Raw genomic sequence first — 72089 nt, forward strand, 5'->3', positions numbered from 1 at the left:
ATGGAGCTCTTAGTAGTTTATAGCTTGCCAGCCAGGCAAGCTATGAATCTTCAAAGAAATGTGTGCGTATGTATCACATTTGCATAGCTCCCATTTATCACCCATAAGCATCTCATACCAAAGCCATTTGGAAAGAATCATTATCAAAAAGCAATCTGCGTCTCCTTATTGACTACACCTCATTAATTTCTGACTTGAGCCTCTCAAAGTTGTGTCACTGAATATTTGCTTGTTGGTTTCATTTCCTTAAACATGAGCGATGGTAGTAATTACATCACCTTATATTTATGGACTTGTTTATACTTTTCAGGGAATTTCTAGCCTCACAACAATCCCCGAAAGAACCTTTAGCCTCTTTTAAGACAAATGTGTTGGAAGTGGAGGAACCGCACACACAGAAGAACTAGCCTCAGGTCATATATAATAGGCTTGAGCAACTTCAGTTTTTTGAAGTCCAACAACCTAACACTGTAGAGGCTCCTGCCATTATGTGGCAAGTTCTTGATAGTTCACTGTTGCCTGAGGATTACTTTGAAAAATCTGGATTAAACTGCCACCAAACTATTTCAATATTATCCTTCCACTATTGATGGAAATACAATAATATTCTATAATAAATAGAATAAATTAGTGTGAAGATGTGATTTTCTTAAAAAGCAAACAGCTGGACTGCTTTGATGACCTAGAGAGTAAAGAAACCCTGCACCAGAACTGCTAACCTGAGTTCAATCCTCAGGACCCACATTGATGGAAGGAGGAAGCCAACTCCCACAACTTATCTTCCAATTTCCACATGCTTGTGGCAGTATATACCCTGAAACATATGTTCATTATGTTCATTAAATAAATAACTATCCTGTAGTAAATATAAAAGCATATGCCAGCAGTCCCAGGCAGGATGATTACTGCCAATTTGAGATCAACATGGGCCACATAGGTCTAGGATACACAATGAGACACACATCCTGCTCTCAAATCTCTCAAATCTCTCTCTCTCTCTCTCTCTCTCTCTCTCTCTCTCTCTCTCTCTCTCTCTCTCTCACACACACACACACACACACACACACACACACACACACACACACAGAGAGAGAGAGAGAGAGAGAGAGAGAGAGAGAAGAAGAAGAAGAAGAAGAAGAAGAAGAAGAAGAAGAAGAAGAAGAAGAAGAAGAAGAAGAAGAAGAAGAAGAAGAAGAAGAAGTCTTAGCCTTCCAAACACTCTGGGTCACCAACAATGCCATTAAAATGTCAATTCTCACAGCAGCAGTGCCTACCTGCACAAGATCTACACAATATTTATCTATACAAGGCACAAGGTACCATCTGGGCCCATTAACATTGCATCATGGAGAAAAAGAGGTTCATAAGGCCCCACCCCTTTGGTTAAAGGTTGCAGGGGAGGGAGAGTCATATTCATCAGTGGAGACACTGGTTCATTGACCTTACTGAAGCATACAGACAGCCCTAAATAAATGCAGTAGGTTACATACCAGGAAAGGACATGAAAGTAGGAGGGTGATTTGGTGAGAGAGAGAATGGAATAGGAGAAACTAATGGAGTGGAGGAATTTTATCAGAGAACATTCTATGTGTGTATAAAATTGTTAAAATTTCATTAAGTTTCAAAAGTTTAAAATCTAAAATAAGTCAGCTCTCAGTTGGACATTTTCTACTCTGCATTGTGTCAAGCTCACAAAACTAATCACTGTTTATTGGGTATTTATTTATTTAGGGGATACAAATTGGAAGGGAAACACTCAACGTATTGATATTCATTGATGATATAACAGTATACATAAGTGAGCCCAAAAACCCTACCAGGAGACTTCTACAGCTGATAAACATCTTCAGCAAAGTGGTTGGATACAAAAATTAACTCGAAAAAAATCAATAGCACCCCTATGTAAAAATAAAAGAGCTGGAAAAAGAAATTAGGGAAACAATACCCTTCACAATAGTCACAAATAATATAAAATATCTTGGTATATTTAACCAAGCAAGTGAAAGACCTGTATGAGAATAACTTCAAGTCTTTGAAGAAAGAAATTGAAGAAGATCTCAGAAGATGGAAAATTTCCCATGCTCATGGATTGGTAGGTTTAACATAGTAAAAATGGTCATTCTACCAAAAGTACTCTACAGATCCAATACAATCCCTATCAAAATTCCTACACAATTCTTTACAGACCTTGAAAGAGCAATATTCAACTTCATATGAAAAAAAAAAAACAAAAAACAAAACAAAAAAGCTAGGACAGCTAAAACAATCCTGTACAATAAAAGAAAGGCTGGAGGTATCATTATCCCTGATTTCAAGCTATACTATAGAGCAATGGTAATAAAAATTGTATTGTAAGGCATAAAAGCAGACAGGTTGATCAGTGGAATCAAATTGAAGTCCCAGAATCTACACACCTATGGACACTTAATTTTTTATGAGGAAGCCAAAACTATACCATGGAAAAGGGATAGCATCTTCAACAAATGGTACTGGTCTAACTGGATATCTGCATATAGAAGAATGCAAATTGATCCATATCAATCACCCTGCACAAAACTCAAGTCCAAGTGGATCAAAGATGTCAACATTAAACCAGGTGCACTAACAGAACAGAAAATGGGGAATATCCTTGAATGTATTGGTGCAGGAGACAACTTCCTGAACAGAACACCAACAGCTTAGGCTCTAAGATCAACAATGAATAAATAGGACCTTATGAAACTGAAAAGCTTTTGCAAGGCTAAGGACATCAAAACTAGGATAAAATGGCACCCTACAGAGTAGGAAAACATCTTCACCAACCCTATATCTGACAGAGGGCTAATATCCAAAATATATAAAGAACTCAAGAAATAAGACACCAACAAACCAGATAACCTAATTTTAAAATGGGTACAGAGCTAAACAGAGGAATCTCAAGCGGGCCAAGAAGCACTTAAAGAAATGTTCAACATCCTGAGTCATCAGGGAAATGCAAATCAAATCAACTGTGAGATTCCATGTTACACTGGTCAAATGGCTAAGACCAAAAACTCAAGCAACAGCTCATGCTGGCGAGGAGGTGGAGCAAGTGGAACTCTCCTCCATTGCTGATGGGAGTGCAAACTTGTGCAACCACTCTGGAAATCAATTTGGTGGTTTCTCAGGAAATTGGAATAAATCTACCTCAGAAACCAGCTATACTACTCCTGGGCATATACACAAAAGATGTTCCACCATACTACAAGGGCACGTGCTCAACTATATTCATAGCAGCTTTCATTGTAATAGCCAGAAACTAGAAACAACCTAGATATCCCTCAACTGAAGAATGGGTAAAGAAAATGTGGTACAGTTATACAGTGGATTATTACTCAGCCATTAAAAACAGTGATATCATGAAATTTGCAGGCAAACTGATGGAACTAGAAAAGATCATCCTGAGTGATGCAATACAGACCCAGAAAGACCAACATGGAATATACTCGCTTATAAGTGGATATTATTCATAAAGTATGGGATAACCATGCTATAATGCATAGACCAAAAGAAGCTAAATAACAAGGAAAGCCCAAAGGGGGACACTTAAATCTTACTGAGAACGAGAGATAGATTAGACATGGTGGGTAGATGGAAGGAGGGGACTAGGTTGGAGATGGGGTGAGAATGGGGACAGGAGAGATGAGGTGGAAGGGATGGAGGGTGAAAGTGCTAGGAAAGAGGACTGGATTGAGGGTGGGGGAGGACATCTCTGGGATGAGCTTGAAACAATGGAAACTCCCAGGAATCTATAAACATGACCCTAGCTAAGATTCCTAGTAAGGAAGGCTGTAGAGCCTGAACCAGCCACCTCCTGTAAACAGTCAAGACTCCCAATGAAGGGATTGGGATACCAACCCAGCCACAGTACCTTAGACCCACAATTTGTCCTGCCTACAAGATATACAGGGGTAAAAGATGGAACAAAATGTACGAGAAGGGCCAATCAATGATTGGCCCAGCTTGAGACACATACCATGAGAGGGAGCCCACCTCTGACACTATTAATGATATTCTGCTATACTTGCATATAGGAGTCTAACATAACTGTCACCACAGAGACTTCACCCAGCAACTGATGCAGAGACCCACAGGGAAACATTAGATAGAACTTGAGGAATCCTGTAGAAGAGAGAACAGAGGGATTGAAGGAGCTAGGGGGAGTCAAGGACATCACACACACACATACACACACACACACACCCTACAAAATCTCAACTGCCAACCAGAGAGCATGCATGGGATGGACCTTCGCCCTCTGCACATATGTAACAGATGTGCAGCTGGGTCTTCATGTGGGACTCCTAAAACAAAAGCAAGGGCTTCCTCTAACTACATTGCCTGCCTTTGGAATCCTAAGCAAACAAAAGACAGGACTCCACTGCCTAGTTGGCATCCTACCCTCCCCCATCCCCAGTCTCATTTTCTTCCCAGTTATCTACTCTAAAACATTAATCAACGCAAACCTGTTCCTGATAGATCCTTTTCTTCTTGTTCATTTTATGGGCTAGTTACAAGGATTAAACTTTTAAATGTATGTAAAAAAGACTTTGTAATCATGTACAGTGTGAGCATATCTAGCAGAGTGTCATTATAATAATTACAGGTTATTCAGAAGCCAACAATAGCAGCTCTCTTCCCTCCTCCTCCCCTCCCTCTTCTCCATTTTCCCTCTCCCTCTCTCCCTCCACCCTAAGTAATTCTGAGCAAAAAGCAGTAATCCATGGAACAAACAAGCAGCATAGACGCTGCGGGATACAAAAGACCAGTAATACAAAAGGGCTGAGGTCTCCAGAGGCACTCAAGTGGCCTGGAGATTCAGCCTCATTTTACAGGAGAGGCGTGACTGTCTCTTTATAAAACACAGTCCCTATTTCCTCTTCTAATTATTTATGAAACAAGTTAAGTGATAAAATCCAGTAAAATAAATATGAAATGACTCCATATCAATGATGTGTGTTTTGTATTGTCCCACAGAATTGCAAAAGGAAACCTGTACAATTAATAGAAAGAATATAAGAAAATGATGAGCTGAGGAGATGGCTCAGTGGGGAAAGTACTTGCTGTGCTAGTGTGAGGACCTGAGGTTTGGATACACAGCATCCATGGAAAACTCCTGTGCATCTTGCCTCTGTAACCGAAGAACTGGGAAGAGGAGTGGCAGAGACAGGAGGACCCAAGGCTTGCTGGAGAGCCAGCCTAGCCACAATTCTCTCTCTCTCTCTCTCTCTCTCTCTCTCTCTCTCTCTCTCTCTCTCTCTCTCTCTCTCTCTCTCTCTCTCTCTCTTTCTGTCTCTCTCTCTCTCTCTCTCTCACACACACACACAACACATACTCACACATGCACATACATACACACAGATACATATGTGTAAAAGAATGAAATATATAGGTTTTTCTCAGAGGACAAACCCAGTTGTCACCTAAACATCCCAGCTTTTGTGGGTCCCAGAAGATAAGGTTTTTAAGTTTTCTTGGAATACCTTGTGAAGCTACAGAAAGAAAACTGGTCTTTCTTAAACACAGCTTATGAAATATACTTTTTATATATTCATTCATTGCTTAATGTCGAGAGCTGTCCTGAAGAGTCATACTTATTCTTATCTGAGATTTAAAAATGTTCTGGACAATACTGGCTCATAGACCTAACCTGGTACTTGGAAGGTAGGGTGAAAAGTTCAAAGTCATCCTCAGCTATGTAACAAGTCTGAGGCTTGTCTGGTCTACATGAGACCTTGTCGATCACAACAACAACAACAAAATGAACTTCAAAGCATCCTTGATGTACTGAATTTGAGGTCAGCCTGGACTACGTGAAACCATCTCAAAAATGAAAGTTGTAGATTGGGAAGATAACTCAGACAGTAAAGTACTTACCTTGAAAGCACAAAGAATTGAGTTCAAGCTCTAGAACTCAAGTTAAAGATGGAAAAAAAAAAAAGGTTAAAGGTTAAAGGAAAAAAAAAAAAACCTACCTTGGTATGATGGTGTGTGTTTGTAATCCCAGAGCTGGGAAAGCAGAGGCGATCAGATCCTAGGAGCTCATTGGCCAAATAGTCTAGGCTACTTGATGAGTTCCAGATCAGTGAGAGGTGTGAAAGAGATGGATAGTGCCTGAGGAATGAAACCTAAAGTTGACCTCTGACTTCCATACACATATATGTACTCATGCACATGTGCAAACGTGAACACACAAACACATAGGCACACACGCACAGATACTCTAAAAGCTAGTCTGAAACGATGTTACTATATCACTACACAAAATAACAAGCCCTTCCTGCATCGTACTAGGTCATAGGTACCCTATGGAATATGAGCCACCCTCCCTCCTCTTTAGCTGTGTGCATCAGAGAGAATCCCCAAACCTGTAAGCTGTAAACAAGTCCATCTGCTATCGGCCACTTGAGTTGGCTCTACCCCATAGTCACAGCCTCCAATGAAGGACACCATCCCTTCTTTGGAATTTGCATCATACTGAGGTCAATCTGTGCTTCACAAAAAGGGAGAAAAACACCACCATCTACTTCTAGTACATATTTTCTTACACAGGCACCTACACGGATGTGTCTGTGTCACAGAAATTCTCTATGGAATAGCCTCTTTCACATCTGCTGCCTACAGTCCTTCTAACACCCTTAGCCATGAGTCCATTTAGAAGTCGTGCTCCAAGAGAGGCACTGCCCTTTCCAGCAATTTCCCATGATCATCACTGCCTGCCACTCCACCCCACCCCACCCTGTGTTCTTATTCTCCTCAAACCTTCTATGGTGGTTTCAATGAGAAATGTCCCCCATAGTTCAGGCATTTAAAAACTTGGTTCCCTGTTAGGAGCAATTTGGGGACTGTGGGGGAGAAAATGAAGGCCTGAGTGAATGTGTACTATGGACATGAGTATGGCCATGTCAAGGACCCTAATGACTCTGACCCGTAAGAATGTCAAAGTCTTCCCTGAGTCAGACTCAAAGGAATGCTAAGGCTCTCCCCTGCTCTGAATACTGAAATTAACAGGCTACGTAGACAGTATCAACCACAGCTTCCTCCTCCCAGATTACTGCCACCTAGGACTGCTCCCCTACACAGAACCCCTCCCTTGGAGATATTTTTGGCCAGTCTCTTCCAGTTGCATATAAAACCTACTCCTCATTCATATATAATAATGTGACAAGTCAGCTTTCTGCTCCAGCCACCTGCTGCCATGCCCCCATCATGGACTCTAACCCTCTGCAACTATAAACCAAGTAAACTTTTTTCCATAAATTGCTTTTTGTTGTACTAACACAGCAATAAAAAAGTAACGAATATAGCTCCTGCCTATAGACTCTGACACCCCGCCCCATTGTCTTACTGTTCTACTGCTGTGAAGAAACACCATAACCAAGGCAACTCTTATAGAAGAAATCATTTAATTGGGGGCCTGTTTATCATTTCAGACAGCTAGTCCATGATCATAATGGCAGGAAGCCTGGCAGCAGAGCAGTCAGGCATGGTGCTGGAGCAGTAACTGAGAGTTTACATCCTGATCCACAGGAAGGAGGTGTGGGTGTGGGTGTGTGGGTGTGTGTGGGTGTGTGAGAGAGAGACAGAGACAGACAGAGACAGAGAGAGAGAGACAGAGAGAGACAGAGACAGAGACTGGGAGACTGGAATGGACGTTTTGAAACCTTAAAACTCACCCTCTGTGACACACTTCCTCCAACATGCCACAACTCCCAATCTTCCTAAATATTCCACCAACTGGGAATTCAAATCTATGAGCCTATGTGGATCATTCTCATTCAAACCACCACACCCACTAATTATTAATCATCCCTTCACATAGATGTGAAGGACAGGACTGGGCAAAGCTTAAGCCCAGGCAGGCATTTTGCTTCACTCACATCATATAGACAAATTCATATTCTAATCTTCATTGCGGTCTCTCTTTACTCGGCTGACCTCAAAACCTCTAAGACAATTGGGCACTGAAATCAATTGAATAGAGTGATAAACTGGTCTAAGAATCACATCATAAAATCAAGTCTGCCACATGTGCACATAGACTCCATGAACTTCACTCTGAAGATCATAACGTAGCTCGAACCTTATTCCTGGACACAGTGAAAAGGCTTTTGGTGGTGGTGGTGCTGAGTGTGTGTGTGTGTGTGTGTGTGTGTGTGGTGTATGGTTCGCATGTGTGTTGTGTGTGCAAGCACTCCTGTGTCCAAGGAGACTAGAAGTTGTCTGATCCCCTGGGGCTAAAGTTCTGACCTGATTAGACTTAGGTAGCTAATAGGAGAAATCAGGCCCAGGAGTTTTCAAGTGTTCCAGGCAGTGTACAATTAGGATGTGATGAGAAGATGAGGCTATCATAAATTGAACACAAAAGTCTGTGGAACCAAAAAGACAGCTCAAATGTTCTCTCTTCTGCCCCATTGTGTTTCCTGTTTATGTCTGCATGTCTATACAGGAGCATTTGCACATTTGAGTGCAGCCTGACAATTCTAGAACTGGACTAACTAGAACATGGTCATCAAATCCCCCCACATCTGCCTCTTGCTACTTTTCAACCTGGACAAATGACTTAAGAGTGGACATTAGTTTCTGCCATGTGAAAATGCAAATAACTGTTTAGGGTTTTAATGAATTAGTTATGTTTTTAATTTTTAAATGTCTACTGTGTATATTCATTGGATGGAGTATTACTTTACGTAAGGACATTTTCAGACCATATATGTTTCATGTAGAGCATCTCACCTCCATAACCACTGCCCTCCTCTTTCTCCCTGACTCCTCCCATTTGTTTCCTTGGTTTCCCTAGACAATTCCCTGCTTCTATTTAATGCCATATATACATATACTATTACAGGTGCCATCTAAATGTAGCTTGTGCTTCATGCCAATTTCCATGTGGGTTATTTTACCACCAACAATGGGTCCAGTGTACAAAGGTCAGGATGTGGGTGTGAACAGGATCACTGTTACCCTAACAATTCCCACTTGAAGAAAGAGAAAGGAAAAAGACCAGCACAACCATCATGATCTATAATACACCCTCCTTGAGAGACATGACAACAGAAATCTGTCCTAGAAAACAAGCCGCCTTAGGTCCAGTTCACTAGATCTGTGTCTGAGGAAAGGAGATCTGCTTCCTTCTTCTGTCCCAGAGAACCTGAGTTCAGTTCCCAGCACCCACGTTGGGCAACTTCAGCCCCAGGGGATCCAGCAACTTCTTCTGGCCTCCTTGGACACAGGAGTGCTCGCATACACAACACAAATGCACAACACACACACTTAAAAAAAACAAAAGCTCGGTTAACACAACAAAAATGCACAACACACACACTTTAAAAAAAAAAAAAAACAAAAGCTCGGTTAGGTTTTGCTTAAAATCTTATTGTTAACTCTCCACACTATATCAGAGATCTTCTCAAGTCATAGGTGTAAATTTAGATCCTAACCAAAGAATAACCAACTTTTGGTTAAAAAATATATATATATCTATGCTCTCTGGTTTGCCTGGAGCCTTCCACCTTGCCCCTACCCACAACATCTAAATCAGAAAAAGAAAAATGCAAAATAATAGCAAGACTGGGCATAATTATTCTGGATCTGCAGACTACATATTCTATCTCCTTGCTGGACAGGGGACACACCACAGAAGATGCCCAAGAAAGACAAGAACAGAACTGTGAATTCTCCCTGACCCCAGTATTACTGCCTCCTTGGTTTCCTGCCTCTGTCCCCTCACTGATACAGCTATGATAGACTATTTGTCAGCTACATGGTATGGGACTTTCCCCTTCCCCTGGAAACAATTTAGGAGAACCTTGCTTCATGTGCTGAGACCAAAGTCCCTCCTGAACATCACTGGTAATTATCTGTGGTCCTATATATACATGTCCTACTCTAAAAGAGCTTTCTCTCAGCTCCTTCCTCTTAGATCTATTCCCTTCCCTCTCCTTCCCCAGGACCTAACACTTGGAATTTATTCTAGGCAAGATTCTTTACTAAGCTACTTAGAATCTTGAAACAGTTGAACTCCTTCTTCACCAACACAAACACTTAGCTTTTTAGTCATTTTTTTCCTCATTTACTTCATTTCAAAGCAACATTGAAGAGCCCCAAGGTAAACCCCTACAGTTCAACTTGTCTAGATTTCCTTGTTTGTGTTGCTTCTTCATTTTTTGTGTGTATTATAGAATTCTCCTTTTCTTCTGCTCATAGTCTCCACCCCTGTTGCCCAGCACCTGACTTGTATTTAAGTCTTTCAGGGAGCCTCTCAGCAGCTGCCAATAAATGCCCTATCGCCCTTAGCACTCCTGCCCATGTGAATCCCAAGCCCATACTTCCAATCCAGCAAAACCACGTCTTAATTCCAGTACATAATGCCTGGAATAATGCCTATGTCTGCCTTAATTGACTTCTTACCCAGGAAAATAAATATAGATCTAGTCCATTGACTTAATCACTTAGCCCTGACTACATGAAGCACATCAGGCTCAAAATAAATATTTAGTGCATAAATTCAAAGGCCTCAAATCCATCCTGATTCTTTAAAATTGGCATTGTGAAAAGAACTCCCCCCCCCACTGTTTTGAAGTTATTAATATGTAGTTGTTTTGTCTCCAGTTCCCATCAACTTCTCAGTATTCCATAAACAGCAGTTTCCTTTAAGACTGGAGCCAATAAGCTGGGCGTGGTGGCACACGCCTTTAATCCCAGCACTCAGGAGGCAGAGGCAGGTGGATTTCTGAGTTCAAGGCTAGCCTGGTCTACAGAGTGAGTTCCAGGACAGCCAGGGCTACACAGAGAAACCCTGTCTTGAAAAACAAAACAAACAAACAAACAAAAAAAGACTGGAGCAAATAAGTTATATTAGTAGTGTATACTGTAGAATAAAACATTTTAAACTTTTTTCTTCTTTCTGTTTTTTTTTCTAAACTATCTAAAGTAACTGCATTATTTTATAACAAAAAATGAAAATGTGTTCCATAATGTCCCCTCTCTCCTAGTTTTTAAAAATGTATGTGTACAGACGTGTGCCTGTGTGGGGGTATTTATGTATGTGTGTGTAGGTGCCCACAGAAGACAGAAGATGTCAGCTCTCTTGGAACTGAAGTTAGAGGCAGTTGTGAGCTACTGAACCCAGGTCCTCTGCACAAGAATAGTAAGTGCTCTTAAGCTCTCATCCATGTCTTCAGTCCTAAATACACAGACATATATGCATACATATACAAGTATTGGAGTTAACGTCTCTATTGCTCTGTCAAGACACCATGACCATAAGAGAGGGAGAACAGAGGTCCCATTCTGGCACAGTGAAAGGCAATGCAGCTACATGTCTTCATCGGCCATCCCTACTCTGAGAGCCACATGGGCTCTGTCAACCTGTTAGGAAATGAACTCCTTCTGGGCTCCCAACACAGTGGCAGAAGGCTGAGACTTTGAAGACACTGCTAGGATATGAAAATTGCACCACCTATTCTGTCAGGATGCCACACACACACACACACACACACACACACAGCAATTGTCTTTGAAAGACAGATTTTATGCAACAAATAGAATATTCTCATCATGCTGGCCTAAAGAACCAAAAGTGTTACACCTCAAACGGAGAAGTGCTGTGTTCATATCATTTAATCTGACAGATGTTAAACACATATCTGACACAATGAAATATGCTTCCTCTTTGGGAAGCTATAAAGACAAACAAGATGTGGTTCTTATTCTCTAGGGACTTATAATCACATTGAGTAAAGCCTCCTATACTAGGAAAGCTGCCATGCTTTATGGAGGAGGAAGAAAGGAAAGAACATGAGGCTGAGGCCTGTGTGTATAATTTGCACAAAAAGGAACTCCCTTCAGCCTGGGGAAATAGCAACCTCCAAGGGTATGGCTAAGACAAGATAAACTGGGCTACACTATTTAATAGCACTCATTTCTCTTAAATAGGACTCAGGATCAGTTCTCAGAACCCACACAGTGGTTCACAACCATCCATAACTCAGTTCCAAAGGACCCACCTTCTTCTGACACATGCAGACATTATACACATGTGCTGTACACACATACATGCTGACAAAACACTCGTGTGTGTGTGTGTGTATGTATGTGTGTGTGTGTGTGTGAGAGAGAGAGAGAGAGAGAGAGAGAGAGAGAGAGAGATATCAAATAACTAAATCTGAAAGAAAGTTTTTTAAAGGGATGGTGAACCCAGGTAAAATCAACAGAGTGAAAAAGTGGTAGAATGGGAGAAAATATGTATATACCATAAGCAGAAATACAAGGAATTCATGAGACTATACAAATAACTCAAAAACAAACAGATGACTCAGCAGTTAGGAACACTTGCAGCTCTTACAGATGACTGGGTTCCCATCACCCATGTCAAACAACTCACAGTACTCATAACTTCAGAAAAAGGGGGAAAAAAGTCAATACCAAAAGAAAAACAAATAATCCAATAAAAAACTAAGCACTAAACAAAACAAACTAAACTAAACAAAAAACTATATGGAAATATACTCCACATTACTAATCATCAGGAGAGTTCAAAGCAAAACCATCTTAGAGTGTGACCTGACCCAAAGAGAATGCACTAGTCTCCAAAAAGTTGGTGAGAGTTTAGAGAGAAGCAAAAGCTTTCCAAGCAAAGTGACGAACACTGTCAAGCAAAGCTAGCACAGTAGACATCAGTGGTGGCCCAGGCTCCAGAGCAGCTCTCTCCCTCCAGGTCTTCTTGCACTGTGACCAGCATGAAAGCCATCAGTCTGTTAGAAAAGCAGCTTGACAGATCAAGCCAGGACATTTCCTAGAGGAAAACCTCAGTAGGTGAGCCAATGAACTTGCTATACAAGAAGGACTGTGTTGTCACCAGATGCCATCTTGATGTTTGTGGTCCATGCTGCCACCAGAGACCATGTTGATGTCCAAAATCAGGGCTGACACTGGAAGCCATTCTGAAGTCCATATTCTATGTTGTTTCCAGAGGCCATATGGAAGTCCATAATCTGTGCTGCTGCTGGCTGCTATGGAGAAAGAAGCATCTTTTGCTGTGATATTGATGATATCAGACTCATAATTGAGAATGAGAAACACTGAAGGCTTCTGTGGCTACATCTTCCTCCCCACCACATACACACACAAGAAAAAAGAAAAAGTCCAGACAGGAAGCTATTGAAGAGAGTCCTTTAAAACTTATGATAAAGATACTGAAGTGTGTTTCTTCACAGTTGATGGCTTCTGATGGAGGGTAAGACTCAGTTTTATAGCTGGTCTTTGCTACTTTATAGGTTCTTCTTTTTCTCCCCCTTTATACCCCCTAACACTAGATAGGACAGAAATAAGGAGAGTAGAGAGAGGAATTAGGGAAATCTCTGAATCTAATTTCTTTCCTTGTGTTTGTTCTTTGACTATGGCTACTAACAAACCACAACCAACTTGCCTAAACAACCAACAACCAACCACCCCATCTCTCAGGGCCCTTGAATTTATGTACCTTTGGAAAAGTTCCCCAAATTCCAAAAATTACACAAGCCCTGAAATTATCTACATCTGGCAAAACCCTGTCTCTGCTAGAGCACAAGGCACATGTGCAGAGATTTCCCTAATTCCTCTCTCTACTCTCCTTATTTCTGTCCTATCTAGTGTTAGGGGGTATAAAGGGGGAGAAAAAGAAGAACCTATAAAGTAGCAAAGACCAGCTATAAAACTGAGTCTTACCCTCCATCAGAAGCCAGCAGCACCTGCTACAGATAGTCCAAAGCAGCCCCGCATCCCTATACCTAGGATTAAAATGAAAACACATTCTCAGAATATTTCTGTTTTTAAGGAAACCAAGATTTCAAAATTGTCACTACGCAGTTTTCTTTATGGGACTGGCCACTGGGAGTTTGACCATGCTCCACATGGTCAACACAGATTGGACATGGTCTATTTTGCTTTTCTTATTGGGGGAAATGCAAGGGTGGGAGGGGGGGCCTAGGAGGAATGGGGAAAAAAGTGTGACTGGAGTACATTGTATGAAATTCCCAAATAATCAGTAAAATATTATGTTGGGGAAAAATACTAAAACATCATTTTACCTTGGCAAAAGAAGAGGAAGAGGAGGAGAAGGGAGAAGGAAAAGCAGGAGGAGGAGCAGAAGCAGCAGAAGAAGGAGGAGGAGGAGAAGACAAAGAAGAGGAGGAGGAGAAGGAGAAGGAGGTAGAGGAGAAGGAGGAGGAGGAGGAAGAGGAGGAGAAGGAGGAGGAATGCTACTCCAAGCTCAAGGATCTCGTATTCTGCATCCCCCAGAACAAGAAGGTGAGCAAGATGGAAATATTACCACATATCATCAATTACATCTTGGACCTGCAACCTGTGATAATCCTGTACCGCCCGAGACCTGGGCAGAAACAGATATTTAGGGTGCTTCTGACCGCTTCAACATGGACATCAGCATTCTGTCCTCAAGAGCTTCTGAATCCCCTTCTGAGATAATGTCAAATGACAACAAAACACTCAGAAGCTGTGGAACGAAGATTGAGACTTTTTCCTCTCTCTCTTTTTAAAAATTCTTTCTCTCTCTTTTTTTAAAATTTTTCCCTTTTTCTTTTGCACAAGTCTACAGGATCTTTTAAAGCATTAAACTTAATTTTCTCCACAATCATTTCACCAGGAAAACAAGGTGAATGAATCTTTTTTTTAATTAATGGAAACTAAGACTGTGGTATTTGTTATTTATGAAAGGGACTTTAAATGCCCTTTCTACAGTTGAAAGGTTTTTTTTCATATACTGTCCCTACCATGGAGTGCAGAAACACTAAAATAATAAGGAAATGCTCAATAGACACATCCTTCAGTGGCTGTAGCACTGGGAGAGTGAGCTCTGCACCTCACCTGGGCAGCACAGCAGATCTGGCCCTGCTATTGTGGAAGTGGGTGAGCCAGCTCAAGGGCAGGAGAGCAGGAGAGCTGGCCCCGCCCCTTGCCTGCTGCAGTTTTAGGTGAGCCAGCAGAGGGTGGTGCTGGAGAGCTCATCCTGGTGGTGTAGAGTACAGGAGAGCTGGCGAGCTCACCAACTCAGTACAAGCCACACCAAGATCCAGGACTTTGAGTTGGCCCAGTCCAACATCTACCCCATCTATGAACTGCCAGTCTTGCAGATCCAAAGCTGCAGGATCTCCATGACACAGAACAACAACAGGATGTCAGAGAGGAGTCCCGGCACAGATCTAGTATTGATGGTATAGCAGAAGCCAGAGGACTCAAACCAGACCAATGACTCATTGCAATGAACATTTGCAAGTAAAGATGTGTGGACAGAGGGAAATACTATGGGACACACTGTGGCATATTACAGCTTCCATGTGATTTCTTTTCTTTTGCAGGGGAAGGTGTAAGGGCAGAGGACAGATAGGAAGGGACAGGGAGATAAGTAGCACTGGGGTACATGATGTGAAACTCACAAAAAATAAAAGTTAAATAAATACAAAAAGGAAGCAAACTTCACTTGTTTTTCAGAAGTGGAGCCTGAATACTGGAAAGTACTTATATGAACTCTTTTGATCCAATATTACATTTTAGTACATTTTTAATTTTATTTATTGTATATGTGTATTCATATGTACATAGGTATGCATAAGCTACAGCACAAACATGAAGGTCAGAGAACAACTTCAGGAGTCAGCTCTCTTCTTCTACCATGTAGGTTCTGGGGATGGAACTCTGGTCATCAGGCTTGGCAGCCAATGATTTTGCTCACTGAGCCCCAGAAATTACCTTTTGGACACAAGTTTACTGAATACAGTATATATCCTTACATGTGTGTGTGTGTGTGTGTGTATAGTAACAAATATATTTCTTCATAACAGTGTAATGGTGTACCTATTCATGCTGAACTTTTTATAAGTTTAGTCATAAATGTATCCTTTTGTACAAAATAAATCAAGTGTGTTTATTGGATCATGACTGCTTGCTTTATTGGTTTGAGTTTTATTATGTTATGGTATAAGTGATCCCAAATAAACACAAGTTCAAATTTATGGATGCTGCATAATGATAGTGGTAAAAACGTATCTGGATTTTTAAAAACAAACAGAATATATACTGCCATTTACCATAATATAGATAGAAGTAATAGAACATCATTATATTAAGGAAAATAAGCCAGACATAGAAATGTAGCTGGTACAATATGCTACCATTTACATGTTGATGATAAAAAATTAATTTCTGGGCAGCCAGTAGCTCAACCCATCACCAAGCCTGCCAACCTGAGTTTCCCACACCCTCATAGTGGAAGGAGAGCACTGATTCCATGTTGTCCTCCAGCCTCCACATGCACTTTGTGACATGTGAGTTCCCACACACAAACAAAATTGGTAATGTTTTCAAGAGTTAATCTCATTGAAATTGAGAATAGAACCATAGTTACTAGAGGCTGAGGAGAGCCAGGGGCAGGATGGGATGGAGAAAGGTTGAGCAATGGACACTTAGTCATAGTTAAGAGAATGATATTCTAACATTCTATTGCACAGCAGGATGACTTTGGATAGCAACAATTGTGCTAAATATATATTTTTTTAAGTATAAGAAAGGGGTTTGAATGTTCTTGCCAGGACAACATGATGTCTGGAGAGAGATACATGTTACATTTAATCATTACACATGTATATATTATTGAAACATTGCACTGTGGTCCCATTGGTACACATAAATGTATTGGTATACATCAGTTGAAATCTTAAATAAAAAGCAGAGCATGATGATGCACACTTATAATCCCAGCATGTGACAGGTGGGAGTGGAAGGCTTGGAAGTTCAAGACCAACTTCCATTATGCATCAAGTTCAAGACCAGCCTGAGCTACATGAATCTTTGTATCATTTTTTTCCTTTTAAATAAAAAGAAAAGTCAAATTGTTTGGTTTAACTGCACATATAAGTCACAAGCAAGATGTAGGGGATATGTACGTAGGACCATGCAGTGGGAGATCTGGGAAAATAAACCTTCTTCTATAGATAAAATAAAGTCAACATTTCTCAAGAGCCTACTTTCTGGGCTGGTGAGATGGCTGAGCAGACAAAGGCACTTTTTGTCAAACTTGATAACCAGGTTCAGTCCCTGGGACCCACATGATGGGAGGAGAGAACCACCTCACACAAGATGTCCTCTGGCCTCCACATGCATGTTCTGTCATTCATATGCCCAAGTAAAAATATCCCACAAAGTATTTGATACATATTTTTCATATTAAAGAAAGAAATTATTCATGCATAGAGAATAAATAGTTTTTTTTTAATGTTCACAAATTCTTCCATTCTCCAAAAGATAGAGCATCATTCCCCTCTTGTTGACCTAGGTGCTGTAATTAGTGACTCTGCTAATACATCAGACATGTCATTTCCACAATCAAGCTATAGAAAGTCCTTGACTACTTATAGAGGAGAAAGTAGGGAAAAGCCTCGAAGATATGGGTACAGGGGAAAAATTCCTAAATAGAACAGCAAAGGCTTGTGCTGTAAGATCGAGAATCGATAAATGGGACCTCATAAAGTTGCAAAGCTTCTGCAAGGCAAAAGACACCGTCAATAAGACAAAAAGACCACCAACAGATTGGGAAAGGATCTTTACCTATCCTAAATCAGATAGGGGACTAATATCCAACATATATAAAGAACTCAAGAAGGTGGACTCCAGAAAATCAAATAACCCCGTTAAAAAATGGGGCTCAGAACTGAACAAAGAATTCTCACCTGAGGAATACCGAATGGCAGAAAAGCACCTGAAAAAATGTTCAACATCCTTAATCATCAGGGAAATGCAACTCAAAACAACCCTGAGATTCCACCTCACACCAGTCAGAATGGCTAAGATCAAAAATTCAGGTGACAGCAGATGCTGGCAAGGATGTGGAGAAAGAGGAACACTCCTTCATTGTTGGTGGGATTGCAATCTGGTACAACCACTCTGGAAATCAGTTTGGCGGTTCCTCAGAAAATTGGACATAATACTACCAGAGGATCCAGCAATACCTCTCCTGGGCATATATCCAGAAGATGTCCCAACTGGTAAGAAGGACACATGCTCCACTATGTTCATAGCAGCCTTATTTATAATAGCCAGAAGCTGGAAAGAACCCAGATGCCCCTCAACAGAGGAATGGATACAGAAAATATGGTACATTTACACAATGGAGTACTACTCAGCTATTAAAAGGAATGAATTTATGAAATTCCTAGGCAAATGGATGGATCTGGAGGGCATCATCCTGAGTGAGGTAACATATTCACAAAGGAACTCACACAATATGTACTCACTGATAAGTGGATATTAGCCCAAAAACTTAGGATACCCAAGATATAAGATACAATTTGTTAAACGCATGAAACTCAAGAAGAACGAACAAAGTGTGGACACTTTGCCCCTTCTTGGAATTGGGAACAAAACACCCATGGAAAGAGTTACAGAGATAAAGTTTGGAACTGTGAAGAAAGGATGGACCATCTAAAGACTGCCATATCCAGGGATCCATCCCATAATCAGCTTCCAAACGCTGACACCATTGCATACACTAGCAAGATTTTGCTGAAAGGACCCAGATATAGCTGTCTCTTGTGAGACAATGCCGGGGCCTAGCAAACACAGAAGTGGATGCTCACAGTCAGATATTGGATGGATCACAGGGCCCCCAATGGAGGAGCTAGAGAAAATACCCAAGGAGCTAAAGGGAACTGCAACCCCATAGGTGGAACATTATTATGAACTAACCAGTACCCCAGAGCTCTTGACTATAGATGCATTTGTATCAAAAGATGGCCTAGTCGGCCATCACTGGAAAGAGAGGCCCATTGGACTTGCCAACTTTACATGCCCCAGTACAGGGGAATGCCAGGGCCAAGGGGTGGGCGTGGGTGGGTGGGGGACTGGGGGGGGAGTGTATTGGGGACTTTTTGGATAGCATTGGAAATGTAATTGAGGAAAATACCTAATTAAAAAAAAAAAAGAAAAAAAGAAAGTCCTTGACTTCCATCTAGGAGGCTCTCACTAGTTGTTGTTTATGGGATAACTGACTTTTCCCTGGCTAAGACCTTGTGTAAAGGCTCATGTGGTAAGAAACTAAAGTCCAGATGAGTGAGCTAGGAAGTTGATCTTTATCCCAGGCAAATTCAGATGTGAACCCTGGCTCACACCTTAATGCTAGTCTCCTATACAGCTTGTGGTGGTTTGAATGAGAATGGTCTCCATAGACTCACATATTTGAATACTTAGGCCCCAGTTGGTGGAACTCTTTGGGAAGGATATCAGGAGGTGTTACCCCTGTTGGAGGAGGTGTTTCACCTCCTTTGAGGTTTTGAAAGGCCATACCATTCCAATCGTCTCTCTCTGCCTCATGCTTATGGATCAGACTTAAGCTCTCAACTACTGCTCAAAGCATTAAAGTCTTTTCTAGGGGGGCTAGAATGATTGTTTAATGGTTAAGAGCACTGATTGGTTGCTCTTCCAAAGGATCATGGTTGAGTTCCCAGCACTCACAAGACTCATAACCACTTGTATTTCTAGTCCCAGTGCATTCAATACCCTCTTCTGGCTTCTTCTATATACACATAGTGCACAGACATACATGCAAGCAAAGTGCCCATACACATAAAAATAAAATAAAAAGTTCCACAAGGAAACAATATTTAAAATAAAGTTATCCTATAGATTTGCAACCTTTGGGTTGCAAAATGACGTTAGAAGTTTCATTCGTGGCATAATAATGGTTTAGGAGGTCTAGTAGAGGAAAATTTAGAAGGCAAAACACTGAGATGGGGAGAATAATAGTCTACAAAGAGAGCCCTGAGATGATTGGGGTTTTCTCTTTGAACTTTGCTTACATGTGATACAGAAAGTAACGGGCATAAGAATAGGAATGCTTTGAGACATTTAGTCCCATTACTAACAAAGTAATGATATAAAGCAATGGTTCTCAACCTTCCTAAAGCTGCGACCCTTTAACATAGGTCCTCATGCTGTGGTGACCCCCACTCATGAAATCATTTCATTGCTACTTCATAACTATAATTTTGCTACTGTTATGAATCATAATGTAAGTAGTTTTGGAGACAGAGGTTTGCCAAAGTGATCACAACCCACAGGTTGAGAAGCGCTGGTATAAAATGAATGCTGTAGCAGCAAGTAGTTAATGGAGCTGGAGAGTAGTCTTAGCAGAAGAATATACACTATTCTTGGAAAGAACCCAAATTCAGTTTCCAGCACTGACATTAGGTGACCTCTTCTGGCTTCTTGGGCAATGCACTCATTTGCACATACCATGCCCCTCCACACACACACATATATACAGGCCCAAATAAATTACAGTATTAAAAAAGAATTCAGAGAATAAATAAATACTTAAAACTTTTCCATGTTATCTTATGTCACAAAGACCTTCCTATGGAATGTTTGTCTCCTTTGCAGTAAAATATGCACTTGTATATGAGATGAGTTACATCTAGACAGCCAATTTAATCACTTAAGGAAACTAACAATCTATGATGCTTTAAGCCAATTATTTGAAAACATATCCAAGATTCACAGTTAATGCAGAAGACTCCAAAGAAATAATTAAAGCGCCCCAGGGGAAAAATTATGCTGCCAAAACTTACAAGGGTGAACTGAAGTTTCACATTTTGTTCTTGTTTTAGTTGATACATTTTGGCAGAAACATTCTCAAAATGAAAATTATTTCAGTACTTCTCATGGTCTTCCTTTATATTTTTGTTTTGTTTTGACTACCTGCTTACCTTGTTTTGCTTTGTTTACGATGTAGTCTCACTCTGCAGCCCAAGTTAGCCTGATACTCACAGTGTAGCCCAGACTGGCCTCAAACTCACATCAATCTTCCTTCCTTGGCCTCCCAAGTGCTAGAGCTAAGGGCGATCATGTTTCTTTAGTTTCTGGCCTCTGTGAAATCTGGAGTTCCTTGATTGCCCTTCTTCAGGTCAAATAATCCTAGAAACTACAATTTGTCTGCACAGGGATCTTTGTCTTCCCGTTCTGCAGTCGACTGAGGACCTGCCTGTGTTGTAAATGTCCTGCATCAAATTTCTGCTTCAACAGCTGGGTGTCCCCTAGCACACTGCTTCAGATTCCAGGAGCCAGGTTATTGCTCGGAGGGATATTATCCTTTCCACAAAAAAAGCTACTGTTGATTGGACGTTTTAAATAAGAAACAGGTGTGAATCTCAGCAAGCACGGCCATCTTTCTTTATTGTCTTGTAATTATAACTAAAATGGACTATGAGCCTAAGTTCCTCTAAACCTGACAGTAATCCAGTCCTAATCATTTATGACCACCTCCTTCCTTTCTCTTTCCCTTGGGTTTTAAAATGTCCCAACCCCCAATCTGTCATTAGTCATTAGTCTACGGGGTTTATAGCTGAGAAGTTTGAAGTAACTGATGACTTACAGGTACCCCCTGCCTTCTGGGATGTATACATTCACCAAGAGGCTAAACAGAAAGAAGCCAATGGCAATTTTAAAGAATAAATAACAACAAGCAGTAACTGCTTATGCTGAGACTCTAGCTAGCATGGCCTGGTTCTAACCCATATGTTACTGATGGCTCCACACTTTCATCTAGGGAATATATCCAAATTCCTCAGCCCTTGTTGCTATTAATAGTAATACAGACATCCCTAGGTGAGGACCATGGAAATGGAAGTGAAGTCATCAAGTATAAAGGACTGAGTTTAAAGGTCAGACAGGCCTGAGTCAGGGCATGGCTGAAAAGAACCCATTGATGTGAACAGCTGAGGTAGCCATCAGCCACTTTGATGAAAGCCGTTTTTGAGGAGGAAGGAATAAGATTACAATGGGCTTAAGAGTCTTTAAGAGGTAAAAAGCAGATACAGCAAATTTAGTCTGTTCTCTGGGAAATGTGATAGCTAACAGTGATTTAGAGGTCTGCCAAGACTTGCTGTAGGCTTTTTTCTTTTTTTTCTCTCTCTCTCTCTCTCTTTCTATCCCTCTCTTTTTTTGAGATAACAGCAACTTTAGTATCTTAAAAGGCCACAGGGAAAGAACCAAATTGAACACATAAGAAAAATATCAAAAAATATCTTTATTCTACTGGAGATATGGGCAAAGAGGCTTAAAAGCACATAGAAAAGAATTGGCTTAGAAACCCAGCTAAGAAGGAGCCTGCCCCTAAGACTAACAACTGGAGTTCAGTCTTTGGAACCCACATAGTTGAAGGAGAAAACCCGCTCCTACAAACTGGCTTCTGACTTCCATGCATGCACTGTAGCACATGAATGTGCACACACATATATGTGATTGATGATGAATATTGCTTTCCTTCTGGGAGTCTAGTATTTTGATGGATGCTAGGCAGAGGACATCTGTGTGTACCAGGCCCTAGGAGGAAAAAAAAAAAACTCTCAACTCTAAGTCTCAAATAAAATTCTATGGACAGAAACGAGAGAGAGAGAGAGAGAGAGAGAGAGAGAGAGAGAGAGAGAGAGAGAGAGAGAGAGAGAGAGAGATCCTCCTACAAATGGAAAAGAAAAGGAGGGTCTGGGATAACTTAGTGAAGTTTGAAAACATAAGGTCAGGATGTTCTCAGAGTCCAAACGTCAGGATTCATTTCTCTCTATGTAGTGCAAAATAGGATCACCTTCCAAGTGATGGTATAAATAGTGGGGTTGACTCTGGAAATCAGTCTGGCGGTTCCTCAGAAAATTGGACATAGTACTACCAGAGGATCCAGCAATACCTCTCCTGGGCATATATCCAGAAGATGTCCCAACTGGTAAGAAGGACACATGCTCCACTATGTTCATAGCAGCCTTATTTATAATAGCCAGAAGCTGGAAAGAACCCAGATGCCCCTCAACAGAGGAATGGATACAGAAAATGTGGTACATTTACACAATGGTGTACTACTCAGCTCTTAAAAAGAATGAATTTATGAAATTCCTAGCCAAATGGATGGATCTGGAGGGCATCATCCTGAGTGAGGTAACCCGATCACAAAGGAACTCACACAATATGTACTCGCTGATAAGTGGATATTAGCCCAGAAACTTAGGATACCCAAGATATAAGATACAATTTGCTAAACACATGAAACTCAAGAAGAACGAAGACCAAAGTGTGGACACTTTGCCCCTTCTTAGAATTGGGAACAAAACACCCATGGAAGGAGTTACAGGGACAAAATTTGGAGCTGTGACGAAAGGATGGACCATCTAGTGATTGCCATATCCAGGGATCCATCCCATAATCAGCTTCCAAACGCTGACAACATTGCATACACTAGCAAGATTTTGCTGAAAGGACCCAGATATAGCTGTCTCTTGTGAGACTATGCCGGGGCCTAGCAAACACAGAAGTGGATGCTCACAGTCAGCTATTGGAATCAGCTCACAGGGCCCCCAATGGAGGAGCTAGAGAAAGTACCCAAGGAGCTAAGGGGAACTACAACCCTATAGGTGGAACAACAATATGAATCAACCAGTACCCTGGAGCTCTTGTCTCTAGCTGCATACGTATCAAAAGATGGCCTAGTCAGCCATCACTGGAAAGAGAGGCCCATTGGACTTGCAAACTTTATATGCCCCAGTACAGGGGAACACCAGGGCCAAAAAGGGGGAGTGGGTGGGTAGGGGAGTGGGGGGTGGGTATGGGGGACTTTTGGGATAGCATTGGAAGTGTAAATGAGGAAAATACCTAATAAAAATTTTTAAAAAAAATTGTGGGGTTGATGCACAAGATGAAGATTTTAGATTCACGCACTTGTATCATTTTTGCACATAAATATATAGTCATACTAAACACGTACTTTTAGGATTTGTTTATTTTTATTTTATGTGTATGTGTGTTTGCCTGCATGTATGTAAAGGAACACCACACACATGCCTGGCACCTGCAGAGACTAGAAGTGGGCATTGGATCTTCTAGAACTGGAAATACAGGCAGTGGTAGGATGCCATGCAGGTACTGGAAACTGAACCTGGATCCTCTGCAAAAGCAGCCAGTACTCTTAATCACTAAGCCATTTCTCCAGCCTTCTACCATTAATTCTAATAGTTTGCTATAGCCCCAAGACTTGAGAGATGGAGACAGAGGATTGCAAGATCAAAGGTAATGAATGTGGGCTGCATAGTGAGGCCCCATGTCAGAGAGAGAGAGAGAGAGAGAGAGAGAGAGAGAGAGAGAGAGATCTGCACTGTTCTGCTGGGTAGGACCAGCAAGAGAGAAGGACAAGGAGTGGGCTTTGAAATAGTGGCCTGTTAGAACAGAGGAAGCTATGGAAGCAATAACTATAGAGTTTCCCCTTGAACAAGAAATGACCTAAAGCCCCAGGGCCAGGAAAATGGAATTGAGCCAATGAGATATGGACCAATGAGGTATTAGAGCAGTTGCTCTGGAAACAAAAGAGTGAGGATGAGGCAAGGCAGGATGGATAATGGAGCATAGGCTTTTAAAAAGAGATTAATTCCCAATGGGTCAAGACCATTAAAAGAGACTACTGATGTGGAAAGTGGGCAAAGTCTCCTGGAATCTGATTCTTGTTGGCTAGGCTTCAAATTTCTCTATCTTGTCTTCCAGACTGAGCTAAACTGCTTCCAAGCCTCAAAGGCATCCTGAAGAGTTTATTTAAGCAAGTGTTTGCTAAGGATTAATCCAGCAGCCCCTGAAAGCAAGACCATCTAGCTGTTGGGAAAATGAGCTTGAGAGTCAGGCTCCCTGGCATGGCTGTGTACCCTGATGTTAATCCAGCAGCCCCTGAAAGCAAGACCATCTAGCTGTTGGGAAAATGAGCTTGAGAGTCAGGCTCCCTGGCATGGCTGTGTATCCTGATGTTAATCCAGCAGCCCCTGAAAGCAAGACCATCTAGCTGTTGGGAAAATGAGCTTGAGAGTCAGGCTCCCTGGCATGGCTGTGTATCCTGATGTTAATCCAGCAGCCCCTGAAAGCAAGACCATCTAGCTGTTGGGAAAATGAGCTTGAGAGTCAGGCTCCCTGGCATGGCTGTGTATCCTGATGTTAATCCAGCAGCCCCTGAAAGCAAGACCATCTAGCTGTTGGGAAAATGAGCTTGAGAGTCAGGCTCCCTGGCATGGCTGTGTATCCTGATGTTAATCCAGCAGCCCCTGAAAGCAAGACCATCTAGCTGTTGGGAAAATGAGCTTGAGAGTCAGGCTCCCTGGCATGGCTGTGTATCCTGATGTTAATCCAGCAGCCCCTGAAAGCAAGACCATCTAGCTGTTGGGAAAATGAGCTTGAGAGTCAGGCTCCCTGGCATGGCTGTGTACCCTGATGCACATCCCTGATGTGACTTTGTTGTTTTGTCTTAAACTGACTAAAATTGGTCTTTGGATTTCATACATGACTGTAACACATCCCGCTCACTCTCACCACTGCACCATTATCTCCCTTCAACCCCTGTCAGACCTTATCCTTCCTCCCAACAAGTGCCACCTCACATTCGTGTCTATAATGGTGAGGGTTTCATTGTCAATGTGACAATCTACAATCACCTGGGGTTTCTCTAGAGCAGTGGTTCGGTTCTCAACCTTCCTAATGCTGTGACCCTTTAATACAGTTCCTCATGTTGTGGTGACCCCTTCCCCCATCCATATCATTAGTTTTGTTGCTACTTCATAACTGTAATTGTGCTACTGTTGTGTATCATAATGTATTTCTGGAGATAGAAGTTTGCCAGAGGGTTTGTGACCCACAGGTTGAGAATCACTGGTCTAGATTAATCCTGGGGTGAGTTCTTGAGCACCTCTGAGCCCCAGTTTTCTAATTTCTAAAATGGGGATATTAAGACTGGAAAGATGGCACAATAGTTAAAAGCATTTGCTATTCTGTCCATGGTCCTGACTTCAGTTCCCATTATTCATGTCAGCCAGCTCACAGCTGCCTTTAACTCCAATTCCAGGAGATTCACTACCTCCCTTGTGGCTTCCACTGGTACCCACATGAACATGCACAGACACAGGCACATGCATAAATAACAAGAAGATAAACCTTTAAAAGATGGGTATTGATAACGCACACTTGCCAATGATTCGTTCTGAGTCTAACATATCAGAAATATCCAGTAAAGGTCAACCTCCATTCTTGAAGATGAAGAAAATGACTTCTTCAGCTCTAATTGAGGAGTGATGTCAAGACTTCAGTCCTCCATTTAAATAAAAGGCTAGCTGCTTGCTGAGGATTTTAATAAGGCTACTGAAATCTGCCATTTTTGTCCTCTGCCTGCATTTCATGGGGAACACCCCCCTGTCTCTGGAAAGACAGCAAATTGCTTCTGCCCATTTGGATGTGCTGATTGTGTTTCCCAAATTCTGGAAAAGGATACTGTGTTTAGATGCATCCTCGCAGTGCCTCCAAATAGGTGAGATTTTTCTGTTGCTACGTGAGTTATAGATTACTATTTAGCTCCATCAATTTAATTTTGGAAGAGTTATCTGGCTGACTCTATAGTAATCCGGTTCATTTCTTTTCTCATTGTTGCAAAGAAAACACCTGAAAAAGGCAAGTTAAGAAAGGAAGAGTTAGCAGATGTGATAGGCGCACGCATTTAACCCTAGCATATGGGAGGCAGAAACAGGTTAACCTCTGTTCTGCTTGGTGTACACAGGGAGTTCTAGAACATCTATGGATGCATAGTGAGACCCTGTCTCAAAAATAGGAAGAGTTGATTTGAGCCCCCAGTTCAGCAGTACAGTCCATGAAAGTAGAGAATGCATTGTGGCAGGCGTATGAAGTGGCTGGAGACACTAAATCCAAAGACAGAAAGCCAAGAATGATATGTGTTGTGGCTCAGCTCACTCAGCTCACTTTCTTCCTTTGAGTCAACCTGTGACTCCAGTCTATGGAACGGTGCCACCCACATTTAGAATGGGTCTTTCTGCCTCTGTCAACTCAATCTAGAATCTCCCTCAGAGATATGTATAGAGCTTTGTTTCCTAAGTGATTACAGATCCTTTTAGGATCCATAGGCAGAGAGAGAGAGAGAGAGAGAGAGAGAGAGAGAGAGAGAGAGAGAGAGAGAGAGAGAGAGAGAGAGAGAGAGAGACTAGACTGGCATGGACTTTTGAAACTTCAAAGCCCACCCCTAATGAAACATTTCCTCCAACAAGGCCACACCTCCTAACCTTTCTAATCCTTTCAAACAGTTCTACTCCCTGGTGGTGACTGAGCACTCAAATACATGAACCTATGGGAGTCATTATTATTCAATCTGCCACATTTTAGTTGTGTTGGTAGTGAGATATATATATGATGTTTTGCTGGGGCACACAGGTGAAAGGATGTTCGGATATAGCAAACACATGAAGGGATCCATGATGAAGGAGTATAAATATAACCCCACATACAGTGGGAGATGAGCACTGAACTTTGGTTTAGTTTGCTTCGCATCTTTATTCTTCGTTAACAACACAGATGTATTGGTTCATGTTACATAGCTTTGTTCAGCTCAACTTGTGATAATGGCACCAGTGAGAGAAGAAACTCATTCAAGAACTGCTTGTGAGGTTTCTGTGGCAGATTGCTGCTTCGTGGCTTCGCCATAGGCCATTTGGTAAGCCTGGTGGTTTCTTCAGGATAGAACTATAGTTGCTGGTTCATCCCGGATGTCTGTTTGCTGAAAGGACTGAACTATTGCTGCTGGTTTGTGCTTGGTGTCTGCCTGCCTAAAGGACTGGTCTGCAGCTGCTGGTGAATCGTGTTTGGTGTTTGCTATGGGACTGAACTGCTGAGAAAGAAGATAGAGTTCATCCCTAAAGAACTATTGCTGAACAGGTCCACTTCCCCCATATCCTAATAACTTTTCTCTTCCACTACCTCTGCTGGGTGGTGGGCTAGGGGAGATTGAACCCTTATTAAAAGTAGACTGAGAAAATTTCTGCCTACATATATATGCACCACATATGTGCCTACAGAAACCAGAAGAGGGCATTGAATCCCCTTGAATTAGAATTACAGGGAGTTGTGAAATGCCATGTGGGTTTTAGAAACTAAACCCATGTCATCTCTAAGAGCAGCAAATGTTTGTGATCAATAACTGAGCCCTTGCATCAAGTAGTTTTTATTGTCAGCTTGCCACAACCAAGAGTCACCTGGTAAGAAGGAACCTCAATTTTAGGAATTGTCTTGGATTAACTTGACCAGTGACCGTGTCTCAGAGAGATGATTTTGATTGATAATTTATATAGGATGGCCCACTATGGTGGCATCATCCCTTCAATGGTGGGCCCAGGTTGTATAAGAAAGCTAGTTGAGCGTGCGCCAGAGAGCAAGCCAGTAAGCAATGTTCCTCCACAGTTTCTGCTTCAGTTCCCTCTCGACTTCCTGCCCTGACTTCTCTCAGTGATGGACTGACTATGCCCTGGAAGTGTAAGCTGAAGCAAATCCTTTTCTTTTCCAGGCTGCCTTTGGTCATGATGTCTATAACAGCAACCAGAAGGAAATGAGAACCTTTTGTAGTCATGGCATTTGAGATCAATAGGGTTGCAAGAAATGGGTATTCAATTGCCAGGCAGTGGTGGTGCACGCCTTTAATCCCAGCACTTGGGAGGCAGGGGCAGGTGGATTTCTGAGTTTGAGGCCAGCCTGCTCTACAGAGTGAGTTCCAGGACATCCAGGACTACACAGAGAAACCCTGTCTCAGAAAACCAAAGAAAGAAAGAAAGAAAGAAAGAAAGAAAGAAAGAAAGAAAGAAAGAAAGAAAGAAAGAAAGAAAGAGAGAGAGAAATTGACATTCAAATACACATATGTTGATGTACTATTCCCTACCATTATTTTGGTTTCTCTTAACACACTGAAGGGAATTTGTCATTTGGAAAGGTTGAGTCAGAGGTTTCAGTGGTGTTAATTGTCACTAGCACCATTGTAGAGCATGCATGTAGTGATTTTATATGTTTATGTATGTAACTATATGAAACTATGTACACATGAGTGCAGGTGGTACCTGTAGAGACTAGAAAAGGGCCTCAAATACTCTGCAACCAGAGTTACAGACTATTGCAAGCCTCCACATAGATGCTAGGAATAGAACCTGGGTCCTGTTAAAGAGTCCTGAGTCCTCAATTGCTAGGCCACATCTCTAGCCTGACAATGATTTGCTACATAAAATATTTTTCAGACTTTGGAATAGTGTGCTAAGTAAGTCAGTAGAGCCCAGACAGATTAGGAAAGTGTACTACATGCAGCAGGTCAAATTCATTCTCCCTGAAACACAAAGACCACAAACATCCATAGTTATCTGATGACCAAGCTGGGTCTAGAAGCCAAGGGTTGCAGCTCTCAGTCAAATGTTCTTTTGTATGTCTCACCTTGTAGCCTGCATCTTGGCACTTAGCTGAACTGTGATGTCCTGCCAACATAAATAATTGCTCAGCTGGTAGAAACCTCAAGGAGCAGCCAATTCCATGTTAAAGAATAAGACTTGGAGAGCTCAGATCTAAATCCATTCTACCATATAAAACAGTCAATTTTGTGACACACGATAAGAACCACTACTGCTCGTTGCCAGTCTGAAAGCAGAAACCTTAAAAAAAAAAAAAAAAAGGAGCAGGTCTTGGTTGGGAGCAAAATGTCTTGTCCAGAGCACAAGCAGAATCATGATCTCATTTTCCAAAGTCTTAGCTCTGAAAACACAATTGGCTGAAAGAAATTTATCCCTTTCCATAAATTAATTTTGCAGACAGTTTTTCACAGACACTGCCCTGGAAAGCTAACACCAAATGAGTCACACTTACGCTTACAACTACAATTTATCTTGGTTAATGGGCATTTTTTTTGCTCCCTGAGGGGGAATTTTAATCTTCTGTAGAAGCAAAGGGATTTGGTAGTGAGGTTATATGTCAAACTGTTAGAGAGAGAGAGACAGACAGAGAGACAGACAGAGAGACAGAGACAGAGAGAACTAAACTAAGTCAATGAGAACTATTGGGTCAAGCCATCTATAGGAAATTTCTGGGGTCTCTGTGATTAACCCTGTGTGTTGTCTCCTGACCTAGAAGTTCTTTGCCACCCTGCTTACCAATGTTTAGGTGTTCTATTGGCATCCTCTTATGGTACTCAGGAGTCCCACAGAACAACCATGTTTATGGAAAGATCTCCAAAAATGTTGATAAATGTAAAACCATCCCCATGCCAACAAGTAGATGAATAACTGTGACTCAAAGCTCTGTGCTCTGTACCACACTGGTCTGAAACACTGATTATAATTCTGTAGACTGCCTACTAACCTCAAAAAAAATCCCACAACTTCCAATCACCAACATCCATCTTTCTGTGTCTGACCAACCATAGAAGGCTTGTTTTTCAGATGGGAGATGCTACTCCAACTAGTAATGTTACCACCCAATAAGGAAATGCCCATCTAGTCTTCCAGACTGTGGCCCATCATTGCATACCCATTCTCCCTTGGAAATGCCATTGAATGGCTATTTTTAAGAACTATTATCTGCCATAGGGTAGCAAAATGATTATGGTAAGCCCCACTTAGCCAGCTTTCTTTTATTTACCCACAATCAACAATGATCTAGAAATTTACATGGAAGTCTACAGAAGTAAAATCAAAACAAAACAAAAAAATTAAGAGTATATATCATGATGAGGAGCCTAACAGACTCTTAAACTATACCAACTGTGACAGTTCATCTTCATCTTCACTAGATTTAGGATCATCATGGAAACACACCTCTGGGTCTATCTGTGAAGTGGTTTCCAGAAATGCTCAACTGGAGAGGGAAGACCCACTGTGAAAGTGGGTGGGACCATCCTATGGGCTGAACTGAATGAAAAAGGGAAACTGAGTTGAGTACCAGAATGCACTTCCCCCTGATGTGACCAGCTGCTTCAAGCTCCAGCTGCTGTATCTTCCCCCACTATATGCCAAAATAAATCCTCCTTCCTTAATTCACTTTTGTTTCTTTTAATGTTGAGGCATTAATTATAAATATATAATCATTATAAATACATATTCATAATTCATAGCTATAAAATATATAAATCCAAAACAGACAAAAATAAGGAAGAAATAGATAATTCAACTTCCTTAATACTGTCTTCAATATTAAACTTCCTTTTTTGCCTTTCTTTTTTTTATTTTATTTTTATTGGTGGTGGTGATGGTGGTGTGTGTGTGAGAAGAAGAAGAAGAAGAAGAAGAAGAAGAAGAAGAAGAAGAAGAAGAAGAAGAAGAAGAAGAAGAAGAAGAAGAAAAAGAAGAAGAAGAAGAAGAAGAAGAAGAAGAAGAAGAAGAAGAAGAAGAAGAAGAAGAAGAAGAAGAAGAAGAAGAAGAAGAAGAAGAAGAAGAAGAGACATGTGAATGCAGAAGATAGTCCACATGTAGAGGTCAGAGGACAACTTTCAGGAGCAGATTCTCTCCTCCTACCTTGTTGGGTTTTTTTTTTAATATTTTTTATTACATCTTTTCCTCAATTACATTTCCAATGCTATCCCAAAAGTCCCCCATACCCTCCCCCCCCCCCTTAGAATTGGGAACAGAACACCCATGGAAGGAGTTACAGAGACAAAGTTTGGAGCTGTGACAAAAGGATGGACCATCTAGAGACTGCCATATCCAGGGATCCACCCCATAATCAGCTTCCAAACGCTGACACCATTGCATACACTAGCAAGATTTTGCTGAAAGGACCCAGATATAGCTGTCTCTTGTGAGGCTATGCCAGGGCCTAGCAAACACAGGAGTGGATGCTCACAGTCAGCTATTGGATGTATCACAGGGCTCCCAATGTAGAAGCTAGAGAAATTACCCAAGGAGCTGAAGGGATCTGCAACCCTATGGGTGGAACAACATTATGAACTACCTTGTTTTGAGGTAGGGTCTATTGCACTGTTTCTGCTGTTCTGTGCACTCCACACGATTTGCCCCATGAGCTTCCAAGTGAAGCTCCTGTCTCCTATGTCCCTATCTTGCCATAGGAGTGCTAAGATTACAGGTGTGTGCCATTACATTCAGCCTTTCACAGAAATTCTGGGGAACCAAATTCATATCATCAAGGTTTGCATGACCAGCCCTTAAGAGAAACAAAAGTAATTAATACAGCATTCTACTTGGGCCACAAATAATCCCCCTTCCCAGCATATTCATGCGGTGGACACGACTAGCCCATTAGTCACTTGACAACTATGTTGGTTATCAAAGCCATTGTCATCATATTAAGTGCTTATGAATTGAAGGGACAAAGTAGCCTAACAGTACATCAGAATGCAAATGCCTTCCCCTCACTTCATCTCACACAGGCATTTCACTAGAGTATGGATGATGGGGCTGGAGAAATGGCTCTGTGGTTAAGTGCCTTTGCTGCTACTCATCCAGAGGACCCAAGTTCAGCTCTCAGCACCCACATCAAGGGACTCACTACCACCTGTAACCAACGCCAGCTCCAGGGGATCCAATGGCCTCTTCCGGCACAGACTCACATACAGAAACAGACACAGTATACATAATTTAAAATAATACAGAAAATCTTTTATAAGAAAGTATCAGCCAGGTATGGTGGCATATACCTTTTAATCCCAGTAACTGGAAGTCAGAGGCAGTTGGATTTTTATGAGTTCAAGGCCAGCCTGGTCTACACAGTGAGTTCCAGGCCAGCTAAGACCATGTCTCAAAAAAAAAAAAAAAAAGAAAGTACAATAACATATTTAGAGAAATCATATCAGCACAACTTTCACTATGGCATATTGTATAATATAATTGGATTTTTTATTATTCTATTTTTATTATTAGTTATCTCTTACTGTGCCTAATTTGTCAATTAAATTTTATCATAGGCTTATAGGTATAGGATAATTATTTACAGATATACAAACATTCATTTCAGTATTATTTGAGATTTCCAGTATCTCCTGGGGGGGGGGCTTTAGAAAAAGGCCACATGGGTAAACTGACACTACCATGTTAGTAACTTTGAATCCCACCTCTCTCTGAGAGCACAATCACTGGCCTTCTCTTCAGCATGTTCCTTTTGTTCATTTTCTGCAGCATGGCCATGCTCTCACTCCTACAAGAACAGCCACACACACTTTCAGAACTGGCTGATTACACAAAAGAACCTGAGATGCTTCCAGTCTCACTGAGGTCTCTCCTATGTTATCATGTTAATTCACATTTACACTTCTGGAATGTTCAATCTTACCTCAGCTGGACCAATCTTCCACTGGCTTTTTTTTTTTTTTTTTTTTTTTTTTTGGTCTCAGTGGCATTGTTTCATAGGTAATTTGCTTATATTTTCCCCTTCTTTGTTTCTTTAAACTAATTTTTGTTTGATTTGTCATTTGACCATTATGTGTCCTGGTATGGGTGGCCATCCTTGTTGTTTTACCACTACTTCAGTGATTTGGAAAATGACTTAACCATTATCTTTTCAAATAGATCCTCTTGCCATTGTGACCCACTCATCAAGTTCTTTTTCTAGAACTTAGTCTGTGTATGTATTTTACAAGTTTTCATTAAATTTTTTACCCTTTCCAGGTCTCTGTGCTACTTTATGGAAAATGTTATTTTGATATATTCTAGATAACTATAGTTTGGGCACTATATAAAATGTTGATAAGTTCACTGAGGCCTGAGGATGCAGCTAGGAGAGTGTTTACCAAGCATAGCAGAGGCCCTGGGTTGGATCCATAGCATCACATAAACTGGGTAGAATATTGCATAGCATTTATATTTTCATTTCCACAAGTGTATATTCAAATTACAGTTCTATATGGCTTTTTTATTGCAATGCTGGGCCTCGAACCCAGGTCCTTACATGTGATAGGACAACATTCTACCACTGAGATTTATCCAAGACTAGTATGTCCAAGGAGTAAGGGGGAATACTACCAGTTATTTCATACAAGGATTTCTTCTCTTGCATTTTTAATTATTTCTTTATGTCATTGGTTATTTTTAAAAATATTTATTTTATAATGTTTATGATGGCTAAAAATGTTCACTGTCAACTTGATGAGACTTAGAATCACTGAGAAGATTGGTATATGGATTTATGGAGAGAGTAAACTGAGTGGGGAAGGCACACCCTGAATGTGAGCAACACCATTCTATGATCCAGGTGCCCAGATAGAATAAAAGATGAAAAAGAACACCCCAAGTAAATGTGTTCCTCCTTCTCTGATTCTTTGCTCCCGTGATTTAAACTGTGCTATTCCTACTTGCCTCCATCACCACAATGAACTGAACCCTCTGAGACAGTGAGCCAAAATCAATCTTCCTTGCTTTAAATTGTTTCTATCTGCTATTTCATTGTGGCAACATGAAAGTGACTAACACAATGTTTATCCGATGATTCTGCATCCTAAAGCTCTTGGCATATGACTTTGCTCTTAGTGGCATCTGCTAATTCTTGCTCTGTGTGTATTGCTACTGATGATTAGTGTTTTGACTTATGAGCTAATGGTGAGTGAGATTATTTTCTTATCCATGAGAATAACATGCTGCTTATGTTAAAGGTATAGTCCTCCAGAAAGTACTTGCCAGTGAACCCCCCCCCCTCAAAAATCAATCTGGGCCATCTTTTCTTGAGTTGGTGACTACCTTTTCATACAAGAAATATAAATTCAAGATCCAGTGTAGCATGTAGATTTTGCTACATCGCTCCGTGTTTTTGGCTGGACATACATGCATACCACTCAGGAACCACCCTAGATCTGTGGATGAAATATATATATATATATATATATATATATATATATATATATATTTCATCGCTTATTTTTAATGTTTGCCCTTACCCCTTATCTTCACTCCCAGCTCAACACCTCTAAATCTGCCCTCACTCAGTTCATTTCTCCTTGCTCAACACCCTAAATTTGTCCTCAACTTAGCTGCATTTTAATTTCCCACCTGTTTCCCCAGGCCCAGTCAGAGAAGTGGCCAATGGCCACTCCACCCAAGATCTCACATGGCTGGTGGCTCTCTCTACCTCCAAAGCATGGCAAATCTCTTTTCTTCTGTGACTGCTAGCCTGCCTGCAGGAATCTGGAAGTCCTGCCTCTTCCACCCAGCCATTAGCTGCTAACATCTTTATTGATCGATCAAGAACCAATTGGGGAACAGAACCTTCAGTGTTCACACAGATTCCCAATCAAAGCATCAGAACCAGTTCCTACAATCTAGGACTGTAAAGGTTACTCGGTAATTAGGATCACTCGTTGCTCTTCCAGAGGACCTGAATTCAGTTATCAATACTACATCAGGCAGCTCAAAACCACCTGCAACTCAAGTTCCAGAGAATCCAGTGTCTTCTTCTGGCCTTCAAGGGCACCTGCACTCACACATGCACATACCTCTACACACACACACACACACACACATGCATACATTAAAGAATAAAAGTAAATAAATTCAAGATCCAAAATACAAAAAATGCCTGTCCATACTTACAAGTTTCCAAGAGAATCTATTTACCCATAAGAGACAAAAGCAAATTTTCTTATCATTTCCCATGAGAATTGATAGTCATTTTCTGATAAGGTTTTCACTCATCTCTTTTAAAGTTCAAATTTTATGACAATATCTCTGTTCTTTATCTCTCCCTTAAATAGTTCCTACCGATACATGGCCTTTAAAACCCAGTTGTCATGGTTATTGGCACTCACCATCTCATAGCTTCCCAAGAGCATCCCAAGCTCAATTTGTTTACTATAGTAATAGTAAAATAAATTTCAAGGATCATTTCTATAATTGGGGTTTGCTAGCCTGGAAGTTTATGGGTCTCTCTCAACATTCTTGCCATTCCAGGTGGACTTCAAACTCTGTCAGTACTTAATGATGACCTTGAACCTGGTCCACCTGCCTCCCTCCCGAGTGTTGAGCATACAGGTGTGTCTCAGTTGGTTTATGTGATGGTGAAGATCAAACCCAGGAATCCTGAATGTTAGGAAAGCACTCTACTGACAGAGCCACATCCCCCACTCAGTTGCTCTTTATTTTTGTCCTCTACAGATATTCTTTACTTTCTTATAAATGCAGTGAATATATGAGTTGTGACACTAGTTACATATCACCCAGAGATTCTAGTTGTTTACTACTAGGAGGGTTATCTCATCTCTTTTGCTGTGGTGTCATGAAAAGTTCCTTATGGTCATAAGTAATAACTGGATTTTAATTCTAGTGTTTGTCTCAATAAGAAAACAAAATTTGGTTCAACTTTCTCTACCTTCAGTAGAGCTTGGCAGCTGCTTATGTTTGCCTGGTGTACTCCTAGAATCCCAGTAAATGGGATGTGTAGGCAAGAAAGTCAGGATTTCAAGGTCATCTTTGGCCACAGTAAGCTTAAGACCAGCATGGGCTATATGCATCTAGGGGAAAATAAAAAGTAGATACCTAATTATATAATTCTGTAAGAAACTAGCAACCTAGAAAATTTGCTGAATTATGACATCAATCTCACATAATAAGAACTTAGATCCTCTTGGTTATTTTAACTTAATAAATAATATAATGACAGTCAAATATGGCATAATTGGCTTAAAAACACAATTTTTATTGCTGAGCAGTTTTTATGTAGTACAACTCCCAAAGTATTATGTCTCCTAGACAATAATTTCACAGTAACTTTGATTTGTTCTTCATTTACAATTAACAGGCAAAATAGCAGTTCAGAAATTGGATTCCTTCTTGGAATCATTGCCCATACATTCATTAAACTCTGGGCATTTTGTTCACACAAATAGAATAGGAATCACAAAAGCTAAACAGGGCCTAAGGCTGTGGCTCAGCATCCATGAAGCTCTGGGCTTGGTCCTTAGTACACAGAGAAAGGAAAGAAGAGAAGAGAGGAGACAGGGAGGATGGAAGGTGGAGGGAATCCTGTAATCTCAGCATGCTAGAAGTAGAGGCAGAAGGGTCAGAGCGCCAAAGGTTTAAGACTTAAGGCCATCCTCAGCTACTTATTCAGCTAGAGGTCAGCAAGGGCAACATGGGATCCTGTCTCAAAACAAAGGGGTGAACAAGAAAAAAGAAAACAACTGAACAACCTCTGGCCCCATAACATAGGTGAGTTTTAATGACTTAGTATAAATATAGATAACCCAAAGTAAGTTCTTATATTCATTGGCCTACAAACTATTTGCTGAAATGGCCTTATCTTCTTCCCAATACATAAAAAATGTATACAGAATTTACAGACAATTTTTACTGCCTTTCCATGAGGTTCTGTACTCAATGGTTTCCAAACTCTACAGTCAGGAACAACAGTGACAAACTCCAATGATGCTCAGTCACTTAGGATTCTTTCTCCTTCCCTAAAAACATCAGTCATATTTTTTTAAAGATTCTTTAAATCATTTTTACTTCTATATGTGCATGAGTATGTGTGCTATGTGTGTGCAGCTGCCCAAAGAGACCAGAAGAGAGAATCAGATCTGCTAGAGCTGGAGCTGAAAGTGGTTTTGAGATGCGTCAAGTCGGTGCTGGGAACCAAATTCTTAACCACTGAGCCATCTCTCCAGCCCCTTCAACAGTATTTTTATAGGCTACCATTTGTTGCACAAATACTATGTGAAGATTGACCAGCAAAGACTTGGATCTCTTCTAGGCCTCACACAATCTTACCTTAGATGTCCCTCCCTTTACATAGTAAAAGAGAGTGGTCAGAAAGGTTAACTTACTTTTCTGTTAACAATAATTATGTGGCCTAGGAGCTGCTCAATCCTTAGCTTTTGGATTATAGAGACTTGAGGCTTACCTCTATTCAGACACCTAAAACCAATCCCAAAAGGAACAGATGTTCCAAATAAAGATTGAAATTGACCTTGATTGGCATACCAGAAAAAAAGATTCAGACTTGTTCTCAAAATGAAAGTTTCCTTAAAAATAAAACCTCTCATTCACAAAACAAATACACCTTAACTGTTTATTGTGTCTCAGAATTTCTTCTGATTATTACATTTAAATTGAAGAAGATGCTGCTCATTTGATAACTTTGCACTATATTATGAAGAATGAAAAGGAAGAAAACCACAATTTTGACTAAACCTTATTCCCCCACAGAAATCAGGTTTATTCAGAAACTTGGGAAGTGTAACAAGAGGTAGCTAGGGAATTATGAAATGGGTTTCTGTAGCTATATAGATGGCTTCATTGGTATATTATTTGTCTTATGTGCATGAAGCCATGGGTCCAATCCTCAGCATCAAACAGACTGGATGTGTTGGTATATAACTGTCATTCCTGCTGTGGGGGAAAAGGAGACAGGAAAATCAGAAATTCAAGGTCACTCTCCACTTCATATTCAGGTTGACAGCAGCCTGAGAATACATGAGACCTTATTTCAAAAAAAAAAAAAAGTACTCCTAAGGAAAGAGATTGAAAAATAAAGAACAATTAGGGAATTGAAAGAGTACAGGATATAGCTCAGTTGATGAAGCATATGCCCTGCATGCATGAGGACCTGAGTTCAACTTCCAGAACCCAAGTTTAAAAAGCAAAACATAGTGGCACACTTGTAATTTCCATGCTTGAGAGGCAGAGACAGGTAGGTCCCCCAGACTCACTGGCCATCTAGCCTATCCTACTTAGTGAGAGACCTTGTCTTTAAAAAGGTTGGAAGGTATAACACCTGAGGAATGACATTCAAAGCTGATCTTTGATCTCCACACACAAGTGCATACACACGAACATGGAAATGCATGTGTACACATGCTAGAATGTTCACACACACAGAGGAGTTGGGAAGGGAAACAGAGAAGAGCCAAAAGGAATGAGACAGATGTTCAGATCATCTGGATTTACATTTATAGTACAGTCCTGGAAACAAAGAACTGAAGTACCAAGTGTCAAAAATAGCAGTTACAGCCGGGCGTGATGGCGCACGCCTTTAATCCCAGCACTCAGGAGGCAGAGGCAGGCGGATTTCTGACTTCGAGGCCAGCCTGGTCTACAAAGTGAGTTCCAGGACAGTCAGGGCTACACAGAGAAACCCTGTCTCAAAAAAAAAAATCAGTTCCTTTCATAGGCAATAATTGCACTGCCCATGACTCTCACAGCAAAGAAAGGACTGAACCTTCCAGGCAAGCCTCAATCCTCAGTATGTGACCTGGGCCACTTCAAGACAAACATCAAAGCCAGACATGGTAGCCTATGCTCATTGCCTTAGCTATGGGAGGTAAAGGTAGGAAAATCAGGAGTTTATGGTCAGTTTTTACTACAAAGTTAGCATTAGCTCTGGCTTCATATAAGAAGGTGGTGACCTTACTGCCACTTGGAACATTGGCAGTGTAAAGGGACTTGCCTATAGAAATCTAGATCAGAAGAGGAGAGGTAGGTAGATAGAGCCCACAGGGTGACCAAACTGTCAAATTCATGAATCTTTAGAGATACTCTATGGCAGAGATGCTCCAACGCCTTCTGGGAGAACTAGAGAACCCACAGTTCCTATAAGTGTGGGATGTGGAAGAAAAGCCTAGAAATGTGAGTGCATAATCATTTTCTGCCAATTCATATAGCATATATGTCATTTTTTCTAGTATGCAGTGATTAAGGAAATCTTACTTTATATACAAGATTCGAAATAATTTTTTTTAATTCAAGAAGCTCACAATCTCAAAACTATGTAACCAAGTGAATTTCTTTTTTCTTTCTTTTCTTTCTTTTTTGTTTTTGTTTGTTTGTAGTCCTAACTGTCCTGGAGCTCACTCTGTAGACCAGGCTGGCCATGAACTCAGAGACCTACCTGTCTCTGCCATGTGCCACCACAACTGTAGCCTCCCTTAAGCCAGAACTTGACCTAGCTGCCACTAAAGAAATTATCTAGGGTGGCCTTCCTCCGTAGATCACTCTATTGTTCTGCAACTGCTGCTGTTCCTCTTCAAGATACTGCTACCTGCTGAGAAGCCCTGGAGCTATTCTGGAGACTACACCCTATCCTGCACGTCATCACCTGCAGCTGGTTCCAGGCTCCAAGGATGAATTGGCGGGAACGGACTTTCCCCCATCTTTTATAAAGCGTGTCCGCCATTAAAAATTTGAACCTTGAGCAGACTAGTTGTCTTGGTTCCATTATTTCTCAACCCACCTAGGCTCCCTCTTTTCTTCCAGATTCCAAGATGCCTTCCAGGCTCGAACCCGGACATGTGAGCCGCTGGCCGGCCCCAACACACGACTAGCCATCAAGTGAATTTTAAGTTGAATTTATCCAAAGATCTGCTATGCTAGAAGGTGGTAGCACACACCTTCAATCCCAACACTTAGAAAGAGTCAGAGGCAAAATGCATAGGGCCTGCATAGGTCCAAGCCAGATGGGGCCCCAACATTGAGGGGGGAGTGAAAATGGGCTCCCATCTCTAATAAAGGAGTTATATCCAATTGACAGCTGTTTGCAAAGGAAAAATAGGTTTCTCCAATGAAGTCTCACTGGGTATATAAACCACATCTAAGGGTAGGCCCCATACCCAACAGTGGAAGGCCAACGCAGAAAGAACTTGAATAGAATTCTTAGAGATTCTTTCTCATATTGCTTTGTTTGGGGATTTTTTTACCTTACTGGTCTCTTGCTTGTATATTATGGTTTTCAATTTTGGTTTTTTATGGGTTTTGTTGTATGTGTCTGTGTTTCTGGTGCTTTTTCCATGTTTTTTGGCTTGTGTTGTGCTCCGTTTGTTTTCTAAAGAGAGAAAGAAGGGATGGAGTTGTCAATCCCACCAAATGAGAGTAAAGACCATTACCCAAATTCTTTGGTCAAATCAAGCTATTTTGTGTTGGACAGTCCATATCTACCAAATATGGACTTTGAGAAAATAGCATTGAACATAGGGTTTATATAGTCCCCCCAAAATGCAAGGCTATGGGGGTTTCCAAGGGATAGGAGATTTTCAGAGATTATATAGAAACTTGGATGAATATTTCAAAATTATTTGGCAGAACATTTTATCTTATCAGGGTATGTTCAAGGTATAGGTCAAACTCTATAAGGTGGGGAACATGTCAAATTCCAGGAAGAGATTAATGCACAGTCAAGCTTGAATTTTACAGTAAACAGAAATGAACTTGTTCTGACCTTATTACAAAATGGCTTCCATCTTTAAGATGGAGTCAGACTACTCCATCAGAATTAGAAGGATAGGGAGGTGGGGAAAACCTAGGAGGGCACGAGGAAGGAGAAGTCATGATCACAATATAATGTATGAAAAAAATTTTCAATTAAAAAAATGCCAAGATGCACATCTGTAATCCCAGAACATCTACTGCAAATTGGGAATGAGAGAAGAGCCTGGAAGCTCAAGAGCCACTAGCTTGGAGTGTGCCACAGCAATACCAGCAAGAAAGAGCTTGCCTCAGCAAGATAGGAGATGAGAACCAATCCCCCTGAAAACTGTCCTCGGACACACATATGGCATGGCACAATAACATCTGCACTATGCACACACACAAAATAAATACGAATATAGTACATGAATTGTGTGGCTTTTAAAATATATGTGTTGTGCCTCACATAGCCCAGGCTGGCCAGGAACTCTAGGCAAAAATAAAATGCCCTATGAATTTCTGGTCTTCCTGCCTCTCTACCTCCTGAGTACTAGAATGACAGGGATACAGCACTATGCCAGTTTGATGCAGTTCTGGGCATGGAACACTGGACTTTGTGCATACTAGGCAACTCTAGCAACTGAGCTATATACCCAAACCTGAGTTACAGGGCTTCTGCTTCTGCTTCTACAAGCAGCAAAGGCCAAGAGGTTGACATGTCAAACACAGCCTTGCTAATCGATGGGGGAAAATGTTTTCCCCTTTCATTCCAATAAACTGATACCTCATTTCTTATACTACAGCATTTCTCAGAAGACTCCTAAAAATGAATGAACCAGTTGCATTTGAAACTGGCTCCTGCAGAGAGCTGTCACCTAAGTAGCCATTATTCTGATGTGCCTGTAGTGTTTTTATTTTTCAATTTATCAGTGATTACAGCAGTCTATTTTTCATCTCCCTGTGAGCCTAATTCTGTCCACCTACTCAGATGTCACCCCTGGCTCTCTGCAGAGCATTTTGTAAATTAAGGAGATTATGTATGTTATAATGGATTTTCTGGTGGTGGAGGATAGCAAAGGTAAATGGAGTCATTGAAATAAGCAGGTGCTCACAGAAATGTTTGCTTGGTGATTTGTTTAAAAGATGTTTGAGGAAGGAGAAAAATAAAGAAGAAATAAGGGAGAGGGAGGAAGAGAAGAAAGGAGGGAGCCAAAGAAAGAGGGGAGAGAGGAGGAGGGAGAGAGGGAAGGAGAGAGGGAAGAAGTATGTGTGTTATACATGCACTCTTGAACATGCTAGCCATTGCTCATTATGGCACTGTGGAGCACTTTGAACAGGCATTATAGGCTAAATTGTGTTTTAAATGTAAAATGCTGTTCTTCATTTTTAAATGAAAAAAAGGTGTAAAGAATATATGTATATTATGAATAATTTCACAGTGGTTAAATGTTCAATAACAATAACTTGGACATATTGGATGAAATGAAGTACACTACGGACATTGATTTCATCCATCTTGGTTTACACTTCCATGCACTGATGAGGACAGAACTCAAGGCATGATACATGCAAGATAAGTAACAATGAGCTGCATCCTCAGCCCTGGTTTTAAATTTCTGGATGTGACTAATATTTTTTTTAAACAGAGGTGGTGGTGTAAGCCTGTAATCCCAGCACTTGGGAAGGTGAAGCTATATGGTGAAACCCTGCCTTTAAAAAAGTGAGAGAGACATCCGGACACCTTTCCCTCCAGAGGAGAGGTGTCCACCCAGGAGGGCTATGCTGGAGCACCTGGGGGAGCCATCTCGGGTCCCAGATTCCTCAGAGACTAGTCTACGCAGGTGAGAGAGGAGACTACAGAAGCTACACAGCTTCCAAGACAGGCAGAAGCAACACAGCTTCTGGGACAGACCCTGTTTCAGACCTTCATCTTCAGCCAGGAGGCAGGTCCGAATGCCAGATTCTGTGCACCTTCCCTGCAATAGGAGAGCTTGCCTGCAGAGAGTACTCTGAACACTGAGACTCAGGAGAGAGCTAGACTCCCAGCTCTACAGACAGAGGCTAACAGAATCACAGGAGGAACAAGCTCCAACCAGAGACAACTATAACAACTAACTCCAGAGATTACCAGATAGCAAAAGGCAAATGTAAGAATCTTACTAACAGAAACCAAGACGACTCACCATCATCAGAACCCAGCACTCCCACCTCAGCCAGTCCTGGATACCCCAGCACACCCAAAAAGCAAGACTCAGATTTAAAATCATATCTCATGATGCTGGTAGAGGACATCAAGAAGAACTTTAATAACTCACTTAAAGAAATACAGGAGAACACTGCTAAACAGGTAGAAGTCCTTAAAGAAATACAGAAAAACACAAGCAAACAGGTGATGGAATTGAACAAAACCATCCAAGACCTAAAAGGGGAAGTAGAAACAATAAAGAATACCCAAAGTGAGATAACACTGGAGATAGAAACCATAGGAAAGAAATCTGGAAACATAGATGCAAGCATCAGCAACAGAATACAAGAAATGGAAGAGAGAATCTCAGGTGCAGAAGATTCCATAGAGAACATCGGCACAACAATCAAAGAAAATGCAAAATGCAAACAGATCCTAACTCAAAACATCCAGGAAATCCAGGACAGAATGAGAAGACCAAAGCTACAGATAATAGGAGTAGATGAGAATGAAGATTTTCTACTTAAAGGACCAGCAAATATCTTCAACAAAACTATAGAAGAAAACTTCCCTAACCTAAAGAAAGAGATGCCCATGCACATACAAGAAGCCTACAGAACTCCAAATAGACTGGACCAGAAAAGAAATTCCTCCTGACACATAATAATCAGAACAACAAATGCACTAAATAAAGATAGAATATTAAAAGCAGTAAGGGAAAAAGGTCAAGTAAAATATAAAGGCAGGCCTATTAGAATTACACCAGAATTTTCACCAGAGACTATGAAAGCCAGAAGAGCCTGGACAGATGTTATGAAGACCCTAAGAGAACACAAATGTCAGTAGAGGCTACTATACCCAGCAAAACACTCTCAATTACCATAGATGGAGAAACCAAAGTATTCCATGATAAAACCAAATTCACACAATATCTTTCCACGAATCCAGCCCTTCAAAGGATAATAAAGGGAAAACACCAACATAAGGACGGAAACTACACCCTAGAAAAAAGAAGAAAGTAATCCTTCAACAAAACTAAAAGAAGACAGCGGCAAGAACAGAATCCCAACTTTCACAACAAAAATAACAGGAAGCAAAAATTACTTTTCTTTAATTTCTCTTAACATCAATGGACTCAAATCCCCAATAAAAAGACATACAATAATAGACTGGCTACACAAACAGGACCCAACATTTTGCTGCTTACAGGAAACCCACCTCAGGAAAAAAGACAGACACTACCTCAAAGTGAAAGGCTGGGAAACAATTTTCCAAGCAAATGGTCTGAAGAAACAAGCTGGAATAGCCATTCTAATATCGAATAAAATCGACTTCCAACTCAAGGTCATCAAAAAAGACAAAGGAGGGCCACTTCATACTCATCGAAGGTAAAAATCTACGAAGATAAACTCTCAATTCTGAATATCTATGCTCCAAATACAAGGGCAGCCACATTCATTAAAGAAACTTTAGTAAAGCTCAAAGCACACCTTGCACCTCACACAATAATAGAGAGAGACTTCAACACTCCACTCTCACCAATGGACAGATCCTGGAAACAGAAACTAAACAGAGACACATGGACAGAAATTATGAAACAAATGGATTTAATGAATATCTACAGAACAGTTTATTCTAAAACAAAAGGATATAGCTTCTTCTCACGGCCAAATGGTAACTCCTCCAAAATTGACCATATAATTGGTTACAAAACAGGCCTCCACAGATACAAAAATATTGAAAATATCCAATGCATCCTATCTGATCACCACAGACTTAGGCTGATCTTCAATAACAACATAGATAATAGAAAGCCAACATTCACGTGGAAACTGAACAACACTCTACTCAATGATTCCTTGATCAAGGATGAAATAAAGAAAGAAATTAAAGACTTTTTAGAGTTTGATGAAAATGAAGCCACAACATACCCAAATTTTTGGGACACAATGAAGGCAGTCCTAAGAGGAAAACTCATAGCCCTGAGTGCCTCCAAAAAGAAACTAGAGAGAGCATACACTAGCAACCTGACAGCACACCTAGAAGCTCTAGAACTAAAGGACACAAATTCACCCAAGAGGAGTAAACGGCAGGAAATAATCAAACTCAGGGCTGAACTCAACCAAGTGGAAACAAAAAGAACTATTCAAAGAATCAACCAAACCAGGAGCTGGTTCCTTGAGAAAATAAACAAGATAGATAAACCCTTAGCCAGACACTCTAGAGGGCACAGGGACAGTATCCTAATTAACAAAATCAGAAATGAAAAAGGAGACATAACAACAGAACCTCAGGAAATCCAAAACATCATCAGCTCCTACTACAAAAGGCTATACTCAACAAAACTGGAGAACCTGGATGAAATGGACAACTTCCTAGACAGATACCAGGTACCAAAGTTAAATCAGGATGAGATTAATGATCTAAATAGTCCCATTTCCCCTAAAGAAATAGAAGCAGTCATCAATAGCCTCCCAGCCAAAAAAAAAAAGCCCAGGACCAGATACGTTTAGTGCAGAGTTCTATCAGACCTTCAAAGAAGACCTAATTCCAACTCTCCTCAAACTATTCCAAAAAATAGAAACATAAGGTACTCTACCCAATTCATTCTATGAAGCCACAATTACTCTGATACCTAAACCATACAAAGATCCAGCAAAGAAAGAAAAGTTCAGACCAATTTCCCTTATAAATATCGATGCAAACATACTAAATAAAATCCTCAAAACCCAAATCCAAGAACACATCAAAACGATCATCCATCATGACCAAGTAGGCTTCATCCCAGGGATGCAGGGATGGTTTAATATATGGAAATCCATCAATGGAATCCACGATATAAACAAACTCAAAGACAAAAACCACATGATCATCACGTTAGATGCTGAGAAAGCATTTGACAAAATCCAACACATCTTCATGATAAAAGTCTTGGAAAGATCAGCAATTCAAGGCCCATACCTAAACATAATAAAAGCATTATACAGCAAACCAGTAGCCAACTTCAAACTAAATGGAGAGAAACTTGAAGCAATCCCACTAAAATCAGGGACTAGACAATGCTGCCCACTTTCTCCCTACCTATCCAATATAGTACTTTAAGTCCTAGCCAGAGCAATTCGACAACAAAAAGAGATCAAAGGGATACAAATTGGAAAGGAAGAAGTCAAAATATCACTCGTTGTAGATGATGTGATAGTATATATAAGTGACCCCAAAAATTCCACCAGAAAACTCCTAAACTGACTTGTCTAGCAGGTCCAGTTATTTGAGGGTCTCGAAGGGACCTTCTCCTAAGAACCAAATGGGGAGATAGAGAGAGATGAGAACCTTGTGCAAGAACGACATGGAAACATTCTGAGTGGCATCAAGGTTCCAACTGTATTAGCCAGGCCCAAGGTATAAATGCACAAGCAAAGGGGGAAGTGCCTTTTAGCCGGAAGGGTGGGGCACTAGAATTGCACAAGCAAAAGAGGGAGTACAGGTACTTATTAGCAGGAGGGGTGGGACAATAGAAATTTTTCTTTTGGCGATTACACGGGGAATCAGGAACTTGGTGGTATCAGGGTACATCTTGAGGTCAGGACATCCAGCTGACTTAGGGCTGGAACAATCTGTGGTTGTTCTCAGAGCGGTGCGTCGGTGGTGCGCTTTTGACCCCATTTTCTTCTCGGGGAGAGGGCCCAATTCAGAGATCAGGACAATTGTGTTGTCTTAATAGCTCCCAACACTAAACCTGATAAACAGCTTCAGTGCAGTAGCTGGATATAAAATTAACTCAAACAAATCAATGGCCTTTCTCTACACAAAGGATAAACAGACTGAGAAAGAAATTAGTGAAACAACACCCTTCACAATAGTCACAAATGATATAAAATACCTTGGTGTGACTCTAACTAAGGAACTGAAAGATCTGTATGATAAGAACTTCAAGTCTCTGTAGAAAGAAATTGAAGAAGATCTCAGAAGATGAAAAGATCGCCCATGCTCATGGATTGGCAGGATTAATATACTAAAAATGGCTATCATGCCGAAAGCAATCTACAGATTCGATGCAATCCCCATCTAAATTCCAACTCAATTCTTCACTGAGATAGAAAGGGCAATTTGTAAATTCATCTGGAATAATAACAAACCTAAGATAGCAAAAACTATTCTCAACAATAAAAGAACCTCTGCTGGAATCACCATGCCTGATACTAAGCTGTACTACAGAGCAATTGTGATAAAAACTGCATCGTACTGGTACAGTGACAGACAGGTAGATCAATGGAATAGAATTGAAGACACAGAAATGAATCCACACACCTATGGTCACTTGATCTTTGACAAGGGAGCTAAAAACATCCAGTGGAAAAAAAGACAGCATTTTCAACAAATGGTTCTGGCACAACTGGCGGTTATCATGTAAAAGAATGCAAATGGTGCATTCCTATCTCCTTGTACTAAGGTCAAATCTAAGTGGATCAAGGAACTCCACATAAAACCAGAGACAGTGAAACTTATAGAGGAGAAAGTGAGGGAAAACCTCAAAGATATGGGAACAGGGGAAAAATTCCTGAATAGAACAGCAATGTCTTGTGCTATAAGATTGAGAATTGACAAATGGGACCTCATAAAACTTCAAAGCTTCTGTAAGACAAAAGACGCCATCAATAAGACAGAAAGACCACCAACAGATTGGGAAAGGATCTTTACCTATCCTAAATCAGATAGGGGACTAATATCCAATATATACAAAGAGCTCAAGAAGCTGGACTCCAGAAATTCAAATAATCCCATTAAAAATGGGGTTCAGAGCTAAACAAAGAATTCTCAACTGAGGAATACCGAATGGATGAAAAACACCTGAAAAAATGTTCAACATCCTTAATCATCAGGGAAATACAAATCAAAACAACCTTGAGATTCCACCTCACACCAGTCAGAATGGCTAAGATCAAAAATTCAGGTGACAGCAGATGCTGGAGAGGATGTGGAGAAAGAGGAACACTCCTCCATTGCTGGTGGGATTGCAAGCTTGTACAACCACTCTTGAAGTCAGTCTGGTGGTTCCTCAGAAAATTGGACATAGTACTACCAGAGGATCCAGCAATACCTCTCCTGGGCATATACCCAGAAGATGTTCCAAATGGTAAGAAGGACACATGCTCCACTATGTTCATAGCAGCCCTATTTATAATAGCCAGAAGCTGGAAAGAACCCAGATGTCCCTCAACAGAGGAATGGATACAGAAAATGTGGTACATTTACACAATGGAGTACTACTCAGCTATTAAAAACAATGAATTTATGAAATTCTTAGGCAAATGGATGTATCTGGAGGATATCATCCTAGTGAGGTAACCCAATCACAAAAGAAGTCATTAGATATGCACTCACTGATGAGTGGATATTAACCCAGAAACTTAGAAAACCCAAGATACAATTTGCAAAACACAAGAAAATCAAGAAGAGGGAAAACCAACATGTGGATACTTCATTCCTCCTTAGAATAGGGAACAAAATACCCATGAAAGGATTTACAAAGACAAAGTTTGGAGCTAAGACGAAAGAATGGACTATCCAGAGACTGCCCTACCCGGGGATCCATTCCATAATCAGCCACCAAACCCAGACACCATTGCATATGCCAGCAAGATTTTGCTGAAAGGACCCTGATATAGCTGTCTCATATGAGGCTATTCCAGTGCCTGGCAAATACAGAAGTGGATGCTCACAGTCATCTATAGGATGGAACACAGGGCCCCCAAGGAGAAGCTAGAGAAAGCACCCAAGGAACTGAAGGGGTCTGAAACCCTATAGGTGGAACAACAATATGAACTAACCAGTACCCCCAGAGCTCGTGTCTCTAGCTGCATATGTAGCAGAAGATGGCCTAGTTGGCCATCATTGGGAAGAGAGGTCCCTTGGTATTGTAAACTTTATATGCCCCAGTACAGGGGAAGGCCAGGGCCAAGAAATGGGAGTCGGTAGGTAGGGGAGCAAGGCGGGGGGAGGGGGGTATAGAGAACTTTCGGGATAGCATTTGAAATGTAAATAAAGAAAACATCTAATAAAAAAGAATTTTAAAAAGGCAAATAAATAATAAAAAGCCCTCTCTGAAGATTATTTCTAAACTTTAAGCCAACATTCCTTAACTGTTCTTCAAACCACTCCAGAACTTGGAAGAAATAACAATACAAAACACTATCGTCTGTATAAATTGCAATTCCCAGGAAAAGGAAAAGCTACTCCTGGGTTAAAGTCTCTTCCAGGCAACATGACTGAACCAGTGGTGGTACAAAGTTAGAATGTTCCAGATAGTAGGGAAATGATATCTCAGGCTATTTTTAGTCTCTGTGAAAGGTATTCACTGACCATTCCTGTGCCTGACCTTAAATCATTTTGACTAAGCAAAACCATTAGGATGTATTTTAGGGGAGCTGGAGGGATGGCTCAGCAGTTAAGGAGCCCTTGGTCCTTTTGCAGGAGACCTGAATTTGGTTCGCATCATCTATGCCCAGAGGCTCACAACTGCTTGTAACTCCAGCTCCATGAGATCTGGTGTCCTCTTCTGTCTTCCTTAGCCACCCTAACACACATGTAGTATACACGCACAGATATACATAAACAAAACTAAATCTTAGAAATTAATTTGTGTGTATATGGATGTGTGTATGTGTCTGCATGCACACACAAGTCATGGCTTTCATGTGTAGGTCAGAGCACAACTTGTGAGAGTCACTCCACCCACTATGTGGGTTCTAGAGCTAGAATCCAGATGGTTGAGGTTGGTGGAACATGTCTTTACCTGATAAACCTATCTTGTTGTCCATAAAATATATTCTTAATAGACCAGTAACTTCTACCAATTCAAAAGCCAAGAATGTCATCAGCTAGTACTTGAAACCTATGACAGAGGTTCTACTAATTGCTGTAACCACCTACCTGTGGCCACCACCAATGTACTTTGTAAATGCCTTGATTTATTGTAGTCTCCCCTCCCCCAGCCTGAAACCTGCTTGTTCAGGGGTGGAGCTTCCTGCTCAATCATTCTGCCACGCCCACTGCTGGAACCTGCCGCTTTGCTGTTCTGAAGCCATCACGTGATCACCCTGCTACTGGACCCCATTATTGGCGAGAATTGGGCCCCTCCCTCTTCCTTTATAACTGAGTGCTGGAATAGTAAAAATTAAACCTTGAGCAGAGAGCTTTGTCTTGGTTCCTTCCTTATCTCACGCAGCCCAGCCCCTCTTCTCTTCCAGGTTTCCAAAATGCCTTTCCAGGCTAAAACCCAGGTTGTGATCTACTGGCCAGACACAACAATTTATGACTTTCTTTTTTTCTGTAACTAATAAATTATTCAGGGAACTATGTGTTTCAGTTAGGGTTTTATTGCTGTGAAGAGACACTATGACCATGGCAACTCTTATAAAGGCAAACGTTTAATTGGGGCTGGTTACACTTTCAGAGGTTTATCACCATCATCATGGTGGGAGCATGGCAGCATCCAGGCAGGCATGATGCTAGAGAAGGAGCTGAGAGTTCTACATCTTGATCTGCAAACAGCAGAAGGAGACTATCTTTCACACTGGGAATGGCTTGAGCATAGGAGACCTCAAAGCCCAACCCTCACAGTGACATACTCCCTCCAACAAGGCCACACTTCCTAATAGTGCCTCTCCCCATGGGCCAAGCATTCAGACACACAATCTATGAGGGCCATACCTATTCAAACCATCATACCAGGACTACTCACATTTGGCTTAAGGATAAACTATCTCTTATTCCCTTTTAAGGTGAGAGCTGTAGAGTTGTTGTTGTTGTTGTTGTTGTTGTTGTTGTTAGGGTGTCATGCAGCCCAGGCTGGTGTCTACTCACTATGTAGCTGAGGATGGGGTTAAACCCCTGATCTTCTTGCTTCCATCTTCCTGCTGGAATGAGAGGCTTATACCACTACTCCTGGTTACTCCCTGAAGATGTTTTTAATTTTAACATTTTATTAGCATATGTCATGATGGGTTTTGTTGTTACCTTTTCACTTATATGCCTAATGTATTTCAATCACATTTACCAGTCTGTTGTTCTCTTCTGGATCCCATTAATCTTCCTCTTCCCATTTCTGCGTGTGTGTGTGTGTGTGTGTGTGTGTGTGTGTGTGTCCACGTGCGTGCACACGCCAATGAGTTTCATTAGAGGTTTTTACAAGAGTAGAGGTTAGAGTAGGTTAGAGTTCATTAATAAGAGCATGTCTTCCTTAACCAGTGATTGAAAAGGCTATGGAAACTGTTTTGGGTCCCAATAAAAATATCATGAGACAACAGTGAAATATGTGGAGAAGGATGTGGTTAGAATGTCCTCTATTAAGTTTGTTTTCTATGGAATTCTATTTAGTTATTCCATGGTGGTCCCAGGGTGAAGGAGGAAGAGAGAAAGAAATCCTGAAAAGTAATTAAACAGCAATTTGAGTTACTGATATAAAATAAATTAGTGAAACAGAATTCAGCTTGGAAAAGTAATTGCCCAGAGACCATCCAATCCATCATGTGTTGTCTAAGGCATAGACAGTTGCTTATTCCTTTACATCCATTCTTCCTCTCTTATAACCCCTGATTGTGAGGTAGGCTAATGGCTATCAGGGAAAGATTATGTTTTCCACTACCTCTTCAGCTAAGTTGCTCATGTGAGTAATGGGCTGTAAATGTGATTTTTGTCTAGCAATTTTATCTGAGGATCTTTTCAAGTAATAAAGGCTTACATTTTCTCCCCACCTTTCCATACTTCTTCCTTTATTCAGCTAGTTTGACTATTTTAGCTTCATTTGGAAAATTATTATGAGTGTCATGCCCAAAGAATGACAGAGAAGAATGTTGAAGGTAGCTTCACCAGAATCACTATGGAAGACCTGAAAGGCTCCTTCATGACTTCAAAGTGAGACGCACAACTCCTAATATGAATTTGTGTGTGTGTGTGTGTTTAGGTATCCACCTTCTATGGCACATGTGGGAAGGTCAAAGGACAACTTGCCAGAGTTATGTCTCTGCTTCTGTCATGTAAGTCCCAGGTATCTAACTAAGACCATTGGGCTTGGTGACAAGTATCCCAATCCCTGTTGAGAGTTTTCAAGGCTACCCAAGTAATTTTAAGATGTTATTCTTTTTCACATTTATTTAAATATGTAATTCAAATTCTCCTAAGAAAGAATGAAGGCACATAACCAGTTTGGAAAGTGACTTTTATTACAATTCAATGTCCTCCAAGTGATTGTTTTTATTGAAAAAAAAAAAAAAAAAAACCTCTCTCCGATCATTTTGTTACAATTTTTGGTACCTCAGTAATTGATAACAGACAAGAATATAGTCAACATAATATTAATAATGGATTAATTTAAAATAATTACAAGGAACCAGGCAATAATGGTACATGCCTTTAATCCCAGAACTTGGGAGGCAGAGGTAGGCTGGTCTCTGAGTTTAAGACAAGCCCTGTCTAAAGAACAAGTTCCAGGACAGTTAGGGCTACAGAGAGAGAGAGAGAGAGAGAGAGAGAGAGAGAGAGAGAGAGAGAGAGAGAAGAGAGAGAGAGTGAGAGAGAAAGAGAGAGAGAGAGAGACCCTGTCTTTAAAAAATAAGATAAAACGACAAAAACAAAAATAATACAAAGGGCTGGAGAGATGGCTCAATGGTTAAGAGCTCTTCCAAGCAACCTGAGTCCGCCCCCACATCAGGAAGCTCACAACCACCTGTACATCTAGTACCAGGCATTTGATGCCCTTTTCTAGCCTCCAAGAGCACCTGCATATGCATAGCACACACTTACAGAAGCACTCATACGCATAAACAATTTAATTTAAAATCTTGAAATAAAAGTACAAAGTAATTGGAACCCAAATGTTTAATCGTGGTTTTATGTGCACATTATTAAGAACTTAACTTGAGGGAGCTGGAAAGTTGGCTCAGCAGCTAAGAGTATAGCCTGTTCTTACAAAAGACCCAAGTTCAGTTCCCAACACAACACCATATCAGGTTGCCTGATACCCAACACCCATACAGGTGACTGGAACTCCAGCTCCAGGAACTCCAACACCCACTTCTAGTCCCCTCAGGCACCTGCACATATGTGTGCAGACACGAGAGAGAGAGAGAGAGAGAGAGAGAGAGAGAGAGAGAGAGAGAGAGAGAACTTATTTGAAAGTCTCTACAACATATTTAGTCTTGTCTAAACATGAGCTGAGTAAGAACAACAATAAACATGAGAAAGTGGACAGGGGCAGAGGTGGGGGCGGAAAGCCCACAAGGCCTCAACCCTACACAAGAACTAAAGGTAACTAAGGAATGCTAAAAGTGGGAGATAACCAGGCAATGGTGGTGCAAACCTTTAATCCCAGCACTTGGGAGGCAGAGACAGGCAGATTTCTGAGTTCGAGGCCAGCCTGGTCTACAGAGTGAGTTCCAGGACAGCCAGGGCTACACAAAGAAACCCTGTCTCGAAAAAAAAAATGGAGATATAGTTTTCCACAAGGAAGAGCACACTAATTAGGTATCCAATACCAAAAGGTCAGCTCTGAAAATATACTACAAGTTACATTATACAGACTGAGCAGGTTATATTTAGGAATATATATTATATATAAAATGCATGTAATAACAGTTAATGACAAAGGGGGTCATGAATTTAAAAGAAGGCAAGAAGGAATTGGAAGGAGGAACAGGAAGAGAGAAGTGTTGTAATTATATTATAATCTCAGAATTTTAAAAAGAACTTATTTGAAAGATAGTAAAAATGAGAGGCCTACAGAATTCTAGTGGTATGGATAACACTTTCCAGTGCTTCAAGAAGGAAGAAGAGAATGACCAATTAAATGAATACTGTTTAGTGACCTCTCTATTACAATAGAAATTACAATTTTCAGGTTCAAAAGGTTTTTCACAAAGCAATAAATAATTATTTCTTCAATTATTAAATTTCTAAAAGGAAAATAAGGGGCTGGAAAGATGGTTCAGTGGTTAAGAGCACTTGCAGAGGACTCAAGTTCAATTCCCAGCACCCACATGGCAGCTCATATCCATCTGTAACTCAGTTCCAGGGAATATGACACCCTCTTCTGACCTATACAGGCATTCATGTGGCATACATAATTCAGGCAAAACACTCATAAACATGAAAAATGAATAAATCCCTTTTTAAATATCCCTATCTTACTATTTTTGTAATTTTATTTGCAAGTGCATATAACTCCCCTACCTAATAACTTCAAAGCTGACCAATATGAGGGGCTGTTATCATGGTTTGAATGAGAACGCCCACTCATAGACTCATAAATTTGCATGTTTGCTGCCTAATTGATGAAGGTGTGACCTTGAAGAAGTGGGTGTGGCCTTGTTGAAGTAGATATGACCTTGTTGGAGGAAGTGTGTCACTAAGGTTTCAAACCCTCAGGCTATGGGTAGATTTGGGAGAATAATCTGGCTACAACATCTGTCACTCCATTGACCACCAGGATTGATTTACCTGATGTGGCTTGGCTAGACAGGTGTCCCCTTCCCCATGACCATTCCATGTATGTGTAGCCTTCCTTCCTGAAGGTGCATGCTCCATTGAAGAGGATGGTTCTTCCCAAAAGAAGACCAGTCTTCAATCAAAATCATAAGAGTAGCTGCGCCCTAAAGCCCACACTAGGCCCAGTCTGCCTCTTCTGCCTGCTTATTGTGGATCAGGATATAAGCTCTTAGCTCCTTCTCCAACACCATGTCTACCCTTCAAGCTGCCATGCTCCCCACCAAGATGATAGTGAAGTAATCTTCTGAAACTGGAAACAAGCCCATAGTTCAATGTTTTCCTTTATAAGTTGCTTTGGTGTGGATCTCTTCTCACCAATAGAGCAATAACCAAGACAGTTGTCATTCTTTGTCATTTGACAGGAATATTATTTTACCACCAAAAAAAAAAAAAAAAAAAAAGCAACTTGGAAAAAAAGAAGCTCACAAACCTACCTAACAAGGCACTGGTTTTTCCCTGACGAGTTAAAAGAGGGCATTTCCAAGCCAGGCATCATTATAAACGCAGTTGATTCCAGTACTCCGGAGACAAGACACAGGTGATTTCTGTTCATTTGAGGCCAGTCTGGCCTACATATCACATTCCAAGCACAGAGTTATATAGTGAGACCCTGCCCTCCCCCACCAAAATCGTTCCCACCTTCTGTAGACATTCCGTTTTAAATTCTCCTGCCAAATCAGCTCATGACTCTGTTTCACATATTGCTAATAACCCTGTCCCTCTTAAAACCCTTGTAATTTCTCTGAAGCAGTAGTCTTAGTATTTACCACACATCAGAATCACTGGCCTTTAAAATAAGGTCCATGTGCAGGACCCAATCCCAGACCAAGTGGTAAGAGTATCCAAGAATATCATGAACATCGGGCAGAGACACTAGCATTGACTGTGTTACTGCTGGTTATTAAAGAGTATTCTGAGTGCCCTTCCACTTGTATGAAGAAACTCCACTCATATCTTAATTTAAAATTCACTACAAGCTAATACCGTCCGTTTTGCTCAGCACACCACATTTAGAGTTCCCCTTCCCATTCACATATGCCCAGGCTTACCTCAAACTCCCAGCAGTTCACTTACTTCTGTGTAAGTCACCATACCTGCCTGCTTCGTTTTAGATAAAAAGCTTTAGGGAGAAAATCCTATGTAAATTCACCTTCTAAAGATCCTCTCCTAGCTGGGTGTGGTGTTCACACCTGTAATCTCTGCTCTTAGGAGGCTGAGGTAGGAAGATCACCAAGCACTAAAGGCCAATTTGGGCTACAGAATAAATTCCACAGGATAGATAGATAGGTAGGTAAGAAGATAGATAGATAGATAGATAGATAGATAGATAGATAGATAGATAGATAGATAGATAGACACATACATACATACATACATACATACATAGATCGATCGAGGTTTCAGTGAAAACTTTGGAGAAAAAACTGACTATATTTGAGTGCATGACTTAAAGTATTTCTTTCTGTCATTTTAGCCTTCTGAATATATGTTCCATGATCATGAACTAATGGCCAGAAATGTGCTAGTCACTTCCTTTTCCAGAACCTTAGTCTGAGCATGCTCTGTAGCATACATCTTAAACTTTGTGTTCTCGGAAATATGCTCTCCTGAATGGCTACGTCTAAGCTCCGGGGTAAAATCCCCACGCTTCCTCTGTAGAGGAGGGAGAAGCTTGGGAGACAACTCCACTGCTCCCTTCCTGATACAGCGGATGTGCACCCTTTTCCATCCCCTTTCCTTCTGCTTGAGTATCTGGGCTTTACATTTGTTAAGAGCAGTGCTCATAGGATTGGAGATACAATGACAACTGCTCCCCCGGGGGTTCTGAAGTCCATCTCCCAAGATGCACAATGGGCAGTTCACAACTGCCTGTAACTCCAGATTCAAAGGACTCCACCCCCTCTTCTGGCCTCTGAAGGCACCTGCACTCACACACACACATATACACACACACACAGGTATGCACATACAGAGACATACACACATGCACATAATTAAAAGCCAAGTAAATCTTGAATAAGAAATAGGACAGATCATTGTGTTCTGTTGAAGTATATAAAAAAGAAAGAAAAGACAAAAAAAAAATGTTTCCCCCAATAACTCCCTTTCTTAGCTTTGTTGTTTCTGCTTTGGGTGCAATTGCTCTAAAAAAGGGATTGGAGTGGCAATGCAGATCTTGGGTAGGGCACTTGTGCAGCATGCAAAAAGACCCGGGTTTAATACCGGATGGTGAAAAATGGAGAGGAGGGATTGTCCTTAGGAGAGAGGAGGAGTCAGAACAAAATGAAAGAGCAGCGTGTACTTGGCCTTGACTGGAGCTGGAGTTGATGAACTCTCCCCTCCCCCTTCCACCTCCTCCAGCCTCATCCATCTCCAGCAATCTTTGTCTCAGGTGAAGCTGCAGGCCTGCTGATCCTTCCAGAACCAACACTGTATGGACACCAAGTAAATAGATATGGAATGCTTTTGTGGTCTTACCTTGCAAGATCCAAATCTCCGGAAAACATGAAAAATATGCATTTTGACTGTTTGGATCATTTGTGTTAGCCAGAAAGTCCTGTTTGCTTGCAAGCTGTCTCTTTGCTTTGGAAAGAGGGTGATGGTTGTGGCAGGGTATCAGAAGTCCAGGCAGCTTCCTTGCTGATGGGTCTACATGAACAGATAATTTTGTTTCACCCAGACACTATGAAGCTAGTCTGAAACCTGCTCTCTCTCTCTCTCTCTCTCTCTCTCTCTCTCTCTCTCTCTCTCTCACACACACACACACACACACACACACACACAGACACACACACACACACACAGACACACACACACACATTTCTATTGCTGTGTATTTCATCCCAAGATATGGTCCCAGGTAGGACAGACTAGTATAAAGTTGCTCCATATACAACCAAGGCTATCCTTGAACTCTTGAACCTTCTGTTTCCACCTCCCAAGTGTCAGGATTACAGGAGCACAATCACAATCAGACTCCCCCATTTCTTTTCTACACCAGGAAATCCAAAGCTGAAGATAGGGCATCCATGTAAGAAAGGAAAAGACTATACCTTATCAATTCAAAAGTTATATAAGAATATCTGTTAAGTTTTATAAAACTGATTAATCTAATTTTAGTACTTTTCCAACCTCCAACCTGATCTTGAGTTGGAGATTTTCACAGAGCAATTAATCACAAAGCACGAAGAATTTCCGTACTCAAAATGTTGGAAATGCTTAGAATATCAAGCAATTGGGTGAGCAATATTTGCTTGTTAAATTGCATAATGTCAAATGAATATTACATTCAGATAGTCAAATAAAAGGCAAAATACCAAACAACCTTGCAAGTTCTAATTCTCCATAATCGTTGAAAAGAAAAGGTAACCCAAATAATAAAAAGTGAGATAATATTTCTAGAAGGGAAAATAAATGTCAGGTCTTGTCAAACTAATATATAAATTCCACTAAAATCACTATTGAAATGGGAATTTGTAATAAATGAAATTATTGCAAAGTTCACATGAAGGATGGGTGTAAGAAAATAAATCCATGATAAAATTAAAGACAAAAAGTGAGAGGATGATTCATATGTTCAGATGTTAAATTTTAGTGTATGAGCCAGACAGTGGTGCATGCCTTTAACCCCAGCACTCAGGAGATAGAGGAAGGTGGACCTCGGTGGATTCCAGGGTAGCCTGGGTTACATAATGAGACCCTATCTAAGTTCTAAGTTTTCAGGAATACAGAACCACACAGGTTTTATTCAGTATGGGGGATGGAACCGAGAGCTTCATGCATGTTAGGCAAGCTCTCTGCCAACTGAGCTACATCTCTAGCCCATGTAAGTTTAGTTCATAATAAAAAGTTCCTTAATAGTTCATGACTGCAAATGTGATATTGGGAAAGTTTTAAGTAACATGAAAATTACCAGCATCTCCACATGTGCTCTGGTGGACATACATATCTCTAGAAGACCACACAGAAAATAGTGACAATTGTTATAGAAAGCAATTATCTGAAAAGGCTCCATTTGCTCTTTTAAAACCAGTTTAAGCCTCCCTCTTACTCTGTGTATAAGACTTCAATATCCACTTCTACTGGCTTCCCAGCCTTATCATTTCTAATTGATAACCAAGTCTAGGCCCAAAGGGTAGGAAATGAGACATAACTATTGGCCCATATCCTTCCTCTTACTGTGACCAGGATTATACATGTATATGCCTCTCTAAGAAAGACTACAGAACCCATTGCCTTGCCATATGCTCTAGGATGATCTTTGTTGCTGTAAGAACACACTGAGGGAAGTCAGGGTAGAAACTCAAGTGGGAACTTGAAGTAGAAACCATGGAGGTCAGCTTGCTGTTCTGCTCAAAAAGCTCACGCTTAGCTAGCTGTCATATACAGTTCAGGAGCACCTGCCTGCCCATAGAATGACACTGCTCACAACAGGCCCTCCAACATCAATTAACAAACAATGCAATAACTTCACAGGCCAATCTGATCTGGGCAGTCTCTCAATAGGGACTCCCTTCTCAGATGACTCTAGGCCAGCAGCAGGTCTCAACCTGTAGATATCAGATATCCTGCATATCAGATAGTGACATTACTATTCACAACAGTGTCAAATTACAGTAGCACCAAAAATAATTTTTTGTTTGGGGTCACCACAACATGAAGAACTGTAGCAAAGAGTCACAGCATTAGGAAAATTGAGAACCACTGCTCTAGGTCATATCAAATTAACAGTTAGAACTAAGATAGCATCATATTAGAATTCTCTAGAAAAAAAGTGGAGCCAACAAGGTGTGTGTGTGTGTGTGTGTGTGTGAGAGAGAGAGAGAGAGAGAGAGAGAGAGAGAGAGAGAGAGAGAGAGAGCAAGCTTTCTCTAGAGTCTGGTAACCATGGCTTCCCCTTGTGTGTTTAAGTCTAGAATATTATTTCCTGTATTGAGATTTAGAATGTCCTCCATAGGGCCCTATGCTAAAGGCTTATCCCTCAGATGGCCACATTTCAAGGTACACTAGACTTTACAGAAGCAGAACCTAGGTCTGGTAAGATGGCCCAATGGGAATACAAGCTGGCTTGCATGCCTGGTAACCTGAGTTTGACCCCTGGACCAGCAATGGTAGAAGATAATGAACTCTTGCAAGTTGTCCTCTGGCCTGTGCATGCACACACTTGCTTCCACAAATTAAAGTAACTTTAAAATTAAAAAATAATACAGTCCCTTAAGGAACTGTGCTCCATTATTCCATTTAACTACTATGATACCTGTTTCCTTTTGACTCTCTAACTGGAGCTCCCATTTATAAATATTCATGTCTATAGTTAAGCATAGCTACAAGAAGATACCATAATGAATTCTATTAGCTTATTGTAATCATAAACTAGTCAAGTGATTGAAAAAGTACACACTCTCTCCCTCCCTCCTTCCCTCCCTCCCTCCCTCTCTCCCTCTTCCTGCCCCCTCACACACACACACCCCATGTGTGTGTGTGTGTGTGTGTGTGTGTCTCCTCTCTTCTCTCTGCCCTCTCTATCCTCTCTCCCCTCTCCCTCACCCAAGAATTGTGAAATTAAACCAGGGACAAAAACCCAGAAAATAACTGAAATGCTGATACCTCTCTATAGCCGTGGTCTCTGGTCCTCTGAGTCATGCTCTGGCCTTGTTATCAACTCCAGGACACAGCTGGCTATGGGCAGGCAGTCCAACACAATGTTTAACATTCAAAATATGAAACTCTGAATAATGAAGCCATCTGGTCCATATTATGTTGTCCCACAATCATAAGTAATGTGGGCTATAAATACAACATTGCAGAAGGAAGCAAACAAGAGACTATTCATCAATTCAGAGAATACACACATCATATGATGACTCCAGTATAGATTCTAACACAGACATGTTTTTTCAAGAAACTCTTTACAAATGGTGGACCAAAACAGGCCTGAATTGAAATAATTCAGCCTGTTAGTACTTTTCTATCATATAACTTCCCTCAAGAATCTGTACAATAATCACAGTATACAAAAGGAGGGAAGGATCTGAATGGGAGAGGGGAGAGGGAGAGGGAAAGGGGAACAGGATCAGGTATGGGGGATGAACAGGAGAAAAGCCCAGGGGCCCAGGATAATGAATGGAAAAAATATTCAGCTTCTGAGGATGGGGTGTGGGAGGACCCTCTAGAAAGTCCCAGAGACCTGGGATGTGAGAGACTCTTGGGACTCAATGGAGGTGACCTTAGATGAAATGCCCAACAGTGGGGAGATGGAACTTGAAGAGCTCACCTCCAGTAGATAGACAGGGCCCCCAGTGGAGGGATGGAGTCACAAACTCATCTTCAAAATTTTTGACTCAGAATTGTTCCTATCTAATAGAAATACAGGGACAAACATGGAACAGAGTCTGAAGGAAAGACTCTCCAGTGACCAGCCCAACTTGGGATTTATCCCATGGGCGGGCACCAAACCTTGATAATATTGCTGATGCAAAGGTGTGCTTGCAGACAGGAGTCTAGTATTGCTATTCTCTGAGAGGCTCTACCAACAGCTGACTGAAACAGATGTAGATACTTATAGCCAACCATTGGACTGATCACGGGGATCCCCTATGAAAGAGTTAGGGGAAGAATTGAAGGAGCTGAAGGGATTGGCAACCCCATAGGAAGACAAACAGTCTCAACTAATCTGGACCCCTGGGAGCTCCCAGAGACTGAGCCACCAACCAAAGAGCATACACGGGCCAGTCCGAGGCTCCCTGGCACATATATAGCCTCAGTTGGAAAGGATGCACCTAATCCTGCAGATACTTGAAGGCCCAGGGAAGGGGGGCTCCTGGGGGCTCCTGGGGTCAGGGAGTAAAGGAGGAGCACCCTTTCAGAGGCAAAGAGGAAGGGAAATGGGAAGAAGTATGGGGGGGGGCAGGGAGTGGGGACAACGTACAGAACGTAAATAAATAAGTAAATAAATAAGTAAATAAATAAATAAGAAGCTGCACACACACACACAATCTGCTGCTTTTTAAAGAATGAATAGTTAGCCCACCATGGCAGTACATACCTATAGTCTCAACATTTGATAGGCTGAAACAGGAGAACTGAGTTTGAAACCAAACCAGGATACATAGTAAGAAATTATCTCAAAAAAAAAAAATGTGCAGAAAACTGGAGAGATGCTTCAGCAGTTAAGAACATTTTCTGCTCTTCTAGAGGACCAGAATTGGGTTTTCATAATTCCCTTCAAGCTGCTAGCCAACTCTCTAACTCAAACTCTGAGGAATTCAGCACCCTCTTCTAGGGTTCAACAGTACCTGCACTCATGTTTGCATATATACACAGACACTTGTAAGTTTTGTTCTGTTCTGTTCTGTTCTGTTCTGTTCTGTTCTGTTCTGTTCTGTTCTGTTCTGTTCTGTTTTGAGACAGTCTCTCTACATAGCCCTGGCTATCTTGGAACTCACTATGTAGACCAGGATGGCATCAGTCTCAAAGAGATTTTCCTGTCTTTGCCTCCAAGTGCTGGAATGCACCACCATGTCCAACTAAATCTATTTTTAAGGGCACACACTGTTATGAATCATATATGAATGACAACAGGAAACCAGATGTGGTAGTGTACACCTTTAATCCTAGCACTCAGGAGGCAGAGCCAGAAGGTTATCTGAGTTTGAGACCAGCCTCATTTATTTAGCAGGCTCCAGGCCATCCAGTGCTACATAGTGAGACACAGTCTCACAAGAAAGAAAGAAAGGGGGGGGGGGGTTGGGGGGAGGGAGGGAGCGGGAGAGGGGGGGTTGGGGGGAGGGAGAGGGAGAGGGAGAGAGGGAGAGGGAGAGGGAGAGGGAGAGGGAGAGGGAGAGGGAGAGGGAGAGGGAGAGGGAGAGGGAGAGGGAGAGGGAGAGGGAGAGGGAGAGGGAGAGGGAGAGAGAGAGAGAACAAGGACCTATGATGGTGCCAAATCCAGAGTCATTTCACAAGCATTACATTATAAGTACACCTTAATCGATAGGACCCTACAAAACTAGTATGGTCTATCATTAACTCCCTCTATGAAATCTGTAAAAGCTTGTATGAGAAAATGACAAACAAACAAAATGGATTAGCTCTATGTCTGGCTCTCTTCTCTCTTGACTACGTCCATGGTTCCCTCTAGCTCTACATCTAATATCAAGCAATAATCCAATGAGATGGCTCATTAGGTAAAGATGTTTGCCACTAAGTCTGATGGCCTGAGTCCAGTACCCACATGGTAGAAGGAGGGGACTGACTCCCCAAGTTGTTCTCTGGCTTCCACATACAAGTCGTAGAGTATGTGCTCACATATAATTTTACACACAAAAAAAATTAAAAATCTTTCAAAAATGGTAAAAGAAGAGTGACTATGAATTGAGGGTTCATTGTAGTTTATTATTCTGTAATACTGGAAAGTTTCCATAGTAAAAATGATTTCCATTTAAAGGAAGGCGTTAAGGTTTATGTGTGTTTCTTGACTACATGTATTGATCTGGAGACAGGGCACACACATGGTCTAGAGTGCATGTATGGAGGTCAGAGGACAACTTTTAGGACTCAGTTCTCTCCTTTTACCATGTGGGGTCAAGGGATTGAACTAGAAGGTCATTAGTATTGCTGACAGGTGCCTTTTTTAGCTGAGCCATCTTGTTGTCTTTTTTCTTTGTTGCAAAAATACAGGCTCACTTAAAATTCTGAGTAGAAAAACAAAATAAGAAAGTCACTCTAAGTTGTGTGGGGGTTGGGGTAAACAGAGAGAAGTAGGTGGATCTCTTAGTTTGAGGCCAGACTGATCAATCTACAGAATGAGTTCCAGGACAGCCAGGGCTGCACAGAGAAACCCTGTCTTGGAAAAAACCTAAATGAATAAGTAGATAAATAAATAAAGTTGCTATTAACCTTACCATGAAAAATAAGCAGTGGCATTTCCTCTATATTGGTGCTGTCTTTATTTTATAAAAATATATGTGGGTTGATATTGTACATACTGTGAGTCAATCTTCTGTGGCTTAAGGTTATGGATAGTTTCTACCATTTATGGTTTTCTTGTCCTCTTTCTTTTTTTCTTCTTTACTTCTTTCCCATTGATCATCTAGAAAGCCAGTCCCTATTTGTTATCCATACTTTTAGCCTCAGGATTTAGCTTTTATTAATGCTCAATAAATGTTTGATTTCTTATTTCAATGAAGAAATTGGTGTTATTACTTATTTGATTATACATTCGCACTCTAAGTATGAAGAGCAATTCAAAGAAACTTTCATTTCCTTGGCTGACGACTCTTCTCCTTGCTGGTGTTATTTCATAGAAAGGACTTAAGAATTCAACCATTTAACTCTTCTGAGACTGCTTCCATATATTTAAGAAATGAGTTAACATAGATTTCAGAGTATATATTGTATATTGGAAAGTTAGATTTGATACTTCGATGTGCCTAGGATTACATTATTATTTTGTAACTAATATGTTTGTGTTTTGGTGTACATATGCCATGTCAGGCATGTGAAGAACAGGCAACTTTTGGGAGTCAGTTCCCTATGTCCACCTGGATCCCAGGGATTGAACTCAGGTCATTAGGTTTGGCAGCAAGCACCCTACCCACTGAGCCTTCTTACTGACCCCCAAAACTGACATTATAAAAGCAATGATCTACATGCACTCCTCTCCCTGACTTTATACTTTTCTACTCCTTCTTCTACAATGTTTTCTGAGCTTTGGAGGGGATGATACAAAAGTCCTCTTTAGAAATTGATCATTCCACAGTTACTTATTCTCCACTCCTTGTTCACTTAAGAGTCTTTGCATCAAATGTTGCACAGTGGGAAAAAAACTTGTCCAATGATGTCTAATCTATGGGTACATGGTTTTTGTTTTGTTGTTGTTGTTGTTGTTTGATACTGGGTCTCATGTAGTTCAAGATGGCCTCTAACTGCTGTGATAACAGGCATGTGCTACCATGACATGTTTATGCAGTTGAACTAGGACTAACTGCATGCTAGATAAGCACTCTACCAACTGAAACACATCTCCAGCCCTTTATTCATTTTTATTTCAAGTACTATCAATGGAGCATCTACTGTCCTTCAGTCATTCTTCCCAACAAAGGAGACACGTCTCATAATAATGTGAAGAGATATGAATGGGTTGTAAAATCAGTAAAAGCCCCAAAGGATGGACACCTATTTCAGCTTTTATTGAATTATTAAATTGAGGAAGTATTGGGGAAAACGTCTCAGAGGAAGGAGACAGTGCTTGAGTTTGTAAGTAATACTTCTGTGCTACTTGTTTATACCAATGATGTTTAAATGTTTCTCAGTAAACAAGATCCATCTTGTTTCACTTCAAATAACTTGACTTCAATTATGCAAGCCCATTAAAAAAATGAAAGAGTAAAACAATTGCGTGAGTTGAACAGCAGGATCTCTTTCTGCAACTCAATTAGAAACCCTATCACAAAGTATTTCATCATGCCAGCTAGGTGTGGTGGCAAACACTGTAATGCAAGCATTTAAGAGGTCGAGTCAGGAAGAACACCTCAAGTTCAAAACCAGCCTGAGCTACATATTAAGAGCTTGTAAGAAAGAAAGAAAGAAAGAAAGAAAGAAAGAAAGAAAAGGGGAGGGGAGGGGAGGGGAGGGGAGGGGAGGGGAGGGGAGGGGAGGGGAGGGGAGGGGAGGGGAGGGGAGGGGAGGGGAGGGGAGGGGAGGGGAGGGGAGGGGAGGGGAGGGGAGGAAAGAGGAAGAGGAAGAGGAAGAGGAAGAGGAAGAAAAGAAAAGAAAAGAAAAGAAAAGAAAAGAAAAGAAAAGAAAAGAAAAGGAAAGGAAAGGAAAGGAAAAGAAGACAGACTGTATGTTCTACTGTTGTAGAAATTTTTAATCCCAATCTGGGGTTTCTAGCCCACCTTTTAGTTCTCAGATAAAAGACACACACACCTTTATAGTTACAATAAGCCTTAAACAGCACAAGATCTGGGCAAATGTCTACCCTCTGTTATTAGAATCAATTTTTCATTGGTAACCCCAAGTTATTACTTACTAGGTTTCATCTGGGCTGGCTTAACTCCAATTGTCCAGCCCTCAGGGCCATGTTTCCTTGACTCCTAACTCACGGCGATTTTTTCTTTTTCCTCACCTTCTTCTCTCCCTCATGGTTCTCCTCCAACCTCCAGGCCTACTCCCAACCAGGTCTAGGAACACTAAAACCCTCCTATGTCTCTTTCACCCAACTATTGTCTATTGCCATCTTTATTTACCAATCAGAAATATTTTGGAAATAAGTTCACATAGAATCACTTGGGTCTATGTGCAGACTCCCTTGTCTCTGGGGCAACCAGGTCTTGGGGGTCTGCACTTAGCATTACAATACACAGCAAAAGACCAAACCTCAATAGTTTCTCTGTTTATTCCTTTTCTCTCAGATATAGATTGAATATAATTATAACAATTATGAAATTTGTAAGGTATGATATATATTTATAGTGTCCAATCCATTATATTTGGCAATTTAGATAAAGTATTTTATCGTCTATCCTAACTTAATGAGTTTAAATTTTTATACCTAAATTATCTTTGATTTTGATTTGTATTACTATCCTAAAACTATCTTTTTTTTTTATTACATATTTTCCTCAATTACATTTCCAATACTATCCCAAAAGTCCCCCATAGCGCCCCCCACTTCCCTACCCACCCATTCCCATTCTTTTGGCCCTGGCATTCCCCTATATTGGGGCATATAAAGTTTGCAAGTCCAATGGGCCTCTCTTTCCATTGATGGCCGACTAGGCCATCTTTCGATACATATGCAGCTAGAGACAAGAGCTCCAGGGTTCTGGTTAGTACATCATGTTGTTCCAACAATAGGGTTGCAGATCCCTTTAGCTCCTTGGGTACTTTCTCTAGCTTCTCCATTGGGAGCCCTGTGATACATCCAATAGCTGACTGTGAACATCCACTCCTGTGTTTGCTAGGCCCCGGCATCGTCTCACAAGAGACAGCTATATTTGGGTCCTTTCAGCAAAATCTTGCTAGTGTATGCAATGGTGTCAGCGTTTAGAAGCTGATTATGGGACGGATCCCTGGATACAGCAGTCTCTAAATGGTCCATCCTTTCATCACAGCTACGAACTTTGTCTCTGTAACTCCTTCCCTGGGTGTTTTGTTCCCAATTCTAAGAAGGTGCACAGTGTCCACACTTTGGTCTTCATTCTTCTTGAGTTTCATGCGTTTATCAAATTGTATCTTATATCTTGGGTATCCTAAGTTTTGGGCTAATATCCACTTATCAATGAATACATATTGTGTGAGTTCTTTTGTGATTGTGTTACTTCACTCAAGATGATGCCCTCCAGGTCCATCCATTTGGCTAGGAATTTCATAAATTCATTCTTTTTAATAGCTGAGTAGTATTCCATTGTGTAAATGTACCATAATTTCTGTATCCATTCCTCTGTTGAGGGACATCTGGGTTCTTTCCAGCTTCTGGCTATTATAAATAGGGCTGCTATGAACATAGTGGAGCATGTGTCCTTTTTACCGGTTGGGACATCTTCTGGATATATGCCCAGGAGAGGTATTGCTGGATCCTCCGGTAGTACTATGTCCAATTTTCTGAGGAACCGCCAGACTGATTTCCAGAGTGGTTGTACAAGCTTGCAATCCCACCAACAATGGAGGAGTGTTCCTCTTTCTCCACATCCTCGCCAGCATCTGCTGTCACCTGAATTTTTGATCTTAGCCATTCTGACTGGTGTGAGGTGGAATCTAAGGGTTGTTTTGATTTGCATTTCCCTGATGATTAAGGATGTTGAACATTTTTTCAGGTGCTTCTCTGCCATTCCGTATTCCTCAGGTGAGAATTCTTTGTTCAGTTCTGAGCCCCATTTTTTAATGGGGTTATTTGACTTTCTGGAGTCCACCTTCTTGAGTTCTTTATATATATTGGATATTAGTCCCTTATCTGATTTAGGATAGGTGAAGATCCTTTCCCAATCTGTTGGTGGTTTTTTTGTCTTATTGATGGTGTCTTTAGCCTTGCAGAAGCTTTGTAGTTTCATGAGGTCCCACTTGTCAATTCTCGATCTTACAGCACAAGCCATTACTGTTCTATTCAGGAATTTTTCCCCTGTGCCCATATCTTCAAGGCTTTTCCCCACTTTCTCCTCTATAAGTTTCAGTGTCTCTGGTTTTATGTAAAGTTCCTTGATCCACTTAGACTTGACCTTAGTACAAGGAGATAGGAATGGATCGATTCGCATTCTTCTACATGTTAACAACCAGTTGTGCCAGCACCATTTGTTGAAAATGCTGTCTTTCTTCCACTGGATGTTTTTAGCTCCCTTGTCGAAGATCAAGTGACCATAGGTGTGTGGGTTCATTTCTGGGTCTTCAATTCTATTCCATTGGTCTATTTGTCTGTCACTATACCAGTACCATGCAGTTTTTATCACAATTGCTCTGTAGTAGAGCTTTAGGTCCGGCATGGTGATTCCACCAGAGGTTCTTTTATCCTTGAGAAGAGTTTTTGCTATCCTAGGTTTTTTGTTATTCCAGATGAATTTGCAGATTGCACTTTCTAATTCGTTGAAGAATTGATTTGGAATTTTGATGGGGATTGCATTGAATCTGTAGATTGCTTTTGGCAAGATAGCCATTTTTACAATGTTGATCCTGCCAATCCATGAGCATGGGAGATCTTTCCATCTTCTGAGATCTTCTATAATTTCTTTCTTCAGAGACTTGAAGTTTTTATTATACAGATCTTTCACTTCCTTAGTTAGAGTCACGCCAAGATATTTTATATTATTTGTGACTATTGAGAAGGGTGTTGTTTCCCTAATTTCTTTCTCAGCCTGTTTATTCTTTGTGTAGAGAAAGGCCATTGATTTGTTTGAGTTAATTTTATATCCAGCTACTTCACCGAAGCTGTTTATCAGGCTTAGGAGTTCTCTGGTGGAATTTTTAGGGTCACTTATATATACTATCATATCATCTGCAAAAAGTGATATTTTGACTTCATCTTTTCCAATTTGTATCCCTTTGATCTCCTTTTGTTGTCGAATTGCTCTGGCTAGGACTTCAAGTACAATGTTGAATAGGTATGGAGAAAGTGGACAGCCTTGTCTAGTCCCTGATTTTAGAGGGATTGCTTCAAGCTTCTCACCATTTACTTTGATGTTGGCTACTGGTTTGCTGTAGATTGCTTTTTTCATGTTTAGGTATGGGCCTTGAATTCCTGATCTTTCCAAGACTTTTATCATGAATGGGTGTTGGATCTTGTCAAATGCTTTTTCCGCATCTAACGAGATGACCATGTGGTTTTTGTCTTTGAGTTTGTTTATATACTGGATTACGTTGATGGATTTCCGTATATTGAACCATCCCTGCATCCCTGGGATGAAACCTACTTGGTCAGGATGGATGATTGTTTTGATGTGTTCTTGGATTCGGTTAGCAAGAACTTTATTGAGGATTTTTGCATCAATATTCATAAGGGATATTGGTCTGAAGTTTTCTATCTTTGTTGGGTCTTTTTGTGGTTTAGGTATCAGAGTAATTGTGGCTTCATAGAATGAGTTGGGTAGAGTACCTTCTGTTTCTATTTTGTGGAATAGTTTGTGAAGAACTGGGATTAGATCTTCTTTGAAGGTCTGATAGAACTCTGCACTAAACCCATCTGGTCCTGGGCTTTTTTTAGTTGGGAGACTATTAATGACTGCTTCTATTTCTTTGGGGGATATAGGGCTGTTTAGATCATTAACCTGATCTTGATTCAACTTTGGTACCTGGTATCTGTCTAAGAACTTCTCCATTTCATCCAGGTTCTCCAGTTTTGTTGAGTATAGCCTTTGGTAGAAGGATCTGATGGTGTTTTGGATGTCTTCAGGATCTGTTGTTATGTCTCCTTTTTCATTTCTGATTTTGTTAATTAGGATGCTTTCCCTGTGCCCTCTAGTGAGTCTGGCTAAGGGTTTATCTATCTTGTTGATTTTCTCAAAGAACCAGCTCCTTGATTGGTTGATTCTTTGAATAGTTTTTCTTGTTTCCACTTGGTTGATTTCACCCCTGAGTTTGATTATTTCCTGCCGTCTGCTCCTCTTGGGTGAATTTGCTTCCTTTTGTTCTAGTGCTTTTAGGTGTGTTGTCAAGCTGCTAATGTGTGCTCTCTCTAGTTTCCTTTTGGAGGCACTCAGAGCTATGAGTTTTCCTCTTAGAAATGCTTTCATTGCGTCCCATAAGTTTGGGTATGTTGTGGCTTCATTTTCATTGAACTCTAAAAAGTCCTTAATTTCTTTCTTTATTCCTTCCTTGACCAAGGTATCATTGAGAAGAGTGTTGTTCAGTTTCCACGTGAAGGTTGGCTTTCTATTATTTATTTTGTTATTGAAGATCAGCCTTAGGCCATGGTGATCTGATAGGATGCATGGGACAATTTCAATATTTTTATATCTGTTGAGGCCTGCTTTGTGACCAATTATGTGGTCAATTTTGGAGAAGGTACCATGAGGTGCTGAGAAGAAGGTATATCCTTTTGTTTTAGGATAGAATGTTCTGTAGATATCTGCCAGATCCATTTGATTCATAATTTCTCTTAGTTTCACTGTGTCCCTGTTTAGTTTCTGTTTCCATGATCTGTCCATTGGTGAAAGTGGTGTGTTGAAGTCTCCCACTATTATTGTATGAGGTGCAATGTGTGCTTTGAGATTTACTAAAGTTTCTTTAATGAATGTGGCTGCCTTTGTATTTGGAGCATAGATATTCAGGATTGATAGTTCCTCTTGGAGGATTTTACCTTTGATGAGTATGAAGTGTCCCTCCCTGTCTTTTTTAATGACTTTGGGTTGGAAGTCAATCTTATCAGATATTAGAATGGCTACTCCAGCTTGTTTCTTCATGCCATTTGCTTGGAAAATTGTTTTCCAGCCTTTCATTCTGAGGTAGTGTCTATCCTTTTCTCTGAGATGAGTTTCCTGTAAGCAGCAAAATGTTGGGTCTTGTTTGTGTAGCCAGTTTGTTAGTCTATGTCTTTTTATCGGGGAGTTGAGTCCATTGATTAAGAGATATTAAGGAAAAGTAATTGTTGTTTCCTGTTATTTTTGTTGTTAAAGTTGGCATTTTGTTCTTGTGGCTGTCTTCTTTTAGGTTTGTTGAGGGATTACCTTCTTGTTGTTTCTAGGGTGTGGTTCCTGTCCTTGTATTGGTTTTTTTCTGTTATTATCCTTTGAAGGGCTGGATTCGTGGAGAGATAATGTGTGAATTTGGTTTTGTCGTGGAATACTTTGGTTTCTCCATCTATGTTAATTGAGAGTTTGGCTGGGTATAGTAGCCTGGGCTGGAATTTGTGTTCTTTTAGTGTCTGTATAACATCCGTCCAGGATCTTCTGGCTTTCATAGTCTCTGGTGAAAAATCTGGTGTAATTCTGATAGGCTTGCCTTTATATGTTACTTGGCCTTTTTCTCTTACTGCTTTTAGTATTCTATCTTTATTTAGAGCATTTGTTGCTCTGATTATTATGTGTCGGGAGGTATTTCTTTTCTGGTCCAGTCTATTTGGAGTTCTGTAGGCTTCTTGTATGTTCATGGGCATCTCTTTCTTTAGATTTGGGAAGTTTTCTTTTATAATTTTGTTGAAGCTGTTTGCTGGTCCTTTGAGTTGAAAATCTTCATTCTCATCCACTCCTATTATCCGTAGGTTTGGTCTTCTCATTGCGTCCTATATTTCTTGGATGTTTTGAGTTAGGATCTTTTTGCATTTTACATTTTCCTTGATTGTTGTGCCGATGTTCTCTATGGAATCTTCTGCACCTGAGATTCTCTCTTCCATCTCTTGTATTCTGTTGCTGATGCTCGTATCTATGGTTCCAGATTTCTTTCCTAGGGTTTCTATCTCCAGTGTTGCCTCATTTTGGGTTTTCTTTATTGTGTCTACTTCCCTTTTTAGGTCTAGTATGGTTTTGTTCATTTCCATCATCTGTTTGGATGTGTTTTCCTGTTTTTCTGTAAGGACTTCTACCTGTTTGATTATGTTATCGTGTTTTTCTTTAAGGATTTGTAACTCTTTAGCAGTGTTCTCCTGCAATTCTTTAAGGGATTTTTGTGCTTTCTCTTTATTGTCTTCTGCCTGTTTAGCAGTGTTCTCCTGCATTTCTTTAAGTGTGTTATTAAAGTCCTTCTTGAAGTTCTCTATCATCATCAGGAGATATGCTTTTAAATCCGTGTCTAGCTTTTCCGGTGTGTTGGGGTGCCCTGGACTGGGCGAAGTGGGGGTGCTGGGTTCTGATGATGGTGAGTGGTCTTGGTTTCTGTTAGTAAGATTATTACGTTTACCTTTCGCCATCTGGTAATCTCTGGGGTTAGTTGTTATCGTTGTC

The sequence above is a fragment of the Mus caroli genome, unplaced genomic scaffold, assembly GCF_978045245.1.
Source record: "Mus caroli unplaced genomic scaffold, Mus_caroli_1 scaffold_5, whole genome shotgun sequence".
NCBI lineage: Eukaryota > Metazoa > Chordata > Mammalia > Rodentia > Muridae > Mus > Mus caroli.